The sequence below is a fragment of the Genypterus blacodes genome, unplaced genomic scaffold (assembly GCF_046128005.1).
Source record: "Genypterus blacodes isolate CSIRO-AG114 ecotype Tasmania unplaced genomic scaffold, CSIRO-AGI_Gbla_v1 ptg000273l_1, whole genome shotgun sequence".
In the NCBI taxonomy this organism is placed as follows: Eukaryota; Metazoa; Chordata; class Actinopteri; order Ophidiiformes; family Ophidiidae; genus Genypterus; species Genypterus blacodes.
In genome coordinates this window covers 7,836-77,500 of record NW_027467064.1, presented here as the reverse complement: position 1 = coordinate 77,500, position 69,665 = coordinate 7,836, and the positions used below count along the sequence as shown (strand labels likewise).

Genomic DNA, 69,665 nt, shown 5'->3' with positions numbered 1-69,665 from the left:
ACATCCAGGTATCAGACAGCATGGAACCTTCTGGATCCTCTGCCCCTCCATCACCGTTATGACTCAGAGGTTTCAGTTGTGTGATATGTGTCCCATATTTACAACAAGATGAGTCTCAAATCAGGAGATGAAGTGGTAATCAGAGTTAGTTTCCGTCTCCCTGCCCTCTCAGCCTGTCGGCCTGAGGAGCTCTGCTGTTGGAGCGTTTAACAATCTCTTACTGCAGGATCAATAGAAGTTGGTTGTTCAGTGTTGGATTGTTGGCAGAACAGAACAGAACGACACAAAGCGTTTAATCAACCTTAAGTTTGCAGAGTTATCAGCCAGAGAGCAACACAACGCTTCAGTGATTAACCCCCGACTGTAAGAGAGTAAGATGACAAATGGAGGAAAAGTTGCTATGGTGACTTTTGCACCAGCGAAGGTTTAGAGTCCCTGAGGACCTGCAGATGAGACGTACCACACTGTAACTGTGTGTGTGTGTGTGTGTGTGTTTGTGTGTGTGTGTGTGTGTGTGTGTGTGTGTGTGTGTGTGTGTGTGTGTGTGTGTGTGTGTGTGTGTGTGTGTGAAACGGAGCAATGCAGCAAACACTATCTAAGCGTTTGTTCTGTATGAGCGATCCACAGAGGTTCTCAAACTGTGCATGACGGCTCACGGTACACGTCACGGCTGAATGAGTGTGAAGGAAAGCAAATTAGAGAGCAAACTGGTGTCACATGCTGTTGTTCTGATGATGACCAGGAGGAAAATATAATGTAGAGCTGCTGTCACACGTCCTTTTGTTGTTCTACATCATGCTAATGAGCTAAAGCAACGTTTACATAACTGTAATCAAAGTTAGACCACTGAATGCCTCTCTCTCTCTCTCTCTCTCTCTCTCTCTGTCTCAGCCTCTCTCTCTCTCCCTCTCCCTCTCTCTCTCAGCCTCTCTCTCTCTGCCCCCCTCTCTCTTCCTGCCTCTCTCTCTCTCCCTCCCCCTCCCTCTCTCTCTCTCCCTCCCTCTCTCTCTATCAAAGACACACTGTTAGTTGAGTGTTAAACAGGGGTGTGTGAGGGGAGCTCTCTCTCCTTAGATGCTGAGGAGGACCTGGGTGACCCTCCTCTTCTCTTTAGCCTGTCTCAACACACACACACACACACACACACACACACACACACTGTCTCACCTGCAGCTGTCAGTCTGAGGTACCAAACACCGGCTCCCGTCCCTTTATTTGGACCGGAGCTACCAGCGTTACTTTACCATGCAAATTCCTCCGTGTGCTTTTATGTGGAACCTTGTGTGGAACGTGCCGGTCGTGTCGCTCGTTCCCGCTGTGCGACTTTAAACGCCGCGCCCTCAGAGCCGTGGTCAGGATCAATGCCTCTGCTGCTCTTAACCTACACTTAATATTTTATATGTGGAGGAACTTTGAGGCCATCTTCACTCAGGTGGACTCATGATAGAGAATTATTTAGATGTGTATGGAGGACGGTCAGAGAGCGAGGGAGGGAGGGAGGGAGGGAGGGAGAGAGAGAGGAAGTGAGGCGCTCCAGTGGCTTTATTGCCCAGCTATGATCAGATATTGCATCATGTGTTCTGCTTTCTTGTAGTCTCATGATGTTACACTGAATTCAGCACGAGTCAGGAGAAGAAGATTTCACTTTAAAGCTGCTTTCGGCCCAAAGTGTCTCTGGAGTCTTGCTCGCCGTATTATAGTAAAATTTGCTGATGAAACGGTAAACAAACTGTGCCATACTGCCTTGTGTGTGAGCAGACACACACACACACGAGCCACACACTGCCTGGTTGAGACTAAAAGCAGAATGATGCTAGGAGAAACAACCTCACTGTGACAGAAAGTGACTCTAAACAGAAGAGTCTTTTGAGGGTTGTCAAAGTAACCTAAATGTAAACAACAACAACAGTCAGAGAGCTCAAACAGAACAAACTGCTTTAAAATACTCTAGTTTGTTGACATTCATTTTGCTTTTCATTATTTATGATGAGAGAGTGGAGACGTCCGACACAGCTTGGCAGTGTGTGTGCGTGTATGTGTGTGTGTGTATGTGTGTGTGTGTGTGTGTGTGTGTGTGTGTAATGATAAGCTCTGCACAAGCCCAACACGCCCTCTGATGTCCTCTGATGTCCTTTCCCTTTCCCCAGCTCCCTCTGCTCTACAAACACACGGCACAGAACATCCCCATCTCCATATCACATACTTAACAAAAGCATGTACACACACACACACACACACACACTAGAGAACATCACCACATCAACACAGCCATTTGCAGAAGATTAACAGCACAAACATCACACACTTCCTGCCTGCTCTGTGACTTTCCTGCTCCATGATTGACTGAATGCTGAGTTCTGTACCCAGGATCACAGTAAAGCATGAATATCATCTTGAGCTGTCACCTTAGGAGAAGTATGAGCCGTCCAGCATACTGAGGAGTGAATTTGTTTCAGCTTTCGAGTCTCATCTACTCACAGACGCTCCTAGATCTATGTTGATGGAGTTTGGGGTGCAGAGAGGAGAGAAGAGGAGAGGGGAGGGGAGGAGAGGAGAGGAGAGGAGAACATCATCCTGCTCTCCTCCTGACTGGAACCTCTGTCACCTTCACTCCAGCACATTTGTTTATTGTTTGATGTGAGAGCTGGTACACAGGTAGTCACTGCAGATTCAGACATTGTTTGTGTGGCATGAGAGCTCCCTCCTCTCCCTCCTCTCCCTCCTCTTCCTCCTCTTCCTCCGGGTGCTGTTGTTACAGGATGGTCTGGTCCTGAGGGGCTCTACATGGGCGGTCTCCTCTCTGTATGTGGGCCAAACCAGGTAGGAGGTGAGGTAAGAACACTCTAATTGCCATTGTTATAAGAATATGAAGCATATGTAAGGTGAACAGCACAGTGCAGTCACTGTGTGTGAGGGACCACAACTGGTTTTGTTTTTGTTTTCTGGGTGTTTTTGTGCGTTTACCTCACAATAAGAATGACTTCCAGATTGTCACCTTAACCTGAACTACGGCAGACTCAACCAGCTTCATCCCTGCTCCAAACTGTCTGTCCGTCAAAGTGAGCCAGGCCGAGACTCCATGTCTCCCTCAGCCTCACACAAGCGCCTGGGTAGAAGGCAGCAGACCTCCATGTGCCGTTGAGCCAAGTTCAGGCTGTTCTGTCTTTGAATAAAGCCCTTAAACCTCTAATAGTCTCTGCTCTTGCTTAATTATGGGAGATGATGGATCAAAGACATCCATTCTTTTCCTGTGATTGAGTATTTTGTAGATGAGACTTGGACCTGAGCACACAGATGATGTCTCAGCTGATCAGCGACCTTTTCTCAGAAGGGAAACGGGCTGAATACTGAGCGGACCGTACCGTGTAGATGTAGACGAGGCTGCTTGTGTCTCTGACAAGTTGTTGACCTGCATCACTCCCAGACGAGCAGCCCGCCGCCGCCGCCGCTGCCGCCGTCTCATCTGCTCTCAGAAAGCCCGGCTCTGTTTACCAGACACGTCCTCATCCGAGGCCCCCAACGCTTCCTCTCACTGTCATTTTGCTTAGAAGCGATAAGGCACACAGTTAATCCTCCCCGGAGCCGTGTGGATAGATGCATTGCACATACACAGATGAGTAGAACCGCTCAGTTTTCCACATCTGTGGACTCATCCAATTGAATGGCGTTCCGTGGAGACGCACAAAGCTTCTCAGACAATTACCGTTCCTTCTGCCGTTCCATCTATCTTCCTCCTGTCAGTGTTATCACAGCAGCAAACACACTCAGGCCTGTTTGCTGCTATTCAACCAACAATGGCCAGGCGTTTGTCCTTGGCTGCTTTCTAATGTTATTGTCTTTAATGTTGTGTGCGTTCTGACGTGTCTCAGCAGAAACACATCAGTGTGAGGAATGACATTATGGACATAAGTCTGCTGCTGAGCCATGATAGTGTGCTAATGTACACAGGACAGGACGTTGACCCCCCTTCTCCTTCTTCTTCTTCTTCTTCTTCTTCTTCTTCTTCTTCTTCTTCTTCTTCTAGTAGTGAGCTACTAACTGAACTTCTTTTTCTTCTTGTCATATTGTAGGAGTTTGTGATGATGATCAGCGTCTGGAGGATTTCTCACTAATTTGCCACATTTCATTGCGATTTTAACTTTTGTTATATTTTAGGAACAACAGGGGATTTTGCTAGAAACGTTGCTAGTGGCCCATTAGGAACTCCCTCAGTCCCTCACGTGTTCCTCTATGTGTTCCCCTCGACGGCCCGCCTGGAAGAAATCATCTACAAAAGTTGTTCAGTAGAAATTGTAGGGATGAAGGATGGATCCAATAAAAAGCAATAACAGGAGCTCATCCTCATTAAAAAAGAGAGGTAACATAGGACCTGAGCCTTTTACGACCCGATTAGCATGCTGATTATCACAGACAAATAATAACACACGGAGAGAGAGACGCGTCGGACCGCACACACACACTTCCTGTAGCTGCAAAGAAGGTGTTCAGACTCCGTCACACTCCGTCTGTCCTCATAGTATACGTCCTTCATTCTTCATCTAAACAAATAGCGGGAAACATGTAGAAGTGGCTGCTGAAAGATGATCTGGTCAGTGTAATAAGGAGGCGGCTGCATTAAACAGGCCGGCTTCACTGTTTGCAAACAAGCATCAGTCGAGCCCTGATCAATATTCAGATGTATGAAATGTGATCCCTCTGCAGCTCCCAGGCTCCAGGGCTTCATTGATTCTTATTTTCTATGTGGTTTACGGGTAGAACTGAGCGTCACAAGCTTCAATAAACACTCCTCGCTCTTTGCTTCTTTAATTTCTTCCGTCCTCCGGCTGTGAAATGCATCCTTGGTTCTTTAGTTCAGGTTGACCAGAGCTAACCTGCAATGGCTGAGGGATGTTTCACAACTCTGGTGTCAATACTGTGAGGGGGTCTTAGCTAAACGCTGTGCTAATGAGAACGCAAAGAGGCCTGAGAGAAGAGCGGGGCCAGAGGAAGGTCTGATGATGCTGCTGCTGCTGCTGCTGCTAACGGTGACAGACAGTCGTCAAGGTGATGCTTCAATACGGGATGGAAGACGAGGCTTTTGGTCATGTGTGTGTGTGTGTGTGTGTGTGTGTGTGTGTGTGTGTGTGTGTGTGTGTGTGTGTGTGAGTGTGTGTGTGTGTGTGTGTGTGTGTGCGCCCGTATACAGGCTGGGGACAGAAAGACAAAGAGGGGGAGTTTAATGGAGTGTCCCAGGGCGAGGCTCCGCTGTTCTCCCTCATCAAGCACACTGGCAGTGCTTTAGCCCCGTAATGGCGGCGGTGCGCCCCGAGCCAGCGCACTCTGCACAGGTTCCTCTTACTCATTGCTCATTCTTATAGGCCAGGTGCGACTGCATTCCATACTGAGGGGGGAGGAGGAGGTTTAAAGGATGCACTACATTAAGTGACGAGAACGGAGCAATCAGGAAGGCAAGTGGGAGCCATGATGGAGGAAGGGGGGGAAGGGGGGGGGGGGAGAGAGAATGCAGGGACTGGGAGCGAAGGAGAGGAGAGCGAAGGGTCACAAGCACGGGTGGGAGGGGTTTATGAGGTGATTATGGTGGGAATCACATAACAACACAATCTAATCATGGAAAACAAATGGTTGGTGTGTGTGTGTGTGGGAGCGCCGCACTGTGTCAATGTGTTGTTAACATGCCCATCTGGATCAACACACACACACACATGCCTGCCCATTCATGTCCACACACACACACACACACAGGCATGCATGCAGGCGGGAACATCTCCAGTTGTTTGACAGCCATTTAGAGGCGAGCGGCGACACTTGGCCGGGTGCAGAGCGCTCTGGGCCGTCTGAGTCCCTCCCTCATTCGTCACTGGCACACAACATTACAGACGATCATAACTGTGTCATTCACTGCACACAAGAAGGACATCAAAACAAGGCTGCCAACCTTCACTCACACACACACACACACACACACACAGAGCGAGCGTGTGTGTGTGTGTGTGTGTGTGTGTGTGTGTGTGTGTGTGTGTGTGTGACTCAGATTGTCTGGTCAGTGTTTTATCTACTCTCTGTCATTAACTCTTTCACTGCCTGGATCCTCCTATCCTCCCAACCTGTGACTCCAAACTGAAACTCAGAAATAGAAGAGACGTACTTCTGTTATTGATTGTATTTATTGTTCTGAAATCATCATTGGGAGAATTCTTACTCAGGTCTGTGAAACGGCTCTCCTGGAAGTTTGCTTTGTGTCTTTTTCCCCTGGTCTCTACTGCCCCCTTCTGTTTGTAAAGTAACACAACCTCAGCACTCAAACACAGCTTGGAGGAAAATGAATCCCTCCATGGAATCTCACAGCAGAGAGATTCTCCTTCATACAGAACACAATATGGCACCAAAGACCACACAAACCATTCACAAACACCTATCCATGCATATGACGCCCGCTTCTGCCCTGTCCTCCCTGTCCTCCCTGTCCTCCGTGTCCTCCCTGTCCCCTATAGAGCCTGTATGGATGCAGAGTGCAGTGCTGTTGGAGGGGAGGAGACGTTCCTTCAGTCATAATTCCCCGTCTGAGTCAGCTGCTACAGTCTGCTTCGCTGTGAGCCCTCATTTCATATCACCAGCTGTCAGGGGAAATTATCTCACTAAAACCTGACGATTCCAACCTACAATCTGTCCTAACAATCACCGTGTGTCAGTCACGGCAAATGAAGAAGCCAATGATGAAGATTGACTCGCACATAAACGCTGGCGCTAACAGTTTACCCCCATCAACTTTCTGACACGTGCTCCACTTTACAGGTTATTAACGCCTCTGCTGCACGGACACTTGGCTTTATTTGCCATTGTGTGCCGTTTCTCAGTGTATAGTCCAACAATGACACACTGAAGGTCCTTCCTCTAACACATCCATAACTCCATGTTGTTCCCTGAGTACTGATGTTGATGGATGCCTGTTCAAAGATATCATGGCTGTGTTTGAGTAAAGTCCAGAATGAATACAAGGAAGTTGACAGATTATGGATAGATTTCATTTTAAATCACTGAATGTAATGTGAAGAATAGAGCAAACCTATAATCTAATCTATAGACTCCGTTGTAACAGAAGGGTCTGTGGTTCTGGTCCCTGGATTGGTTGGATAAGTGTGTGTGTGTGTGTGTGGAAGTGAAGGCCCGTTCCTCATCGCCCCTGATGTGGCCTTGGGCAAAGCCAATTTCCTCCCAACTGCTCTAATGGAGCTGCAGAACAGTTCAGACTGTGGTTGGCTTCCATATGTGAATGTGAGTCAGAGTGAATGTGGAGCCGGGCGTTCCTGCAAATGAGCCAATCTAGCCTTTAAATGAATAAAGGCCTAGTTTTGTCTTTGGTGTGTGCAGAGGTAATAGGATTTTACTGGGATGGCACACACACACACACACACACACACACACACACACACACACACACACTCTGGAAGGCAGAGCGTGGAAAATGTGAAACGGTTGGAAAATAAGTTTCAGGTTGTGAACGACCACAGCTGAGGCCTCATCTGTGAGCCATGCTGGGCTCTCTCTCTCTCTCTCTCTCTCTCTCTCCTGCCTAATGGTAACAATCTGAGCAGGTATGGAACGGCCGCCACCGTTCCCAGCTAATAGAGCTGTTCCCTTTTATTTGGTCGCCTCTCTTCACAGGCTATTGTCTCCTCACCTCAGATAAGGAGTTTATTATGAGCTTCCCTCAAGATTTACAAGGACTGAGGTATGACCATCGTCCAACTCAAGGTCTTTTTAAGTCTAAAAGCCACACACACACACACACACACACACACATACCAAACACTCTGTGAGCGATCTCTCAGTGGCTTCTCTCTTTGGAAACATCTTATCAGCCCTGATAGTTCAGATTAATGATCAGCCCGGAGCACAAAGACACACAGACAGAGCCATTTAGAACATTCCTCCTTTAAAACAGGCTCTATTCAGAAACATCATATATTCTCGCAGCCTCCTTTTCTCATATCTGATCTCCATTTCACAACTAATTCACCTAGATTTAATTTCTCATCTTTAAACTCATTCAATCCTATCGTGTGTTTCATAATAACACTGTAGGTGTATTGTGTAACTTTGAAACATGTATTATGAGACGTAATGAGTCTCCTATCCTCTGTTGTGCCTCAGATAATGGACAGATCCTTCTACCTTCTTAATAAAACAACATTTAACCAAGGCTACAGAAATTAAGTTCTGATTATTATGTCAGGACACGTCAGAGTTACTCTCATCAACATTGTGGCCGAGTTTCTACATGGGTGCACAAAGTAAATGGAGATTAAAGTGCAGAATAAACCACAGCAGCAATATTCTGCTTCATTCAACACTGAGTTAATGTCAATGATGAGAGGGGCGTATAAGAGCAATCATACACTGGGAAGGATCATCATCATCATCATCCTCATCATCATCATCATCATTATGAAATGATACACTCACACACACACACAGTTACCAGTTCACTCTCTGGTCATCTTGAGTCCCGGTCCTTTATTGGACTGCATTGTATTGAATTGTGTTGTGGATATTGTGTCCATCCCGGTTGGACACTGGAGAGGAACTGAATATTATAAACACGCCAGTAACAAATTGCCTCTTATTAGCGAATGATCTGGTCTTTGTGGGGGTGTGTTTTCTCTCTCTGACCCCACACACTGTGCTCTTACCTAACCCTCTCCTTATCCTACTAAATTCTACTTCTAATGTTCTGTATCATGACAGAATCCTCTCTTGATCTTGCTGTAGATGGTTGAGTCCACTGGGCCGTATATAAGCCTGGGGGGCAGGAGAGGCAGACATGGCCACCAGCAGCAGTGGCACCGTGTGGTCTGATCATTTCCTCTCGCTCTATAGGCCTCAGCTGCCTGTGGTTCCCCCGTCTGCCCACGCCAGACAGTATGGGCACACACACACACACACACACACACAAGAGCCAATGCATGCATACACTTACATACATATGGTGTATTCACTTACCTGACACACAGGCCGGGGCCAATCCGCCACGTTTAGATTATATATTGTACATCAGAGGCACACACACATACACACATACACAGTCATACACACACACATACAGTATCATTCACATGCTGCTGCTGGATTTTTTGCAAGTAACCACAGACCAAAGTATGAAGATAATAACCTTTAATAACCTCTATAACCTCTGCATCATTGTGAAGACGAGCCTGTGCTTGCTGAGCTGTCGCCAGTCAACAGTGCCCTCTTTTGGATAAACTCTCACATTACACCCTCCTAAACCACAGACAGGATGACCGTGCAGGAGTGTCGGTGTTTTCCCCTCCTGCCACAAAGCACTGTGTATAAACTGAGTGATCTCTAAGGACTGAGAACCTCCAGGTGTACTTCTGTCTGTGGTGTGACTGTAAAACAGGCTGGATGCTGTAAGATGCCTCATCCTTCTGTATCGTTGACCCGGCTCAGTGTAGCTCGGACGCCTCTGGGATGTACTTCAGCTCCACCATTTAAAAGGAGAAACAACATTAAAGGGTGTTTTGCTCAGACAGCTCCGCTCCTCACCTCCGAGTGTGTGTGAGTGTGTTGCTTTCCACCACAGCGATTTTCAAACCTGTTGCAACTCAGATGGGATTATAAGATTTAGGAGTCTTTGTTTGTGTGTGTGTGTGTGTGTGTGTGTGTGTGTGTGTGTGTGTGTGTGTGTGTGTGTGTGTGTGTGTGTGTGCGTGTGTGTGTGTGAGAGAGAGATAGAGAGAGAGAGAGAGAGAGAGAGAGAGAGAGAAGCCCTTGATCTTCTCCTCAGAAATTTGGTCCCACCCACCATCTGGCCCTCTGTCGCACATTATGCACAGAAGAATTCACCCTCTCAGATTCAAGTGCTAGGAAATGACACACACATACGTGCGCATACACACACTTAGGTACGTATACACACACACACACACACACGTACATACACACAGGCTGTGAGCTCAGACACCTGCAGGAATAGAGCAGAGTTAGCAGGTGGCAGCATGAATGAAGCTGAGAAACACAGTGACGCTCTATCTATCTAATAAAAAAATGTAATCCTTTTATAGCACAAAGGGGATAGAAGAAACTGTATATGCAACACACACACACACACACACACACACAGGCACAAAAACAAATTACATTGCTTTGATTAGCACACACGTGGGCCTGAATAGGAATCAGTGCCCCTGAATAGGAGAGGAAATCATTCATTCACACACACACATACACACACACACACACACACACACACACACACACACACACACACACACACACACACACACCGCACACACACAGCGGCAGTGGCAGTGAATCATCACTGAAACAACTACAGATGTGAGAGATTCATCAGCTGGTCCAAGGCTGGCAGGACAGAATGGGAGGAGAGACAAATAGACGAGTTAAGCCACAGTAAGAGAGGCTGACCTTCTTCAGACTGGAGAGAGGAGGGGAAGTGACAAGAGTGTAGAGAGAGAGGGAGAGAGAGAGAGGGAGGGAGGGAGAGAGGTGGAGGGGGGGGGAGGTTGTCAGAGACAGAAGCAAGGCTCTGAAATAGTCGTCATCAATCTTCAGTATCTCTGCTGACAGAAATTTCAGAGTGTGAGCAGGATGGGAGTGTGTGTGAGACAGAGATAGAGGAGGACGCCTCCATGGAAAGTGAGAACAGATGAGGATGACTGTAAAATAGCAGAGGGAAGAAAACACATCTAACTAGGTGGAGGCAGAGAGAGAGGCAGTGAGGCTGGAGGGTGGAGGAGACGTGATTGCACTGTCACGTCAAGAAAATGCCTGCTGATAAAAGAACAAATAAACCTGTTATGAGAATCACAATTTGTGAGCGAAGACATCTACGCCTCCATCCAGAGAATCCGTGGCTGCTACTCCTTTGGAGTCTTATTAAGGGGCACTGCTCGCTAACGCCGAGTTGTGAGAGGAAGAAGACTGACTGGGCTTCTCTCAGCACTGTTGTGATACAAAACGCTCAGCACATTGTTTTGGTTTATGTCCTGGCAGGTTGCTTTGATCAGATCTTAACTGTGACCTTCTATCTCTCTTCAGATGGCCCTGTGATGGCCTCTCATCCATTCCCTATACGGGCTGTAATTGAATAACCAGTGGTAAATAATGTGTATGATGTAAGAACAATTACAAAGTGACATGTTATTAGTAAAGCAGGTGAGGCTGTTTGGTTTCTCTCTGTAGCTTTAGTCTCACCTGAGTTTAAGTGAAAATGTGAGTCTCACACCTGTGATGTCACCACGTCCTCCTGATAATATCACCAATCAGATGCCACGGATGTTCAGGTAAATGTTTTAATATGTTCAATGCACATACTCTGTGTGTTACATGAAAATGAAACTGCACACACTGAAGAAGGCACCGACAGCAGACACACAACAACACATGACACAAGGTTAGAAGATACTCAGAGAAAAGGCTTACGTGTCATCAGATGTAGACTTTGACCCGCTCACGGCTTTAAGGTGGTGTGACACAAACAACTAAACATAATAAACTGCTATTATAGGCTTTAAAAACAGATCTGAGCGTAAGTCAAAGTTTAAGGCCGACCTCTGAACCTAAATAAAACCCTTGTGCAGTTGTTTGTCTTTTATAAAATGATTCACTAAACTAAACTGTCGTCTCATTCCAAGCTGTTGTGACCGCTGCATGCACAAACTATGGATTGAGTTTAACTGGACTAGTATATGAAAGATATGATCAGGAAATTAAGGAAATAAAGCCTTTTTGTTCAAACTTGCTGATTCAAACAAACTAACAGGATCTCAAATTATTCATAATTTACTAGAATCTGATCTCTGCATCCAACTTGATCTCAAACCAGACCACAAACCCAAGCTGAAAGCCTGTCATGAAGCTCTGTGAATGGTTCTGATGCTCTCTGTGCCCAGCATCGAGGCTGCACAAGTCACATGACCTGAAACCAGAGGCACATGCAGCACATCTGCTCGTGAACAGGCTGGACGGATGAACACTTGAGTGGCCTCATCTAAGCCTGCCTCCTAATCCCACGCATGTTCTGTGGGCTTTAGGAACGATCCACGTCCAGCTCCTTCCTCACTAGTGGGTGGATGGCAATCATCCCCTATAAACACACAGGGGCCATGTTCTTTGGGATGCATCATGGCTGTGCCTCAGTACCACAACACTATTCAATGAAGAAATAATAGAGACAGAATGACGAGGCAAATGTGATGATAGGCAAAAGCTGTTTGCCTGTTCTACACTTTTAATAATAATAACAATGATATATTTGATTTATAGGAGCTTTTCTGGGCACTCAAGGTCACCTTACGTTGCAATCTGCCAGAAAGACAGGTGTTGATGTGTAATTTAAAGGTGGCTATAGAATCCAGCTGATGATGATGAGGGAGGAGGGTCCATAGGTGGGACCACAGCAGCTGAAAGCTCTAGAAGCCTTGGTTCAGTCCAGCAGAGGAGGATCATAGGGAGTGAGAGGGATTGTTCAGGAGATTCAGAGACATAAGAGGGGACGAGACTGTAAAGGGCGTAGTAGGGTAAAGTTTTTTTGTTCATCAGTTTATTGTACTAATAAACTGTATTTAATTGTGTTTGTTAAACGATCAGGAGGTCTGAAGTCACATGACAGGATCTGATGTTCCTCTGGGATATTAAGATATTATTATCGTGATGAACAGCTTCCATTGTTGTGCCTTTCTGGATAGGCTGGGAGTGAACAGTGTTTTGATCCTTGTGCACTGGTTTGTATCGGTACAACACATAAAGGTATCCAAATAGCTATTCCTTTGACTCAGTGACAAGTCCCAGAGTGCACGTCGTCTGAATTGTCAAAACTCAGACCAGCACATAGACAAGAACTCGTCTGAACATTAGTCACGTGACACACTCCAGCTCAGACTCATCTCTGGCTGTGTGTCTGTACTGCATCGGCAACCTGGAGCAAACCTGTGGTGTTTGTAGTTGATACTTAATGAAAATTACATTTTAACGACGTGCACTGATTTATTCATTGGAGAGCGTCTTGAAGCACCGCTGCATTCCTGTCCCGGGGAGCAGAATGCCTCCTGCTCCGGCTCCTTCCAACTAGCAGCCATCCATGAAATGAAAAAATCTATAATGCATTTAATTCTGCTCTCTGTAGATCAAGACTCTGTCTCTGAATGGCACTGCAGGGACAACAAACACTGCATCAACCTCCTTCTAACCCTGCTGCAACCACAAACAGCCCTGTAGCTTCTGTGCGGACGGAGCTATTACTCACAATGTCCACCAACACTGACGCCTCCCTCTCTCTCTCACTCTCACTCTCTCTCTCACCCTCCCTCTTACTCACACACACTCCGACACACCACCCTTCCTCTTACAAGTCCATTGGCGTGTCCTTTTATACTTCCTTCTGGCTCTGTTCTCACCGGTGATCTCAGCGTTCTTGGCCAGTTGCATTATTCCTCTGGTACTTAGGAGATGAATCCCATGCTGCATTCAAATAATCTAAAGTGCACGTTATTCCCTCTCCTCCATCATCTCAAGAACCAGTGCGGACATCTACACGTGGTTATTCTGGATGGGAATCTGTTGAACCTGTGCAGCTATATTTCACGCAGGTTGATGAATGGAGTTGATGTGGAGGAACAGCATCTGTTTTAATCAGTCTGAGAGCTGTGCAAACACAGGCGGCTTTGGCCAGGAGCGATGTGTTCGCTTGCCATGTCTTCCACGGACAAAGGCAAATGCAAATGATGGTTATCTGCACTCTGTAACACTGTATGTCACTGCTGTAATTTATGGCTTAACTCGGGCAGCCAACACAGGTCCTAATTGTATTCCTGACACGCGTGTTCTAAGAAAGCCTTCACACATGTGCAGTGCTTACCTGGGATCTGTCTTTATGTATCCTTCAGGGCTGAGTGCTCAGTGTGAGGGCATAAATGTGAAGTTTGACACATTGCATTAAAGTTTTTATTGATTTTCTTTGGCGTGCATAGTGGTGCATGAATACACAAAAGCCCAGTTTGTTATATTCTCATTAAGAAGGTGACACATAGGGTACATAGGAGACTCTAAAGGGGGAAACAACCTGAAACAAAATGGAGATTGATCACTCAAATGAGCACCATGTCATCGTCATCATCATGTTGATACTGAATATGTATTATTTGTCACATTCTCCCTGTCACGACCTTGTCTTGTTGTCCTGTGCGTCATGTTGGCTTGCAGGCAGGATGATAAGTGTAAGTAAGCCGATGATGTATGATTGTGTTTACTGTGTTAAAATCCTGAGTCAGCCATTCTGTCATTCCTTATCTACAGACAAAGGTGAGCATGAGACTAGATCAACAAGAGAGAGAGAGGGGGGACAGTAGGATAGTAAACTGTCTCCTTTAATCTCATCAGTGGTATGAGAGCATATATAAAACAATGAAGAAGAGTCAATCTGTCAGTCTGATGCTGCAGAACATCACCAGTGTGTGTGTGTGTGTGTGTGTGTGTGTGTGTGTGTGTGTGTGTGTGTGTGTGTGTGTGTGTGTGTGTGTTGTGTTGCTTGTGTGTGTGTGTGTGTGTGCGTGCGTATGCGTGCGCGTGCGTGTGCATCGTGATCGTCACCGTGGGGATCATTTCCATTATAAAATATATTTCTCGTCAGATCCTCCGGCAGCACATCAGCATCAATGAGCTGAAGCCGACGCCAGAGTGGAGCTGAAGCACCGCGAACTGGAGCGCCCGAAACATAGAATCCGAGTGCTAGAACGAGTTGCACCACTGTTACCACACAGAACAACTTTAAACAATGTGTCATTTTAATCATTTTATAGCGTGATAATAACAGGTTTACAGACTGATTACTAATCCAGGAATTATCTTTATACGCGATGACGTAAACATAAGGAGCTGATTCGTGTCTGATCTATGTGCACGGATCTATGCGCGGTCGGTCGTGTCTGGGAGCGTCGTGCGCGCGCATGTCAGGTCCGCTGCAGAGATCCTGCCGCTCGGCTCGGCTCTCTCGCTTTAATCCCGGCGATGGCGCTGACAGCGAGAGGCGGCGGACGGCGCTCGCTTTGACATATTTCACTACATGACGGGCAAGAGTGTCGCTACACGGGTCGCACTGACATTCCACGCAACGTCGCCGCTTGTGGAGGACGACGACAACGACGACGCTACTGCTGCTGCCGGGCCGAGCGGAACATTTAACGAACTGATGGAATTCCCAGTCTTTGCTAGATGGAGAAACCAAAAGGGTGGACTCGTTATAAATAATTAAAAAGACCCGTCTGCTGCTAAAATATCAGGAAAAAAATGCATCTGCACCAGGTGCTGACGGGAGCGGTGAACCCCGGGGACTGCTGCTACTCGGTGGGCAGCGTCAACGACATCCCGTTCACGGTGAGGCTTTATTTTGATCTTATTCACGGAGGATGAATCCCCTCCGTGCTAGCAAGAGGCGAGCTAGCGAGCGCTTAGCTAGCTCGGGCTGCACTGGCCAAACACGGGCTGGCTAACGAAGCTAAAGCTGCAGCTAGTCGTGTTAGCCGAACTGCAGCACCGAGACGTCCGCGGACCGTGAATGGGAGGCACCTGGGGCGTCATTAACGTCACTATCGCCCTCGTCGTCCTCATCACGGGCGCCTCGCTGGTCACAAGCAGGGGGACGCTCTGAGGGAATCATGTCCATCTGCTGTCAGAGCGCAGATGATTCAGTTAGCCGTTCAGGTGACCTTTAGCTGCGGCTCGTAGTCTTACTGCAGGGGAATCCCTCTGCGCAGGGAGAACGTGACTTGGGGATATTCGCACCGGGGGCTCGGGGGGGATGTGTCTGTGTACGTCACCGAAACGCCGCATCACCCCGGCGTGTGTGTCTGTCAGTGTGTATGTGGCTAAAAGCTCGCTTCCATTTGGCGTTAAATCCGCTTCATCCCAGCATCAGCTGTACAGCCATGACGTAGAGAGCCATATATGGACACATGCGCGAGCGGGCTGCAGGCCGGTGTTTGTAGATGGACACGGCTCTGTGTGTGCGCGCGTGTGTGTGTGTGTCAGGACTGTACACAGGATCGATGCGTCGGTATTTTGACAGCTGTCATCTTCCCAAAATGTCTGTTTGAACTTCATCACTTAACATCCGGACACTAAGGAGACATGCTGCTGCTTGTGTCAGGTGCTCTCATGGTGCTGAGGGAGAGGTTCAGGATGACAGCAGGGCTACACACACACACACACACACACACACACACACACACACACACACACACACACACACACACACACACACACACACACACACTTGACATTTCACAAGCAACACCATTAACAATGACAGCAGCGCTCTGAGGTGATGTTAGGAACACACTATACCACATGCAGACACACACTCACACACGTAATGGATCCATGGTAACCATATCCTAATGAGGCTGCAACTTCCCAACATTTCTCTGGGACCATGAAGCTCAGTCATTATGCACTTGAGCAAGGCACCTCCACAGTGTGAGCTATGGTGACGGACAGGAACGAGGGCAGAGGTCAAACACCTGGATGGATCAGCTGAGGGCAGAGTTATCTGGAGTCCAGCACAATACCAACATTTACACAGCAAAACCTGAGTATTAAGGTCTTTATATGAAGCTGGGTGAAGCCTTCCTACAGGAAAAGCTTCTCAGAGACATCAGTGTCTCGTTTCATCTGATTGATTCAACACTGAGGATGGTTTGCTCGCTGCCATCCCATCATAGAGTCCTTTATGGATACACACACTGCAGAGCTACAGGCCTGTGTTCTGGTGTTGAATGATCCAGATTCTGTGTCAGTGTTCCTCATGTTGACTGGTATGAGAGGACGTGTCCCGTGTTCTGTGCTGGCTCCAGTATCAGTGTGTGTGTGTGTGAGGGGACCAGAGTGACGTCACTGTCCCTCCGTGTTTGCTCACCTGCTCCTCAAACAGTGGACATCAGCTAAACGGAATGTATGCAAAGCCTTCACCACACACTGTATCTATGGTTTGGCTCTCTGCTGTGTAGCAACGTCCCAAAATGTCTCTTTGTCTCCAGTAGGACCAAGTTACCTCATCAGTGTGCCGCTTAGCACAACACCTACGACAGCACAGCCTCGTGTGGGGGCAGAGACAAGTGCTTAGCTTCACAAAACGCCTCCTAAGTGTTGTGGTTCTGTTCGTTTATCATGGAGGTTTAGCATCTTAGGAGCAGAAGCTTTAGAGGAGCAGCAGCTGAAAGAGTTCTGTCCTTGACAAACATCTGCATGAGCTGCAGCCATTACAGTGTTTACTGAAACTAATGGTGGCTTTGCATTAGCAGCCGGATCAAATTACCACAACAATGGGGAGGAGAGGAGGAAACAGGAAGGCTCCTCCATAGAAGATCATCAAAACATACATGTGAAGTTAGAATAAAGGCTTGTATGGTCTGACTCGGGTTAAAGTTTACAATACAACTGACAGTGGTGGCAGTTATAAACATATAAACTGATTTATTTCATAGTAGTAAATTTGGTATGTCCCTCCTTTCCACAGGACTCTGATGTAGCTTTATGTTTTGCTATGAATGATTCATATTCAGGCGTTCCTGAGAGAAGCAGCTTCAGCTTTGCTCCTCTATTCCTGCACATATTGTAGAGCACACTTTGGTTACAGCAGTCACACAGCTGCTGGGTGATGTTACACACACACTCGCCTTATAATCTCCTAATATGTAGTGAACTGAAAAGCTGTTGATTAAGAGGGAATCATGACTGTTTCCCACGTTCGCCTAGAAACTAGATAACATGCAGAAGTAAAGCAAATCAGTCTGTTAGGTTGATCCAAATGCAGCCGGCCTGCCTGTGTGTGTCCGTGTGTGTGTGTGTTACTTAAGTCTGGTGTGTTGTAGATGTGACCAGAGGACAGAATGGAATCGGATCAGAGCTCTACCTGGTGTAGTTTGACTTTTCTTACCGGCTGTTTTCCAGTAAGGTGCAGCCGCAGAGTAACAAGATGCCTCTCAGTGCAACAGGACTTTTGACAGCAGGATCAAAGTCCAGAGCTTCAGACTGCAGGCCTCGGTACAGATTGACAGATGACCAGGTGACTCCAGGTCAGGATCGATCTGATCTGGGGTTGTGCGTAAATGTTTGCAGCTCAAAGCCGTCCGACCAGTTCAAACTAAAAGTGAAATGAAAGTGTGTGACATGGCAGCTGCCTTGGCTGTGCACGTGATCGGGTTAGACACGCGCACACACACACACACACACACACACACACACACACACACACACACACACACACACACACACACACACACACACACACACACACACACACACACACACACACACACACACACACACACAGTTAGTGGGATTTGATGGAACCAAGGCAGGCGTGACCTCGTTCTCTCCCTCTCCTCTCTCTTCATTTACTACAGCACATGAGCACATTCACGTTTCCTTTCTCTGTCCACATTAAACCTGGGATCAGATCAGTTTGTCTTTGAGTTATCCATACGTTTCCTTACGTCAGATGGTTGAAGTTGTCATAGTAGCGCAGTAAAGCACAGGGAGAGACAGGCTTGGTGAGTGGGGTCAGTGCAGATTTCAGATGAGATGAATGCCAATGATGTCAAACCCTCGGCTCTGCTCTCTGCTCTCTCCTCTCTCCTCTCTCCTCTCTGCTCTCTCCTCTCTCCTCTCTCCTCAGTCTCTTTGTGGTGAATGTTAATGTGTGACTGATCTCCAGATCCGTCCGCACAGAAAGCTTCGTCCCAGAAACTTCTCTGCTGTGGCGTTTCACACGTTCGTCAGCTGCACATTCATTCTCCCCAGATACTTTGGTTGAAGTCCAAGAGCAGAGAAGACGATTCCTCAGTGCTTTCTGTTGCCATGGCAGCTAATCAACCCGTCCCTTCACTGAAGTAGATATTAGGAAGGATTATTGCTTTCTAGTAACGACCAATGAGTCCAACTGTCAATCATTCTAGGATCATTCTCAGCAGCAGTGAGATGTATTCAACCGCTCATCTGTTTCTATTACATTGTGTCAGTGTGAAGCATCTGTGTTTGCACGGGTTTGGAGCTGTGTGTGTGTGTGTGTGTGTGTGTTTGTTTGTGCTGTTGGCACATACTGTATGAGGAGAATGAATACCTAAAACACACACACACACACACACACACACACACACACAAGCCCAAAACAAACAGAATGAAGAGATGCGGATAGGTTTTACAATTTAAGACAAATACACTCATGATTACACTCAAGGACCTACCAGGCCTGGATTACCGTGTGTGTGTGTGTGTGTGTGTGTGTGTGTGTGTGTGTGTGTGTGTGTGTGTGTGTGTGTGTGTGTGTGTGTGTGTGTGTGTGTGTGTGTGTGTGTGTGTGTGTGTGTGTGTGTGTGTGTGTGTGTGTGTGTGTGTGTGTGTGTGTGTGTGCCTTAGACACTGCGTGACGGTGACCGCTCTTAATTCCAGCTGTAATGTGCCGGAGCGAATGCCGCAGCAGTCGTAGTAAAGCCTCGGCCTCTCAGCCTCTCAGCGTCTCACACACACACGGCGTGTAAAGTATAATTCCATATCGCTCTGTGCTGTAACTCCATCTCCTCCTGTCACTTTATATCATAGCGCTGTCCGTGCTGTCATTCTGCGGCGTGACACGGAGTTCCCAGCCTCTCCTCCTGTTCTCCTGAATAATGAACGACACACTGTGGCTCTGCGGCCAGCTAACATGTCTCCCAGGCGCTGGAGCCGCCGCTGCTGTTCTGCACCGGGCTGCCAAAACGTAACAGACATCAGAGGGTTCACTTACCTGTCTCCCCAACATGCACCGTTATATTGACTCACATGCTTTCTTTCATCACTGCCAAACTGCAAACACTCCTGAGGCGTGGAACTCCTGTCTCTCTCTGCCTCCGTCTCTGACATCCTCCTTACTTTCTACAGGGTTTCTATGGTAATGAACATCCTGGGAAAGTGGAATTTGGAATGATGATGTAGTGTGTATCTTAGAATTCCTCTTTTGAATCATCTTGGCGCTCCAGTCTGTAGTTGTCTCCATGCAATCCTGGCACAATAACTGATTTCTGTTAAACTGGCCAGAGTCCCAAAGGCAGGCAGACAGAAGAACTCCTCTCTATCTGAGGAAGGAAGGAAGGAAGGGAAGGAAGGACGTTATTGGAAAGATGATGGACATGTTTAGCCTCCTACAACACTCAGAGCTGTTGGTAATAACTGTATATCAGGGCTCAGGTCAGTTCAGTATGACTCAGTTTGACCTTTCATTGTGCTGTAGCTTGATCGGGTCCAGACACAGAGTCAGACCCAGCCAGCAGAGCAGCAGCTTCCATGAGACGAGGAGATGGACCGTGGCTTTTTAAATCTTCCCCGTCTCTGATTGGGTGTGGTTTGGTTTCCGTGGTTGCAGCTGATTTGCCTCCTTCTCCTTTTCCTTCTCCTTGCAGGCCTATGGCTCAGGTTGTGATGTCGTGATCCTCGCCAGCGACTTTGAATGTGTGCAGATTATCCCCGGAGCTCAGAATGGAAACATCCAGGTGGGCTGTGTGGAGTGCTCCCACCAGCTGGGCAGGGTAAGTGTGGACTGCACCCACGCACACGCACACACACACACACACACACACACACACACACACACACACACACACACACACACACACACACACACACACACACACACACACACACACACACACACACTTTGCTGTGTGTACTCCCTCAGCAGACAGTCAGATGGAGCATAAAGGAGGACATTAGGTCCTGTATGTGCTCCTGCCACATCCTGCCTTCGCTCTGCTGCTCTCACACACCCTGATCTCCCGCTCCACACACACACACACCCCTCCTCCTCCTCCTCCTCCTCTCCTTTGGGAATGACTGTGCAGAAGCCCTGATGGGGTTGAGTAACGTCGTGATGATGAACACGGCTCTTTATTTTTAGATTGCTGCATCCTACGGAAACACAGTCTGCATCTTTGAACCTCTTTCTACTAACCCAAACAAACGCCACAAGGTAAGCACAAAGGTCGCCCGCTGGACTTAGACTGTGTCAATCAATGCTCTTATCAACCCTGGCACGCTCGCCCTCTGGGTCACTCCTCTTCTTCTTAAGATTACACTGATATTCTACTTTAAAGGCTGACTGCTTTATCAGAGGGCTGATAACCAAGCAGAGCCTGAAGTCTTTAGGTAACTCACATACTGGGACAATAATCTATAAGGATACAGCATATAAACACATATATAAGGCAGGTTAATCAGCTCTAACATGTTACAGACCTGGACCTGTGCAGTATGAATCCACTGTAACATGAAGAGCTGCAGTAAGCTTTAAAGATGTTACAGATAGCTAAGATCAAACAGAAAAGGAGAGATTCTGTGGCCAGTGTGTTACTATCATGTTATTGTGTTTATGCAGCTTATATTAAAAGCTCCTGGCTGCTTGACAAGAATAATAATAAGTCTTTGTATCCAGCTTTAATATAGTAAATAATATTTTTCCCACATTCAAAGGATCTCTGTTTGAATCTGTGCTCCTGTCTGCTGCTAACACTGCATGTGTGTGTGTCTGTGTGTGTCTGTGTGTATGCTGACACGCTGTCCTCTCACTAACAGCATCTTAACTATCAGTGGCAAAAGACGGGACAGTTCTTCCTGGATGCCATCACCTACAACCTGGCATGGGACCCACAAGGTACGACCCTCCACACACACGGCTCACACTCCCGGCGCCCTGTGGCTTGTTAAGAACGGTGCCGGGGTTATGTAAGAGTGGCGCGCGGCGCTGTGTACTGTAGTAGTGACGGTCGGGAGACGTGAGGTGACTAGCAAAGTGCCTGTGTGTCCTCAGGGAACCGTATCCTAGCAGCCACAGAGCGGCTCCAGCTGTGGGCTCCTCCGCTGTCTGACGCCCTGATAGAGGAAGAGGACGGACAGACCACCGATGATAAGCCACACCCCGTCCTCAACGACTGGAATTGTGTGTGGCAGTGCAAGTAGGTCTCCCCCGATCTGTGTTTGTGTTTGCATACGAGCACGTGAATGTAACATCTTTGTGTCAATCATTAACCCTGTCAGCTGTTTACTCTCTGTTTACGCTCACAGCAAAGTGAAGCTTTCTGTCACCAGGATTGTAACTGAGACTCTAAACTAATGTGTTCATGTCTGCTGACATTTAAACACACAGCAGGTTGTTGTTGTTGTTGGAAGTGAAACTGAAATGGTGAAGTTGTAATGTGAGTGAGGAAGAACAGCTGCAGAAGAAAAGATAACAGCCCGGGTATAACAGCTGATGGGTTTAGTGTTTTCCTCTTGTGGCCTTATAGATGCAGAGTCATGACCTTGTTGGACTCAGACTCAGACTCAGATGTTATATTAGTAAGGAGGTTAAGTGGTGACAGTGGAATGCAGCAGAACGAGGAAGTGACTCCACTGGAATTTCCAGTAATAGCAAAGGAACGAGGAACACACACACAAACACACACACACACACACGTGAGGGCAGCTGACATGATGAGGTGTTTCTGTAGTTGTGTGTCTCTCATGGAGAAGTGAATGTTGCTGATCTGTGTGTGTTTGCCTCACTCAGGACTGCGGCATCCGTTCTGATTGCCAAGTGGTCTCCTGATGGGGAGTACTTCGCAACCGTTGGGAAGGTACAACAACATACAAACAACACATCTGTCCATGGAATACTGGGCCATATGTGTGTGTGATGCCTGTGTGTGTGTGTGTCTGCTTGCATAGGATGACTGCCTGCTCAAGGTGTGGTACCCCACCACGGGCTGGCGCTCAGCTGTGGTGGTCCACGACCCGTCTGACAAGAAACCTACTCCCGTTCACTTCTCCTTTGTTTACCTGGCTCACCCTCGCTCCGTCACCGGCATGTCCTGGAGGAAGACCAGCAAGTACATGCCCAAGTGAGAACACACACACACACACACACACACACACACACACACACACACACAGACACACACACACACAGCGGGGAGCAGCAGCTTTTCCCGTCCTCTAAAGCAACACCTATTATTTTTGGTCCTGACATAATGGATTTTGTCTCTTGTGAATCTATCGTACGTACAAAATGTCTCCTCCATCAGTCCATCCCTCAATCAGCATGGATCTTGTCTTAAAGTATTGAAGCAGTTCAGTAAGCCGGTTGTGTTGTGTTGCCGTTCAGGGGTTCGGTCTGCAACGTGTTGCTGACGTCCTGCGAGGACGGAGTGTGCAGGGTGTGGTCGGAGACGCTGCTGCCAGAGGACAGTCTGCTCGGGGGACAGATCTCTGAGAACACACACTCCTTCAGCTCCAGCCTGCCTGGACTGGGAGGAAACAAGGACAAGATCCAGCACGCTCTGGAGGTACAGCTGCTCGGGTCGACCTCACCTCACCACACACGCTCTGTAGTATGAAGGACTAACACACTTCCTCCCTTCTGTTGTTTTGCTGAAACAGTCGATCCACCACCTGAAGCATCTTCGTCGGGGCCGGCGGCGCTCCTCCGCTCTGGTGGCTCACAGTGAGCTGTTGCCTTCCCAGCTGGGCACACAGGACGCACACACTCACCGGCACATCGCTCACCATGCCAACGCTCTGTGTCACTTCCACATCTCAGCCAGTATTAACCCCAGCACAGGTACGCCGCCTCGCTGCGACAGAAGAGAGAGACCAGATGTTCAGTGCTGCCGTGTTCCAGCCTGAGTGACATCTTCTCCTCCTTCATCTTCGTCTCCCCTCCCTCCCTCAGATATCCCTGCCGTCCTGGCCGAGTCTGCAGTCTTCAACCCGGACGACGGCTCTGGTGGCGGAGGCTTCGTGGTTCACTGGCTCAACAACAAGGACCTCAGCTTCACCGCCTCCATGGAGCTCTTCATGATGCAGCTGCGTAGGTTCTCTGAACATCAGCTGGACCACTCGGCTGAAGACCCCCTGGATCCGGAGGGGTCTCCTCTGAAGTTTGACTTTGGTATGACCGACGGCCAGATCAGTGCTGAGTCCTAACAGATAGCATGACTGACCGAAGAAACAAACTTCATGTCCTTCTCTCTTCTCTTTGCAGAACTGGACGAGATGTCTGACAAGGCGTCGTCCGAGCAGGGGGAGGAGGGTGAGACGGGGGAGCAGGGGAGCACCAAGGCCTCGTCCCCCGGCTCCAGCTCCAGCATGCCTCTGCCCTCCATGCTGCTGGAGAGGAAGATGGAGACGCTGATCACAGAGTGGAACAAGAGCCCGGACATGCTGTTCACCATCCACCCTACTGACGGCTCCTTCCTGGTCTGGCACGTCAAGTACCTGGATGAGTTCAATCAGGGCATCTTCAGACAGGTTCAGGTCAGTCCAGGGTGTCCGACATGTTTGTCTCCATTCTGGGGGCTCACTTAGGCATGAACACACACATACACACACACACACACACAAACACACACACTGTGACATCACTGGAGCTGTAGTCAAACTTAGTCCAAACTGTGAGGTGACTCAGCACTCCCTCAGCCTTATGTAAGACGCAGGACACCTCCCTCCTCTGCACATGTGGGCAAACCTAACTGTCACGACGGAACGACTCCTAAAATAATAATAATACTTTCTTTATTTAAATAGCTTGAAAATATCTATTACTCTGAACACGTCCCCTGATAAACCCAGAGAATAATCCTCTTCTAATCCTCTACAAGATCTCACACACACACACACACACACACACACTTTACTAAGAGCCAAGTGCCGTAATGCTGCAAGTGAATGTAGTAAGAAGTATGTAGTGTGTGCTCACGGTTGTGTTGTCCGTTTCCTTCCCCTCCCTCTCTGCCTCTAGGTGTCCTTCTCCTCTCGTATCCCTGTGGCGTTCCCTACGGGCGACGCCAACTCGCTGAGCAAAAACATCCTGATGTACGCCTGCACGCTGACTGACGGGGAGAGCGGCGGGACGGGGGAGCCGGGGAGGACGGGCTACAACGTGTCCCACTCTGCTTCCACCTCGGCTGGCCTGTGCTCCCCCGCCCTGGGCCCCACGCCCACGCTACGCCCTGGCATCGGCCCCGCCGTCATGATGGTCTCCAAGCACGTCGACGGCTCGCTGAATCAGGTAACAACAAAGAGAGAAGCTGTTTTTATATAAGAGCCATAGTTTGATATCTACGAATGATTTGGTGTGTGTGTGTGTTTGGTCTTTTCTAACTGGCCCCTCCCCTCTTCTCTGGTTCCCTTCGTCTCCAGTGGGCGGTGACGTTCGCTGAGCGCTCTGCCTTCTCCAACGTTCTCACCGTATCTCACAAATTCCGTTACTGCGGCCACCGCTTCCACCTGAACGACCAATCCTGCCACACGGTGCTGCCGCTGCTCCTCACCTCGTCTCACCACAACGCCCTGCTCACCCCCCCCTCGGCCCCGGGGAGCCTGGAAGGGGAGCAGCCACCTACGCTTCCCATTCCAAAGGGCCTCTCCAGGTACGGAGGGAGGAAGAGAAGTGAAGCAGGGAATGAGGAAGAGATTCTGTCACATTTATAAGTGATGTTTATGTTTGTCGCTGCATGAGAGGTGAGTTCTGATCCAATTATGATCCTCAGCAGGAAACAGCTCCGTAATGCCGCTACACGGACCTTCCACGACCCCAACGCCATCTACAGCGAGCTCATCCTGTGGAGGGTGGACCACATCGGGCCCCTGTCCTGCACCGGGGGGGTCTCTGAACTGGCCCGGATCAACTCTTTGCACACCTCTGCCTTCAGCAACGTGGCGTGGCTGCCCACCCTCGTACCCAGCTCTGTGCTCGGTAAACACACACACCACACAATGCAGGGAATTGCATCGAATGGGCTCTTTTTGCTTGGTTTCCTTTTGTGGCAATGTTCAGAGTATAAAGCCTCGTACTAAATGTCCTTCCCTCTTCAGTAAATCGGTGTGAAGAGCTGGTTAACAGCTCCTCTTCTCCAATTAATGCCATGCTAGTCCATTCATAACATTTGAAGATTTCCAGCCTACAGACAGGAGCGGCTCAGGTCTTACCTAACTAACTCTAACTTCCTGTCCTGTCCTGTCCCTCAGGAACGTACTGTAACAGTGCCAGCGCCTGCTTCGTGGCATCGGATGGCAAAAACCTGCGTCTCTACCAAGCTGTGGTTGACGCCAGGAAGCTGCTGGACGAGCTGTCGGACCCTGAGACGTCTGTGAGTGGAGACACACAACCTCAGCACGAGGAGGCTGCTAATGTGTGGTTGAACACTTCCTTGTTTCATGTTTATTGTGCTCTTGTTTAAGCTCTTTATCCTCTGCTGCTGTAACACTGACTGACTGACTGAATAAAGGATCTTATCTTATCTTTCTCTCCTCACTATAATCCTCTGCCACCGTTACACAGATCTCTTATTTACTATACGTGTGTGTGTGTGTGTGTGTGTCTGGTTAGAAACTGGTGGGTGAAGTGTTCAACATTGTGAGCCAGCAGTCCACTGCCAGACCAGGATGCATCATAGAGCTGGACGTCATCACAAACCAGGTCAGGAGCTGCTGTGTGGAGGACAGACGAGAGATCCTGAGAGCTTCTGATGAGTAGAGTAGAAGCTAACCTGGTTGATGTTTCTGTTCCAGTGTGGCTCCAACACTCAGCTGCTGCACGTCTTCCAAGAGGACTTCATTCTCGGCTACAAACCACCGAAGGAATCTGAATCATACACCTCTGCCTTTCCCTCAGCTGAAGGTAGAGCCCTCTCTTTGTGCTGCTGGACTCAGATGAGTGTCTCCTTCAGATGGAAGCACATTCTGTCTTTAATGGAAGACAATAATAGATTTTTCAATACCCAGATTACCACCCGGCGCCATTCTCTGAGAAGTTCTTCCTGGTGGTGATAGAGAAGGATCTCAACCGGAACTCTGTCCTGCAGATGTGGCACCTACACCTCAAGTCGGTCCAGGCCTGCGTCGGTAAGCCTGAGCTACTCCAACATGTTCCCTCCTATGTTCAGTGTTGACTTTAAATGCATGACTTGTAACATGTAACTGTGTGTGCTGAGATCTTTATATCCCTCTGTCTCTCTATCCAGATGAGCCCACCCCAGATTACAGCTTCAAGAGCCAGCTCATGGTCCCCAATCAGGCGCTGAACGCTGACTCCTCCCCTGAGACCTCCCCCATCAGCCCCCTGCCTCGCTCAGCCTCCACAGCCAACTTACAATCAGCCAGCAAGCTCATCCTCAGCTCCAAGCTGGTGTACAGCAAGCGGCTCGACCTGCCCCACGGAGTGGAGGTGACCAGGGCCACGCCGTCTGCAGGTAGGGAGGGAGGGAGGCTCTGCGGCTCTGTTGATGTGGCGTCTTCAGGACCACAGGAAGAGGAGTGGCTACCTTTCTACGATCTTATCAGGATCATAATTCCTGTCTTCTCCTCTTGTCTCCTTGCTACAGGTCACCTGAGCTCTTCCTCCATCTACCCAGTTTGCTTGGCTCCATACCTGATTGTCACCACTTGTTCTGACACTCACGTGCGGTTCTGGCACTGTGCGGTGGAGGGAACGGAGGGGAACCAGGAGGAGGAGCAGGACAGCCGGGTGTACCGCTGGCAGCCCTGGGCCCTGCTGAACGAAGAGGACGACAACAACAGTGCAGTGTGTATGTCGGGGCGGCCTGTAGCGGTGTCCTGCTCCTACATCGGCCGGCTGGCTGTGGCCTTCAAACAGCCGAGACAAGTACAGGTAGGACGCTCCGACTTGTTTCTGTACTGCAGCTTTCTTCTCTTGGTCCAGTGTCACGTTGCTTTTAATGTTGTAAACATATTTATTCTACATATTCCAAAGGCTGACGGTTCTAAACAGTCCTGCTTTGGTCTCCAGGCCCTGGGTTCTAGAGAGGACTTCTCCATGCACGTCTCCATCTATGAGTGTGAGTCCACCGGGGGCTCAGAGTGGGTCCTGGAGCAGACCCTCCACCTGGACGACTTCACCAGGCCCTCATCCACCCTGGACCCCCGAGTCAGCGTCGACTCCAACCTGTTTGTCTACAGCAGGTGAGAGGAGCTTTAAGATGCTTGTGTGCTTGTATACTTCTTCTGTCAGCTTCTCTCTAAAAGCTCCTTGTCTTCATATCAGATCTGACCTGTACATGAGCAGAGACCACAGCTCCCCCAACATCAAGCACTACGTCCACCTGGACTGGCTGTCCAAGGAGGACGGCTCTCACATTCTCACCGTGGGGGTCGGATCCAACATCCTCATGTACGGACGTATCTCTGGCATGGTCAACGAGCAGACCAGCAGTAAAGAAGGAGTGGCTGTCATCACCCTGCCTCTAGGGGGCAGCATCAAACAGGGGATCCGCTCCAGGTGGATCCTGCTCCGCTCGGTGGACCTGCTGTCCTCGGTAGACGGCACGCCCTCTCTGCCGGTGTCCCTGTCCTGGGTGAGAGACGGCATCCTGGTGGTGGGCATGGACTGTGAGATGCACGTTTACGCACAGTGGCGTCAGGACAGGAAGCCCGGCGAAGGAGAGGAAGTCAGCTTGTCGTGTGCTGACATCGCCACGGGTCAGGCTGCAGCTTTCTCCTCCTCTGCCTTTGAAGGGAGAGCCAGGTCCAAGAGTGTGTTTGAAGGGCCTGCTGGGGTGGATGATGTCCTCAATACCCCCGCAGGTCTGCAGGAAGGGGGGCTGTTCGAGGCGGCTCACTCCCTGTCCCCCACGCTGCCCCAGTACCATCCCACACAGCTGCTGGAGCTCATGGACCTCGGCAAGGTTCGCCGTGCTAAGGTGGGTCTGCTTCTGATCTATTAGAAGCTCCAAAACAACAAACACATTCATTGAGTGTGCTGGGATGAACCTCTATGTTTCTAATCCTGTCTCCATTGTTCTCTTCTTCCTGTCCTCTCTCCCTCAGGCCATCCTTGCTCACCTGGTGAAGTGTATCGCCGGCGAAGTGGCGGTGGTGAGAGATGTGGAGGCAGGCGAGGGCGGAGCCAGGAGACATCTGTCCAGGACCATCAGCGTGACCGGCAGCACGGCCAAAGACACCATCTTGGCCGGCCGTGACGGAGGAAGGGACTACACGGAAATCAACTCCATCCCTCCCCTGCCTCTCTACGCACTCCTCTCTGCCGATCTCGACACCTCGTACAAGGGAGGGGAGGAGGCTGCCAAGGGAGCCGAGGGAGAGGGAGCCATGAAGTGCACAGAGGACCAGTATGCTGAGCTCTTCCAGGTGGGTAGAGTTAGGAAGCCCGGTTGTGTTGTCATAAATGTACAATGCTCTCATATTTAAGAGTTCCTATTGTGATTCACAGGTGGCCGCAGTGAACACAGACGACTTTGTGAACTTTGCCGCTGAGAAGACGGAGAAGAAGTCTCGAGTCATTAACCTGTCTCAGTACGGCCCCACCTACTTTGGAGCAGAGCACGCTCAGGTACGGCTGCCTGGGTTAGAAGAGGATCACGTGTAAAATTGAGGGAAATGATTCATTATTTGTGTTACAGTGCACATATCTGCCCCCTAGTGGTCGGTAGCAGGCGTGGCTGTGTCTTCAGACTGCTGACTCAGTGAAACCTTATCTCCTCATCTCCTCTTGTATCTCCCTCCCTCCTGTGCCCTTGTGTGTGTGTGTGTGTGTGTGTGTGTGTTCAGGTGTTATCCAGTCACCTCATGCACTCCAGCCTCCCCGGGCTGACCAGATTAGAGCAGATGTTCCTGGTCGCTCTGGCGGATACCGTCGCAACAACCAGCGCTGAGGTCACTCGCTCCATCGACCAACAGTACGCAGGTGAGCACGGAGAGAGAAATGTCATTATCCATCATCTGCAGCCTCCAGAGCTCTGATTTCCAGTTCTCGTACATTTTAGGACAGTGTCTTCTTAGATTTTTAGATAAGATGCCAGATAGAAGCCTATAGAATGAGCTTACATCAAGTCAGAGTGATGTACGGTCTCTACCACATGTCAGTCGGCCCTCAGTGTCTGCCGCTGAATCCCATGTTAACGCATTATGATGAGGTTGTGCTATTTTTAAAGCCATGTTGTGTTTTACTGGATAAAGTTATACAGTTAATATCTCCAGCCATCAAATCTGAGTAACATAACATTCCTCCTAATGTTCCATTCTATGTATTTAGTCTTGAGACGAAAGACATTGGCAGGTTGTTCCAATTGCTACATCAGCACAGAGAGAGTAAGAAGGTTCAGGGACAGGAGATACAGTCACACACACACCAATGTGATACTGGAGTGTTTAAAGACTTTCCTCAGTGAATGACCTCTGTGTTGTTTTGTGTTTGTAGGAGGCGAGGCCCTGGATGAATGTGGGCTGAGGTACCTGCTGGCCATGCGTCTCCATACCTGCCTGCTCACCTCTCTGCCCCCTCTGTACCGCATGCAGCTCCTCCACCAGGGTAACACACACACACACACACACACACACCTCCCACTATCAAACCTCTCTTTCTGTCTGGCTCCTACTCTCTCTCCCTCTCACACTCACCCTCTCTTCCCGTGGTCCAGGTCTCTCCACGTGCCACTTTGCCTGGGCCTTCCACTCGGAGGCAGAGGAGGAGCTGCTGAACATGATCCCGGCCATGCAGAGAGGAGACCCTCAGTGGTCTGAGCTCCGGGCGGTGGGAGTGGGCTGGTGGATACGCAACATAAACACACTGAGGAAGATGGTGGAGAAGGTATCGGCACAGAGTCAGACTAATAAAGGCAACATTCTATAGAAATAGAGTGTAATTGAAGTTGGAAACTGCTTCACTTCCTGTTTATTACTTTATTGATTAGAAGAAGCGTAAACAGGAACTCGTAGTTTAATGACTGTGTTGTTTCCATGTGATCAGTTAGGTAAAACTGCGTTCCAAAGGCACAACGACCCGTTAGATGCTGCTCTGTTCTACTTGGCCATGAAGAAGAAGGCGGTCTTGTGGGGGCTCTTCAGGTGGGAGACGTTCTAGGATTCAGCTTCGTAACAGACTTCATCTAGACTCTTTATGTGACACCAGGATGCGTTCTGTTCTCTTCCCTCAGGTCTCAACACGACGAGAAGATGACCACGTTTTTCAAGCATAATTTCGCTGAAGACCGCTGGAGAAAGGCGGCTCTGAAAAACGCTTTCTCCCTGCTGGGCAAGCAGCGCTTTGAACAGTCTGCTGCCTTCTTCCTCCTGGCCGGGTCACTGAAAGACGCCATAGAGGTAAAAACACAACACACACAGTTTATGAAAATACACTATAAAGGGTTAAAGTGTGTGTCTGGAGTGTGTAAGCCTTTAAATGACATGAAACAAGTCTAAATGACATTGAGGTAAGGTACATTAAGACACATAAAAAGCTTGCATGGTTCCCTTGGCCTGTGTTTGACACACTGTCGTCACAACACACAGATAAGCTACAAGGGGTGAAGTGGTAGGAGTGGAAATGAAGTCATAACTCAGTATCTCCTCTCCTCCTGTGCCATAGGTGTTGATGGAGAAGATGGAGGATCTCCAGTTAGCCATGATAGTGGCAAGGCTCTATGAGGCCGACTTTGAGAACTCACCCACCTGCCAAGGCCTCCTCTATGAGAAGGTCCTGGGCTGTAACAGAGACGGAAGCGGCTACCACTGTTCCAGACTCCATCCTGACCCCTTCCTCAGGAGCATCGCCTTCTGGATCATGAAGGACTACACCAGAGCCCTGGACACTCTGCTGGAGCGCATCCCCAAAGAGGAGGATGAGAATCCTGGTGAGCTGTCAGTCATTTCAGCCCAAAGTACAACAGGATGCTGAACACTCACAGATCAGCACACACACATACACACACACACACCAACAAAACAATGACTCCCTCTCTTTCTCTCATTGTTCCTCAGATGTGATGGTGAAGTCATGTAACCCTGTGGTGTTCAGCTTCTATAACTACCTGAGGACTCACCCTCTGATCATCCGGCGCCACTTTGCCTCCCCAGAGGGCACGGCCACCATCGTGGGCCTCACCGCTGAGAAGAGCAGCGCTGATGAGATCAACCTCATAGAACGCAAACTCTTCTTTACCACTGCCAACGCACACTTCAAGGTGGGCCTCTCTGTCTGTGTGTGGCACTGGGAGCAAGTACTGCATCATCTAGTACAGACCCAACGTTTGATTTAATTCTTCAACCAGGCCTTTAGCTGTAAAACATTAATGATTATACAAACAGTGGAATATAGATTGAAAGTATTTCCGTATCATTCCAGGTGGGCTGTCCAGTCCTGGCCCTGGAAGTGCTCTCCAAGATCCCCAAGGTTACAAGGAAGTCTGCCTCCTCACCCCTAAGCAAAGCCTCATCCAAGGCCAACGTAAACTCAAAGCAGCCCCTGGAGAACGGCACCCAGGGAGGCCTGGACTGGGGCGCCCCTGCTCCGGCCCCGGGAGGAAACGACGCTGCAGCTGTGCTGGATTGGAGCCAGCCTCTGGTCAAGGTGGAGGATGAAGGGCTGCAGCTGGACTGGGGAGAAGACAAGGATGAGGAGGAAGAAGAAGAAGATGAGGATGATGATGGTCTCACTATGAAGAAAACAGAGAGCGAGACCAAAACAGAGGGGAGTCACCTGGGGCTGCACAGAGAGGACTCTCAAGTAAGAGTTGTGTGTGTGTGTGTGTGTGTGTGTGTGTGTGTGTGTGTGTGTGTGTGTGTGTGTGTGTGTGTGTGTGTGTGTGTGTGTGTGTGTGTGTGTGTGTGTGTGTGTGTGTGTGTGTGTGTGTGTGTGTGTGTGTGTGTGTGTGTGTGTGTGTGTGTGTGTGTGTGTGTGTGTGTGTGTGTGAAGGAATGAAGTTTGTTTTTAAACTATCTTAGAATAGAATCCAGTTCTGATCCAACAAAGTCAAACACATTTCTGCTCTGCCACCCTGTCTGTTTCCATCCAGACAGTGTGGGTGTGTTCTTTATAAATACACAGGATGTTTATAGATCTATGTATTCAACCCTCTTCCAGGGCGAGTCAGAGGTGGATGTGATAGCGGAGCAGCTGAAGTTCCGGGCTTGTCTGAAGATCCTGATGACAGAGCTGCGCACGCTGGCCACCGGCTATGAGGTGGATGGAGGGAAACTCCGCTTTCAGCTCTACAACTGGCTGGAGAAGGAGATCGCTGCCATGCATAACATCTGCAACTATAAGGTTCAATCCCACTCTGTTTGGTTGTCTTTCACACTGTTTACATTTTATGACTCTGGTTATTCATCATAGATATGTTTGATAAACAGGTGGAGGGCAAGGATGAAGATTCAGAGAAGGAACGCTGGAGAGATCGCGGAGAATCGGTGGACATATCTGATGACCTCATGGAGTGTCTCGAGGCCGGAGCCTATGAGCGTCACCAGATGGAGCGGCGGCGTCTGCAGGCCAAACAGCAGCACTCTGAGAGGCGCAAGGCCTGGCTGAGGAAGAACCAGGCCCTGCTGAGGGTCTTCCTCTCCTACTGCAGCCTCCACGGAGCTAAAGGAGGAGGGGTCACCTCTGTACGCATGGAGCTCCTCTTCCTCCTGCAGGAGAGCCAGCAGGTACACACACACACACACAGCTATATGTTCTCTCTCTGCAAAAACAAAATCTATCTTTAGCTTAAGTAACTCCTCATCTTCCTCCCTCATGTCCCTGTGAAGGAGACCACAGTGAAGCAGCTCCAGTCTCCGCTGCCTCTGCCTACGACTCTGCCTCTGCTGTCAGCTAGCATCGCTCCCACCAAGACCGTCATCGCCAACCCCGTCCTCCACCTCAGCAACCACATTCACGACATCCTCCACACCATCACACACATGGAGGCTCCGCCCCACCCCAGCATCATGGACGACCGGGTGAGAGAACTCAACCACAGTCAGCTAAAATGCTTAGATTTAAAGGAGAATTGTGAATAATTGAAACGTTCCTTGCGCCTTTCTCCCCCAGGTCGCTGCCCTGCACACGCTGGGAGCGTCTCTGTCTGCCTGCGTCTACCAGGCACTGTGTGACAGCCACAGCTACAGGTAAGCTCTCACTACACACCCCACAGGGCTCCACACAGGCAGCATGGTTCAGGCAATGTTGTTCCTCTCTTATGTAATCTGCAGTCTCTCTGTAGCCTCATCGTCATGGGAATAGAACCCAGCTATGTCCTCAGTAACGACAGATGGATTGTGGGCTTCGACTTAAGCACACTGCTGTTGTTCACTCTTTCATTTGATTCTCAGTAAAGCTTTTTCTAACTCTGAGTTACTTGAGTTTCCTCTTCTGACAGTGATTTTCAAACCATTTGTGAGATTGCTGAGCTCTTCACTCTGCCTCATCCAGTGGCGTCTGGATTACTATCATTGAGCCTGAGCCTAATGTTATGCTAGCAGATTGAAGAGGAGCACCTACTTAACCGTCTGTGGAGTCTATATGAAATAAAACCATGACTGTGACTCACTCCTGCTCTTTTCCCGTGTCGGCTTTGCAGCAGCCAGGCGGAGGCCAATCAGTTTACAGGCATGGTGTACCAGGGGCTGCTGCTCAGTGAGAGGAAACGACTCCGCACGGAAAGCATCGAGGAGCACGTCACTCCCAACTCTGCTCCTGCACAGTGGCCAGGTAACAAAGCTTCACCTGGAGGGAGGGAGGGAAAGAGGGAGGGAGGGAGGGAGAGAGAGAGAGAGGCCCTGAAACTCAAGCCTCTGTGCAGCCATTGTCTGACGTCTGACCGTTAGAAACATGCTTAGAGAAGAGGGGAAGAACAGAGCAGGCAGTTTGCGTGTTAGCAGAGAGGCAGATGGTGTTCTATAATAAGACCTTCATGGCCTCTGGGAAGGAAACAGAACAACAAAGACTGATGACATCATCTCACACACGCTTTAGAAATTGAATTTGTTTTGTACAAACCAGGGTTGTTGTTTGTTTGTGTTTTTGTAAATGCCGTGTGAATCCCTGGCTCACACCTTCTTCCCCTGTGCCTGTCTGTCTTCTCCCCAGGTGTGTCCTCCCTGATCTCTCTGCTGACCTCAGCCAGAGAGGAGGACCAGCCCAAGCTCAACGTGCTGCTGTGCGAGGCGGTGGTTGCCGTCTATCTGGCGCTGCTCATCCACGGCCTGGGCACGCACAGCAGCAACGAGCTGTTCCGCCTGGCGGCTCACCCACTCAACAACCGCATGTGGGCCGCTGTGTTTGGGGGAGGGGCCAAAGTCGTCATCAAGCCAAAGAGGCCCGAGGTCCCACCAGGTAGAACTCACCGCCTGTGCTTCGTCCCTGATATTGTTTTTGTCCTTGTTGTCTTGTCTGTCCCCGGTCTGTCCCCGGTCCCTGGTCTGTCCCTGCCCATCCTATCCTCTTCTTTTATTGTCGTCTCTTTCTAAATGTTGGCCTTCTACACCTGTTCTTCTCCTGTTTCGGTGCGTCTGAGCGTCTGATGCATCTCTCTCTGGGTCCTACATGCTTACTTAGGCTCCTAACCCCCATGATGTCTTTCCCTCACCTCCTCCTCTCAGCCACTTAGCCCACAGGAAGAGATGTGAGGAAAGAAGAAGACACATTTTATGACATTAGTCGTCCTCTGTAGTCATCTGAAGCAATGTCACTGATGATTAAGAGAATTGGGAAGGACCGGTTGACCTCCATCCATCTAGTCGTGTCCTGTTGATGCACGCTAAGCCTCTCGCTGCATTCTGGTGTCTTGTGTGAGTGTTGCCCTCTGCCCTGTGTCCCAGTGCCAGCTGACAATGACGCAGCCAGGCCAGAGGAATCTCAAGAGACAGGAAGACCCGAGCAGAGCATCCTCACCCTAAACCCCGTCCCCGTCCCCACTGAAACCCCGCGCCCCAAACGACCCCCTCCCCACAGTCCAAGGGGAGGCGGGTTGGGCTCTGGGGCGCCAGCGACTAAGGCCAGCTGTGAGTAACTGGGCCGGTGGATTGCAGTGCTGGTTTGCAGGATTGAAGTGCTGGTTTGCAGGATTGCTGTGCATGGTAAATGTACAGGTTTGCAAATGTCGCCAGATGCTTGTCTGACCTCTCTCTCTCGTGCAGCTACTACTGAATGCCCATTCTGAACAAACAAAGCCCACTAGTGCCATGAAGATAGCTGCGTGTGCGTGTGTGTCTGTGCGTACGCGCGTGTGCCAGTGTGCCAGTGTGTGTCGCATGATCATGTTGTAAATGTCCTTCGTGTTCATCTCATTGTGTCATTCCTGTTGTGCCTCTGAAGCAACAGCTGAGACTAGCAACGAGTGTTCAGAGGCCAAGGCTGAGCGTAAAGCTGAATCTGAGACTAAACCAGGTACACCACAATAACAAAGTCCTGGGTTTGGTTGGAGCTGTGTAGATGTGTTCAGTCATGTGTAGTAAAGGTAAACATCACGTTATAGACTGATAGTACAGTGGAGTCCATAGCCGTCTAGTTCAAACATGTCCCGTGTCTTTGCCGGAGCAGTAATCCGTCCTCACGCTGTGTTTACAGGCTGTGCATCAGGCTCCGTGTCACCGTGGAGACCTGAGATCCTGCAGCACCTTAGATCAGAGCAGCCTCAAGTTTAAGCTTTGCACTTTTGAGCGCAGCAGCAAACTCACATCCACTCCCACAAACTCCTACACATCGGCTCTCTCCTCATTCTAATGAACACTAATTCTTAAATGAGCTTCAACAACGTCGCCATCATCAATCTCATCTTGTATTGTTGCTCTGTCGAGTGCTGTGGATACAAGACAACGCTTAGGACATAACTGCTTAACAAACCCATTGTTTGACATGTGTCTATTGTGTGTACTTTGTGTGTGTCACGCACTGTCACTTACTGACTTGACTCATGAGCCTCCCTGTGTAGTATCTGTGTGTTTAACAGTACCGTCTACTTTGGTCTTTGTCCTGTTTTGTTTTGTCTGGTGTGGTGCCAGAGATAGTCGCCCAGGATAACGGTGCAGGTTTGTGTGCAACTTAGTGTGTCTTGGTCTGTGTGTGTGTGTCTGTGTGTGTGTTTTCTACATTTCTCTCCTTTTCTTCTTCTAGTTAATAGACTTTCCTGTGTGCTATGACTCACCAGAGTGAAAGCACACACAGGTTAACACACATGGGTTTGTAATTAGATGGACAGTGTGCTCTGTGTGAGGTTTTCATCCACTTCATCTTCCTCCTAATCTATTTCTTTGACTTTGGTTTGGCCTTTATGATGAAGCCTCAGCTCATCCTCCTCACTCATAAAACACTGCAGCACACTGCGGTCTAAGCTAAGTGGCTCCGGTTGAGTTGACCTTATCACGTTCAGTGTGTTTGAAAGCTCTCCATGTCCTCCTCCTCCTCCTCCCTCCCCCCTCCCTCAGCAGCTCCCCCTCAGCCTCCAGCAGAGGATGCAGACCGGTACAGGCGCAGGTTCAACATGAGGATGCTGGTCCCTGGGCGCCCGGTGAAGGAGACCCCGGCCACGCCGCCCCCTGTGCCCGTAGAGAGGCCGGCCTACAGGGAGAAGTTCATCCCCCCTGAGCTCAGCATGTGGGACTACTTTGTGGCTAAAGTAAGAGACTGAACCCCGCAGAGAGGAAGATGGACTCACACTCAGAGGTCACTGCTGCTCTGTGATTGAAACGTCTCTCTCTTCTGCTCTTCCTCTTCCTTCATCTCTCCTCCTCAGCCGTTCCTGCCGCTGTCGGACAGCAGCGCTCTGTACGACTCGGACGAGAGCGGCGGGGAGGACGACGAGGACGACGATGACGCCTTCCTCTCTGACACGCAGATGACGGAGCACTCTGACCCCAACTCTTACAGGTGGGCGTGGCCTCTGCTGCCTCTGTGACCTCTGCTGCAGGGACAGATTGTGATCTCTTGGTTTGTCTCCCTCACAGCTGGGCTCTGATCCGCCTCGTCATGGTCAAGCTGGCTCAACATAATGTCAAGAACTTCCTCCCTCTGACTGGACTGGACTTCACAGGTACACACACACACACACCATTTTCATTCTATAATATCACACACACACACAATTTCCAGGTTTATAGCACCAATCCTAATTGTGTGTGTGTGTGTGTGTGTGTGTGTGTGTGTGTGTGTGTGTGTGTGTGTGTGTGTGTGTGTGTGTGTGTGTGTGTGTGTGTGTGTGTGTGTGTGTGTGTGTGTGTGTGTGTGTGTGTGTGTGTGTGTGTGTGTGTGTGTATCACAGAGCTGCCAGTCACCTCTCCGCTCGGCAACGCTGTGTTGAAGACGATGGAAAACTGGGAGCAGCTCCTGCTGGACCGAATCAACAAGTTTGACGGCCCGCCGCCCAACTACATCAACACCTTCCCCACCGACCTGAGCGCAGGAGGAGGCCCCGCCATACTGAGACACAAGGCCATGCTGGAGCCCGACAACACACCCTTCAAGTCAGTATTGAGTTATATATACTGTATATTAGCAAAACACATGTAGCACTTGTGTCTTATGTGCCCTTGTGTTTTTCCTCCTCAGGACGAAGAACCACCAGTCTTTCCCAGCCAGACGCCTCTGGCACTACCTGGTCAAACAGGAAGTTCTTCAGGACACGTTAATCCGATACATCTTCACAAAGAGACGGAAGCAGAGTGAGGTCAGTGGCTCATATGAAGCATTCTGTTTTTTTTCAGGTTATCCTAATTTCAAGTAGTAAACTCTCAAACGTGGCTGCACACTCAAAAACCAGCAGATGGTGCTTGTAAAATTAATCTAATGTTATTATGAGATGAGCTAATGTCACTGGACACCTCCCCCGGTGTGTGTGACAGATGGAGGTGTGCTGGTTGACCTGAAGGTTCAAAGGTTTAATGAGTCCTGAGAGCAGATTTGAGCTTATGGTTTTAATAAGGACAAGTCATCAAGCAGGGCTGAGGCAAAGAAATCCAGTGTCACAGGAAGCCAGCTGGAGAAAATCTGTCCATGATCTCAGAATGTGCAGCTTGACTGGAGCGAGCGCACGTGACTGAAAAAGGAAAGTGGTTGTTCAGCTGGAAGCCTTGGAAGAAGCCCAAGATCCTGAAGGAGCTCAAAGACAAACACATGATGCAGTAAATGCTCAGTGTCCCTGCATCCCAGCCTGCAGTCTGGACTCTGGACTCTGAGCTCTCTGTCATCCTGTGTTTGGACCTTTACAGAGTTTGTTCCATTACTTATTGCACAGAACATCAAGGAGGAAGGCCTTTGCATGTAGTGTTTGCAGCAGTGCGCTCTGTGACTTGAGGTCTCTAACAGCATGTGCTTGGATGTTCTGATAGTGTGACCCCCTGATGTCACTCTGTCACTCAGGAACAGGCTGGGTTCCTGCAAACTGAGGCCCGACTCAAAGAATCAAGGCCATCAGTCCCGTGTGATACCAGGAGAAGCGCTCGTTCAGCACTTATCTCTGTTGTTGTTGGTTGGATTGATGATGAGTACGGACATGTTGGTACTCATCATCAATCATCATCACAAGAGCAAAGCACCCTGGGGCCTTGTCTCCTAGTTTCACCTCCTGGGCCTCCTTCCTCCCTCCTGAAGGAACATTCATGTGAGCAAAGCCCCTCCATGCTGTGACTGTGACATCATTCATGATGATGTCATCCATTAATGCTTCACATCTCCCAGGAGGCTAATTTGCATGATTTGTTTATTCAAATCAACCATAAGATCTTAATGTAAATGACATGTAAAGCAGCTTATGCACATTCTGGACCCTGGAACAATGATGACTAGCGGGAATGGTGCTCCAGACACACACACACACACACACACACTCCAATCATAGTAATAATAAGGCTTCTTGCTTTGGCTCCGTAGACACGTGCAAGGTAGCTGCAAGGTAGCTGACTTCCCTCCTGCCCATGAGCAAGCTGCTGCTGTATTTGCCAGTCAAAACACAGACATGAAGCCAAAGGACTGAAGGCCCTGACGCACCGTTGTGTGTGTTCTATTATTACAGCTGTCATCTTGCATACACACAGTTCCAAAGCTCTTATCTCTCCTCATCTGCACCTCCTCTCTGATGAGGAGACATACAGTATATCACTCATCTCTCTGTGAAGAACACAACAAAGATCCTGTCAGCCATCTTCTTTTGACTCCGTGTCTTATCTCTCTGTGCTGTGTTGTGGCATGTTTGTGTGTCGTGCTGTGATGTTGTGTGTTCTGTATCCATATTCCCTCTGTGTCTGTGTGTGTGTGTGTGTGTGTGTGTGTGTATAGTTTTTAGACAACCATACGGACCATGTAGGCAAACCAAACTGGATAGCCGGAGCTATCAGTCTCTATAAGGTAGTATCATTCACTAGCCCAGGCCTTCACTCTGTCTGTCTGTGTAGCCGTCTGTCTGGGAGCGCCGCCGCTAAGCCAAGCTTGAGGGGGGGACAGGTCCATCAAAAGGGATTCTGCACTGGTTAGATGTTTGTCAGGGGTATCAGTGGTGCCTGTATTGTCTCCTCCCCAGCTTGGCCTGATGGTGACGACTCCTGCTTTGTGTCTGCCTCATCAAATCTCAAATCAAGGCTGCGAGATCTAACCTCTAACCTCTCTGACCTCTGACACAAATGTGACAAATCCTCACCTAACTTCACCTCCAGTCCCTCCTGAGTCCACCGGGTCTTTCTCTCTCTCCCCCCTCCTCTCTAGCTGGGCTGATTTCTGCTGGACCCCAGAGCCTTCAGTGTGATGGTAGACGTACTAACCCTGCATGCTCACTGTCAGGCTCAGTCTGCAGGTTCTGCTCACTGGGATCACAAATCAGTCAATCAATATTCTGCACCCTTTCTCTTCTCAGTCTTTCTGTAGTGGTTCATCCTTTCAGACCAAACTGCTGTCAGGAAATCAACTTGACCCGCAGCAGAACCTCTGGGTGTTAACATTAACCCTTTCTTCTCTCATTGCCTCTGAGCTGCTGCATGTCTCACCCCCTGCTGTGTGTCTCTCCTCCCCAGGTGGAAGCAGACCTGGGCTACCCTGGAGGCAAAGCCAAGATCATCCACAAGGAGTCTGATATCATCATGGCGTTTGCTATCAATAAGGTGAGTTTGGTGTTTTGTATCAGCACCGCCGCTGCAGCTCGTCTGACTTCCTGTCGCTCACCTGTCCTGTGCATCCTTCTGTCACCAGGCTAACTCCAATGAGATCGTGCTGGCGTCCACTCATGACGTCCAGGAGGTGGACGTGTCCACGCTGGTGGCGGTCCAGCCCTACACCTGGATCGGAGACGACTTCGATAAGGAGTCCCGCAGGTCGGGTTGAGGCGCTGGCTGGCTGCAGGCCACACACGCAGACGCAGACATAACAACCCTGTGATGTTTTCCTCGCTGACTGCTTGTGTTTTGTTTTACAGCTCTGACGACATTGACCCCCGCTCGTCTCACACCAACATCGCCCAGGCCAGCTCCGCCCCCTTTGCCCCCCCGCAGATGGCCGTCTCTGCGTCCATGCCCTGGCTCGGCACCGGGCAGACCAGCATGGGAGCCAGCGTGGTACGAGCCTCTGCAGTGTACACACACACACACTCAGGGCAGGCAGGCAGGCAGGCTGCAGTGTGTAGAAGCTGCCAGCAGGGGGAAACTAAGCTCTGGGTTGGAGCCTTTACATATCCAGAGTCTGAGTTATTATATTCATGACTATCAGCTCTACAGTAGATGTATTCAGTCAGGTTTGACATTCATTAAGCATTGAATGGCGTTTGAACACCAGACACTTCTGATATGAAACTCCAAAGCTATCTGACTTCTTCTTCTTCTGTGGTCTTTGTCCCCGACACGTTTTATTATAAGAAGTTTGTATTTATAATCCATTATCAGCTCCAAGCCCAACGGAGCGGTGACGACTAAACAGCCTTCCTGCAGCGTCGTGCTGAGTCTAAGCAGGCTGATACAGCTGAGGCCTGCCTCTGCTGGTAGAGAGCACAGATACTGAGCTGCTCTCACGGCCGGCGGCACAAGATACAGATTTGCGTCACGTATATTCATAGTTAGTTCTCCATGTCCCAGCTGCAGTGATAAATGCTGAGTGTGATACAGCACAGGCTGTCACACACACACACACACACACACACACACACACACACACTGTCTGGTCAATGTTGTTATTGATGCACAATAGGAAACGTGACTTTACAATCAGACTGATTGGGTCAAAGTGCTGCAGATGAAGTTTATGTTCTGTGTCAGATGGTTTGAATGTTCGAGTGTGTGTGTTTGTCTGCAGCCTCTGAGAACAACACATCTCTGCTGAGGGAGCCTCTGGTGTGTGTACGGTTTAATCTCCTGCCTCGGGCCCAGAGCAAGGCAGTAATGAGCCTTAGACCGGCACATTAGAGCCTTTCAAGGAGGAAATAGATTCATAAATGAGGAGAGGATTAATTTAGATTACAAGAGTTTAATTATAGTAATGAGAAATAGTTTATTATTATTATTATTGAGTTTTAATCTTTTTAAATGATCTCATAACTCAGGCCTGGTGTGTTTAGAGTGACTTCTTCATCAATCAGCCCTTAAATGAGAAGTTCTGTTCTCTCTGTGTTTCAGATCATGAAGAGGAATCTGAATAATGTGAAGAGGATGACATCACACCCCATCTATCAGTACTGTAAGTGTGTATGAGAAGTGTGTGTGTGTCGCATCCAAGCCTCAACGTGTCACTGTCACACCTTAACCTTCCTGTGTGTGTGTGTGTGTGTGTGTGTGTGTGTGTGTGTGTGTGTGTGTGTGTGTGTGTGTGTGTGTGTGTGTGTGTGTGTGTGTGTGTGTGTGTGTGTGTGTGTGTGTGTGTGTCTCAGACATGACGGGGGCTCAGGACGGCAGTGTGAGAATGTTTGAGTGGAACCGACCTCAGCAGCTCATCTGCTTCAGACAAGCAGGCAACGCCAGAGTCACCCGACTCTACTTCAACTCCCAGGGCAATAAGGTACACACACACACACACACACACACACACTGTGTTTTGTCTAGGTGGTGTGTTTGTTCTGATAGCTCTGTGTTCTCCTTGGCAGTGTGGCGTTGCCGACGGCGAGGGCTTCCTCAGTCTGTGGCAGGTCAATCAGACGTCCTCCAACCCCAAACCTTACCTGGTGAGCTCACCTGCCTCCTCCTCCTCCTCCTCACTCTTCCTCACAGCATGCACACATACTCCTGTACACCAGCTGATCAATACCTCCTCCTGCTCCTCTCGTCCTCACAGAGTTGGCAGTGCCACACTAAGACCTGCGGTGACTTTGCCTTCATCACATCTTCCAGCCTCATCGCCACAGCCGGGCAGTCCAATGATAACAGGTCAGCAGCACCGGCACTCACACACGGATCAGCACCACAGTTTAACCCCTTCCCCTCCTGGTTGACTCACCTCCCCCCCTCCCCTCTGTCCTCAGGAACGTGTGCCTGTGGGACACACTCATCTCTCCCAGTAACACCATGGTTCATGGTAGGAAACCCTAAACGCCTCAAACAGGACAAAGTTTCCCATTCTTACCTCATTTTATCTCAAATGTCTTCCTGCTCTCCCCCTCAGCCTTCTCCTGCCATGAGCACGGGGCCACTGTGCTGCAGTACGCTCCTAAGCAGCAGCTGCTGATCACCGGGGGGAGGAAGGGCTTTGTGTGTGTGTTTGACATCCGTCAGAGGCAGCTGCTGCACACCTTCCAGGCCCATGACTCGGCCATCAAAGCTCTGGCTCTGGACGCCTTCGAAGACTTCTTTGTCACCGGATCTGCAGAGGGAAACATGAAGGTGAAGACGAGTCATCATCAACACACACAACACACACTACACTCACTACACACATAACACATCCATCACAACACCTGACACTCATCCTCTAGCAGAGTCTTCATATTCTTTATACTGTCAAACATCTCTGTCTCTCTCTCCCTCTTTCTCTCCCCCACTCTCTCTTTCTCTCTTCCCATCTCTCTTTCTGTCTCTCTCCCTCCCTCTCTCTCTCTCTGTGTCTCGGTCTCTCTCTCTCTCCCCCCTCTCCCTCTGTCTCTGCCTCTCTCCTCTCTCTCTGTCTCTCTCTCTGCCTCTCTCCTTCTCTTTGTCTCTTCCCCCTCTCTCTCTCTCCCTCTCTCTCTCTCCCTCTCTTTCTCTCTCTGCCTCTCTTTCTCTCTCTCTGCCTCTCTCCTTCTCTTTGTCTCTTCCCCCCTCTTTCCCTCTCTCTCCCTTTCTCTCTCTCTCTGCGTCTCTCTCTCTCCCTCTCCCTCCCTCTCTCTCTCTCGCTCTCTCTCTCTCTCCCTCCCTCTCCCTCCCTCTCTCCCCCCCCTCTCTCTCTCTCTCTCCCTCCCTCTCTCTCTCCCCCCCTCTCTCTCTCTCTCTCCCTCCCTCTCTCTCCCCCCCCCCCTCTCTCTCTCTCTCTCCCTCCCTCTCTCTCCCCCCCCCCCCTCTCTCTCTCTCTCTCTCTCTCTCTCCAGGTGTGGAAGGTGGCAGGTCACGGCCTCATGCACTCTTTCAGCACCGAGCACGCCAAGCAGTCAATCTTCCGTAACATCGGCGCCGGCGTGATGCAGGTGGAGACGCGACCCGGTAACCGCATCTTCACCTGCGGGGCGGACGGCACGCTGAAGATGAGAGTTCTTCCCGACCGCTACAACATCCCCAGCAGCCTGGTGGACATGCTGTAACGCCTGAAGGTCCAGAGAGGGAGGAGCGGTAGAGAGAGGAAACACTAAAGCATATGTAACATTTGCTAGACATCAATAGCTATCAGTGGATGGTGGAAGAGGCCAAAGGCTCGGTGACCTTTGACCTCACGGGTTTACTTTTAATGCAAATGATATCTAAGAGCGACAAAAACGGAGCTGCAAATATTTTTGTTTTCCCCAAAGGCTGAAAGCAGAGTTACAAGCTAAAAGGTATCATACTTGATTTTTAAAAAAAACTTAGATTTATTGTCATTTTCTTCTTGAAGAGTCTCTCTCCTCTTTAGAGTGTGTCCATAGGGAAGCTATGCATGTCCTGTTCTCGTTACGCGGTGCAATCACAGGTCTTATTGATAGTGCTCTGTAAAAGTGCTCAAGCAAAAATTTTAAGAAAAAGTGTGTAACTGTCGTCATTTTGTGCCCACAGCCGAAAATCTCTTAGCATCTTTCTGTAAGCGGCACTGTGGTTTGTAATGAAGTCAGTGGTTTCCAGTGTGAATCCAGTTTGTTGGAATCTGCATTTTGTTTCAGTGGTTTTTGCACCCCCACCACCCCCCCTTAGCCCCTCCCCCTTACCTTAGCCCCGCCCCCCTGCCTTCTTGCCCGGCTTTTCTCGGCCCTTATGGAAGAGTTGATGGTGCATTGCTCCTGTGGTGACCTCCCCTCCTCCCTCCCCCCTTCTCTCTCACTGACTGCCCCGGTCACACACTCCGGCCCGGTCCTGACCCCCCCCCCCCCCCCTCCTGTGTGTGTGTGTGTGTGTGTGTGTGTGTGTGCTCACTCTGCTGTGTCTACAGTCGTCTGTATGCCTGCCCACCCTCCTGCCCTCAAATGCCTGTTTGTGTGGCGGAGTCACTGCTAGAACATTCCTGTTTGGAAGACAATGTGTTTTACTCCTGTGACTGTGGTTTTCTGTCTCACTGTGTCACCCGTCTGTCTGTCTGTCTGTCTGTCTGTCTGCCTGCTCCAAACCTCAACACAACCCACACACACCCAGCAGAAACACAAAGGTTCACTTCTGGTTTTGCACAAAATATTGGGTTTGTTTGTTTGTTTTGTTTTGTTTTTTTAAAGTTGATTTCCTGATTTAAATTATTGATATGTTTGTGTTTGTTTGTTTGGTTGATCGTTCCTTTGTCAAAGTGTTTAACTTATTGCCTTTTATGTTAGGAATGTAAGGGGTTACTGTACCTGAGTGGGAGACGTGCAAAGTGGTCTACTGTGTGTGTCTGTGTGTGTGTAAGTAAGTGTGTTACCTCACCCTTAGGTTTGATCATCAAAAGGAACAGATGTTTGCACTCAAATCCTGGAGAATCAAAGTTTATTTCACATCGGTAGGTTATAGAAGAAGAAGAAGAAGAAACTGTTGGATACAAATGAATGTCTGGCTTCCTTTGGCCTGCTAGTAAAAAAGGTTTGAGATAGTTTTAATATATAAATGATATAAATATATATATATGAAATATCACAACAGCTTGTACAAACATAAAAGCATTTTCTTTATTTTTTGGTTTGTATCATACCCGGCTGGATTAGTTGTACCTTTTTGTTCAGTGTCTGTATTTATTAAAGAGATTTGTGTTTCTCTCCCCTCTTTCTGCCCAACATGTGTACTGGATGTGTGTGTGTGTGTGTGTGTGTGTCCGTGTTCCACCCACAGCCCCACTGCTGTCTGATGTGTGTGTGTGTGTGTGTGTGGAACGTTAAAGAAGCCAACTCCATGGGAAGACACTTATTAGGGCACTAGAGTTTGGCGGTGTGTGTGAGAGCAAACAGGCCGGTCAGTTTTACCTTTGTAAAGTCAATAAATCCTTTTTATTTCACCGGCTGATTGGAGACTTTGTTCTTTACTGTCAGTAGAAGTAAGAGAGTGTGTCTGTGTACAAACAAAAGAGGCCGGGACAACGTTTAGGTCCGTATAAATATACATCATCATGCTGATAAAGGGAATAATAAAAACACAAAGAATATAGAATCAGACGCTGAGTTAAGAGTTTGACTTCTACTAAAACTATTTGATACAAAATGTGGAGTTAGTTATCCAAACCTCTCCTATACAACGGGGCAGATAACATAAATACAGCACAAAGGTCAACTTTGACACTAATTATTGACTAAAAACCACAATTTAACTTCTTCCTGTGAACTAATTACACTTCAGTTGACGGTTAAACTTCATCCACTCCATAATTTTGAGTCTACAAAGATGTGAGTGAATGTTTGGTCAACAGGACTCCATCAGAACCGTACTGTGTTGTGTGTTTGTGCTCAGTCATCAGACATGTAATGAACCACATAGAGCCGCACGGAGCTGTGGTCCCACACGTACAGGTGTCTGTCTTTAGGGCTGTAGGAGAGCATGGCCAACACTCCGCCTGCGGGCCTCAGGTCAAAGCCCACGTTCACCGGCTTGGCCTTCAGCAGGTCGAACGCAAAGTTGACTCTGGTGTCCTTGGTGTCGGTGACGTAGAGGATCCCGCAGGCGATGAAGGCGTTGCCGGCCTTGCTGCGGGGGTAGGTGGTGTTGATGATGGAGGTGAAGGAGAAGGTCTTCAGGTCCAGCTGGGCCACCATGATACTCTCGTCCACGCTGGAGGCGAAGATCAACCACAGGCCGTTCTCATCCGCTGCCAGTTTGAAGTAGGTCTTGGAGTTGATGAACAGGTAGGAGAGGTTGTGGTACAAAGCGTTGTCTATGGGCAGAGTGTGAAGCCGTTTGGAGCGGAAGTCAAACCTGTGGAAACAATGAGAAGAACCAATCAGACTCAGTCGAGTCACAGATTCACCCACTCTGACTCTCAGTCATGACTAACAGACGCTTGTTTGTGGCAGTTCCAGCAGGAACCTTGTGTGGGCGGAGTCTCACCTGGCTATGGTGGAGGTGCCAGCGATGTGATAGTAGAAGGATCCGTTGTGAACGGCGTGGCCGCAGCCCTGGTAGAACTTCCTCACATCCACATTGTCGCTGCTGTTGCTCTGGAAGGCGGCGAAGCTCTTATACTCCTTTAGGATGCGACCTGGAGAGGAACGACCCAACCGCATCACAATCACATCTCATCACATCAGGACATCATTCAAACCAGCCTCTACAGTGTGTGTAGGCTCAGTGTGATCCTGGTCCATCAGAGGCTCCACATCTCTCCTCTGCCTCCCACCTACCAGAGAAGTGTCCAGCCACCCAGATGCGCTGGTCGTCCAGCTGAGCCGTGTCTCTCATCCACATGCCAAACGTGCTCTGCATCTTGGTCACATTCCTGGGGTTGATCAGAGACTTGATCAGGCATTCTGAGGGGGGACAGGAAGCTCATGTCAGGCTCAGCCAGACCCTCTCAGGTCAGGTGATGGAGGTTAGATGAAGCACATACCGTTTCTCCTCGCTGCTTGTCGTTTCCCAGTCTCCTTTGCAGGTGCGGTCCCATCGTTGGGGACGGTATTCAGCGGCCCTGACAGAACCAGTGAGATGTGATTGATCTTTGGTTTATTACATAATTTACAGTATGAATGTGTAGAATAGTGTAACTGTCCAGCAGCATAAGGGTTAATAAAGGCGTCTCACTCATGGTCTGAGCAGCGTGACTGTGCGGTTTCTCGTGCCTGTGTTTCCCCGCTCCCTGGGGGCCCGGAGGTCCAGGAGGGCCTACGGGTCCAGGAGGTCCTTGAGAACCTGGAGGACCTGGAGGGCCTGGATGGAGAATAGAGATGTAAACCTAAAGAGCTAGGAGAGTGAATACGTTCTCATGATGTTCCAGATGCGTTCACGTGGACATGATCTCCCTTATGTACTTGCCCTCTACGACGACATCATTGGATGGCTGGGCTCTCTCTCCGGGGGGTCCTGGCTCTCCTGCCTCTCCTTTTTCCCCCTGTTCCCCATTATCACCTGCTGGCCCTGTGGAGGAAATGATCAACCCCCCCTCCATGAGTGCATTCATAAAGTAAACACACTCGTCACCATTGTGAGCACGAGCGGCTCCATTGACCTCTGAGGCTGAATCAGCCTGTGGGAGAATAATGGACCGGAGCTTTGTGCCTCATTCAACTGAACTCAGTTTGTGTGTGTCCATTGTGAGGTTTCATGTGTGTGTGTGTGCTGGTTATGTGTGTGTTATTCTCTTTGTCTGCCACATTGTGTCAGTGGTTCTTCACTGAAGTGGCCCGTGTCGCCAGAGGCCCTGATAGAGATGTGAAGTAGAGTCTGCATAGAGCTCACTGTCTCCTCACCTTTTCTACCTCGCTTCCCATCCAGTCCAGGCTCTCCGTTCTGTCCCGGGGTGCCATCAGTGCCATTGTGACCTGGCAGCCCGTCTGCACCGGGCAAACCTACAGGAACACAAAAGCTCACAGCCATTAGTCAGAGGGAAACAGGATATAGGTCACAAGACTAGACAACAATGGCTAGACTTTAAACTCGGACACATAGTCGAGGGTTCACTCACCAGGGGGTCCCGGTGGTCCTGCAACAGAATACACAGAAATGATGTTAGCAAACCCCAAACACTCTGAGGAGTCTTACAGTCTCAGAGTCTTAGAGGTCAAGAGTCTTGACGTACCGGCTATGCAGACTCCCTTGGTGCTGTTACAAATGTCAATCAGCAATTTGATCTAAAAGAGAAAACAAAACACCAGAATTTCACCCAAATATTCTCTTCCTACAACCAACAAACACATGTGACCCAGCAGGACACACACACACACACACACACACACACTGTCTGTGTCTCTACAGGTGTGTGAGCCTCACCGGCACCATGGAGTAGGTCATCATCATCATCATGTCGTCCTGCACGTGCTGGGCCTTGACCGGGCCGTGATTCTGGCTGTGCTTCTGCTTCTCCTTCAGCTCGTTCTTCACCTTCTTCCACTTCTCCTCGTCCACCTCCTGACTGAGGTTCTGATGGATCTCCTTCCCCACGTCGCCGTTCACCTCATTGACCTCGTTCACCTCTTTCACCTCTTTTGTGTCATTTGCATCTTTCACCTCTTTCTTGTCTTTCGTCTCCTTCGTCTCTTTCACCTCCTTGACCTCTTTCCCCTTCTGTTTCTCCTTCGCCACCTCTCCGCTCCTCTTGTTCCTGGAGTACTGGTATTGGTACTGGTATTGCTCCTGTCCCCCTGTGCCCGATCGCATCCCCATCCCTCCCTTGGGCACCTCCTGGAGGAACTCCACCACCGAGCTCTGCTCCACCGCCGCCAGCCTCGCCTGCGTTTGCTCCAAGACGGCCCTTTGCTGGTTCTGTTGGACCAGGAGCACCAGCAGGGCGGCCAGGTTCACCATAGCCACCACACACGTCCCATACAGCACCACGCGCTGGCGGGGAGTCATGCTGGGGGTCGGGATCCACATGGCTACTGCCTCTCCTCCTCTTTTCCGAGGGTCGCTCACCAGATTCAGCATTCACGGTCAAATCGGGGAAAACGTCCAAGAGTGAAGATCCTTTGATGATCCAAGAGGACAAAAGTCAAACGGAACAAAGGAATTTCAAGCTGTGTCTTATAGGCCAAGTCGACCCAAACCAAAGCCAAACTAATCCAGGGAGGAAGCCTCTCGCTGAAATTCAAGGTCCAGATTCTTTGAACGCACCCAAAAAATGTCTGGTGTGTGATTCTATATCTCTGCTCCGGCCGGGTGGGCCCTCTGAATGCAGACCGCTAAATGCACTCCTTGTTGTGTTTTTTTGCCAAGTGGAGTAGGGGTTGTGTGTACGCGTGTATAAATGTGTGTGTGTTCATGCAAAGCAATCATGTAGGAGTGGGCATTGCACAATCCTCCAGGCTTGTCTGGGAAGAAACCCCCGCCTGTTCAGTCACCTGATTTAAATTCAGCACGACCCATTCTACTGCAATGCCGTGGGCAGGCTGACACACACACACACACACACACACACACACACACACACACACACACACATATATTGTATATATGTCACATGTATGAATGTACAGGATGTATCAAACCGGACAGCATTGACGTTGCAGTTTTAGCATATTTACATATTTACATATTTATACTGTGAGTTACTTTGCTTCAGTTCATTATTATGGTCCCTTACACCTCTAAAGGGTTAAAATACCATTATGAATCACAACAAAACATCAATAAATAATAGAATATTTTCTTATAATATTTACAATTTTTATAATTTTTTGTATAATTTATTGTTTTATTTATTAAATTATATTTATTTCATTTTATTTTCTGGTGTAATTGTTCCTTATGTACAGCACATCTGAAGTAAAGCTTGTGCCTCAGTCTGACATGATGTTTTAATATGTTTGGATCAATAAAGACACAGAAACACAAATCCTGAATTAAAAAGAAAAGTTTTCAAAAATAATTCAGGCTGCATGAAGATCAGCAGAGCTGTGAGCCTGGAGGCAGCGTGGAGTTTGTTCATTCCTTCTCCTTCTCCTCTTCCTCTCTTCCCGCTCTGAGCCCGGTTGCTCCTCGGGCGTTAGAACCTGTCACGACCTCTCAGCTTCCCTCCTGCAGCCACAACAGCGACCCAGATCCTTTGCTCTGATTTGGGCCATAACACTGACATGGCGCTCGTAACGTGACAGCTCAGCAGAGAAAAGAGCGTCGGCGCCGTCATTCACTGTGAGCGAGCGTCGGCTAAAGGAACGCTGCAGCGCCTCTGTGAACAGCGATGAGGCGTCGACGAACCATTTCCTGTAATTACACTACTTACTTCATTAACAGTGTTTAATGAATCTAGTCTGCCTGCAGTCCTGCTGAGCCTCACACACTCTGCAGAGAGAGACTCCAGAGCTGCGGTCTGTGCGACCCCGGGGCTGTAGGTCGCTGGCAGAGCTGTGCAGCTGTTGGACAGCTTGAGTTGCTCCAGCGCATCTGTAAATAAGAGCGCTGAGGTCGGCGCTTTGGTGTTCTCCGTCCGCTCGGCCTGAAGGTCATCCAGCATCCCCAGACAGAAACTGAGGAGGACAACGACTTCTCACGTGGAGTGAAGACTGAAGAGCCCACAGATAAAGAAGCAGGCGGTGATGTAATGTCTCTCTATAACAGCTAAACAATAACAATGAAGGAGCTGAACTGAGGAGCCAGGGAATAAAACACTCACTGGGCTTTTTCTTTATCGTCCCACGTGAAAGATGAAGTCCCACATCCCAGATGGTTGAACATTATTATTCTTGATTAGTCTCAGTAATCAGTTCAGTCTATTTCAGCTCATGAATGAAACAAACATCTATAAAGAGTGAGACAAGAAAGAGAAACAAAACATTTTGTCCTTTCACTTTATCTACGAAACTACGTATCTGCAGTACACACACACACACACACACACACACACACACAAACACACACACGTGCAGGAGTGAGGCTGTGGAGTCTGACACAAAGCTCATGTGTTCACCTCAGCTGTTTGTTTGTTTGTTTGTTTGACAGGATTATTAAAAAGCTATGAGCCGGTTTTGGTGGAACCTTTGATCAGAGTCAAGTGTGTGTGTGTGTGTGGCTGTGGCAGAGAAACACACTCTGTGCCTGCATGGAGGCACATGAATGGAATGATGCAGATAAACAAATAGGGCAGAAACATGCAGCTGTGTGGAGACGACGCTGCTTCAGGAACATGCAAACGTCTTTATGAAGCTTTATTAAAAATGCTACAGAGACAGATTCACTACATATGATCTGTTCATTGTCGGATCATTGTCTTCTTTTAAGTTTCCATCTTAATTCTGACTCCAATTTAGTGAGAAAACCTCAAACCTCCACTTATGCATCTTTTATATATTGTTTTATTTATTTTTATTAATTATAAACTGTTAAAATGATGAAACATGGTGATTCACACTGTCCCATATTTACATCATTAATTATTGATACATTGACATCGATCAATAAAGATAAACACTCCCACATTCCTCACACTGACTGATTACTGTGGGAGCTTGATTGTTTACTGCTCATCAGTTACTTCAGCTAAATATCTAATGGAGGATGTTTGCTTCAGTTCAAACGGATCAGAAACACATCAGACAGGATTGGACAAAGTAGTATTTCCTTTATGAGGTTTGTACCAAACAATAGCAAATCTTGTGTGATTGTGATCGTTTCCACAAAAACGCCCCACGAGAAACTATGTGGGGGAGACAAAGATGTGGTTGACCACAGAGACAAGGTTATATTAACATCTGTGTGTGTGCATGAGGAGACACGCCAGCTGGAGTGGGAACGGAGAGAGAGAGGGGGGGAGGGGAGAGAGAGAGAGAGAGAGAGAAGGAACGAGAGAGCAAGAGAGAGAGGGGAGAGAGGGGGGGTGAGGGAGGGTGAGAGAGAGAGAGAGAGAGAAAAAGAGAGTGATTCTCTGCTTTATCATGCATAAGAATCTATGGTTCAGTCGTCATAAGTTGAGACAGCGGCGTCCCAGCACAGTCGTCTGTTTGAAGCGTCACATTCCTGCGTGGGTGCAGAGTGAATGCACTGAGGTCCTTTATACAGACAAAGTGGTACAAAGGCAGTCAGACCCAAAACAACAGCAGCTTTGTCACATGAACACACTCGGAGACGTTCTGGAGACGACTGGAACATTTTTCACAGAAAACAAAATGCAGTTTGCGTAAGAAGATAAATAATGAAGCGGGTGACAACGGCAACAACGCTGTCAATCAAACATGAGATGATGATGTGTGATGTTTCATATCTGCTGTGGTGCAACACTGGCTTATGTAACACACCATGATGAGATGTGTGTGTGAGTGTGTGTGTGTGTGTGATACATCCAGCATTACAGTCAGTGTGATGTTAGTGTGAATCAGAAATCTTAAATCTGAATATTTGCTCTGATATATGTACAGTTTATTCTCACATATTACTACAACTGCTATTACACATCCTTGAATAATATTGGACACCAATCATCACCTTCTCCTGACTTTGATACGATTTCTTCCTCTTCTTTAAATGTATTAAATTGGGAAAGGAGTTGAAAGTCATATTCTACTTCAGATGAGAATATGAATGCGTGACGATGTAAAGAATATCAGATGTAATTCCTTCTGCTGTAGTTTGGAGAAACTCATGACCTCCCCAGCAAAAGTCCCTTTGATGCCACTTAGTGACTCCCTTTATTATGTCAGTATGAAGAAGAAGAAGAAGAGGCTTTATCCGGTCATATCACATGCAAACACGTGAATCTGACATTACTTGGGGCACACAGGACTCAAACCGACGACCCTCTGGTTCCCAAGCTGAGTCCCTATGAACTGAGCTGCTGCCATGTTAGCATGAATTTGTTTCAGACACCAGGGAGACGTGAAGAGGACTTCTATGTAATTTACTTCATTTTAAATTGTATTTACCAGATACCTGCAAATCACTACAATGTTAGTGTAGATGTTCATCCCTGTGTGTGTGTGTGTGTGTGTGTGTGTGTGTGTGTGTGTGTGCGCGACAGCAGAGACTCTCTCAGTAAACTGAGGTTCACTGCCTCACAGCTCAGGTGCGCCATCTACTGGAGACCTGATGGGGAAATCTGTGTGAAAATGAGAATATTTCTATTAAAAAATGATTAAAAAGCAAGACAATAGAAATAAGATTAAATTATAAGGAATGATCTAAATGTGTCTCTTATTATAGAAACATATTCTTATTATTATTATATTCTACTGTTGTTTTCATTTGTGGCATTTAGTCCTGCAACATAACACACTAAAGTCTCTTTCTTCTCTTTCTTCTCTTTCCTCTCTTTTCTGTCTCTTCAGCGGATATTTGGAACAAAATGAAAGAAAAGCAGAATCTGATATTGAGTGACTTACAGAAATAAATGCTCCACTTTATAAAGGCGATAAAGCTGTAATAATAAAAATAAACCTTTCCTCCAAACAAGTCAAAGCCCTGAGAGATGTTTGATGTTGTAAGGAGGACGGGATGACAACACACTCTACATCACACACTACCGAATATGAAAGATACTGATGGGAGCTCACTTCCTCATGGGGCCGTGCCAGGACTTGCACCCACTGAACTGAACTCCAGTCCACTGGAGGGTTCAGGCACTGAGCCAGCGCTCAAGGTTGCAACTGTATTGTTTACAATTTTCCCCGTTTTGTTGTGACTTTTGCATCGCCCTGACCTGGCTGCTAACCCGCTCAGGCTGCTATAAAGAGGAAGAGCGCCGTGCACAGACACTTTCAGCCTCCTGCACCGGTCCTTTGGGTTTGACGCGGCTTTTAGAGTTCCTATGGATCTGAGCGCTACGTGTGAATGGATCATGACTCCTATCGGTTTGGATGACGTCATAGCAGACCTGGTGTCCATGTCGCAGAACAGCACCGCAGGGAAGTCGCAGAGCTTCTCCATGGGAACGGGAACCATATTGCTGCTGGTCACGCTGCTGCTGCTGAGCTGGGGACACTCAGAGAAGATGACTGCACCAGGTAGGTCCAGCAGCTCACATGGACGCTGATACACACAGCACATGTATGTTCAGCCTCTGATTGATGTCTGTGTTGGTTCCATTTGCAGGTCCTGGGTTCTGTCTGGGTGTGGGGCCTCTGCTCTCCTATCTGAGGTTCATGTGGACGGGCATAGGCACGGCCAGCAACTACTACAATAACAAGTACGGAGACACGGTCAGAGTCTGGATCAATGGAGAGGAGACACTCATACTCAGCAGGTTAGTGATCAATCAGTCAGCTAAATGATCTGATGAATACACAATGCAATATCTAAATAAATAGCATACAAAGAGATGTTCAGAGTGATTTAATGACATCTATAGAGTCTCTAAACAGGACTAAACCTCAGCTTGCAGTCTAAATCTCTGTGCTTGTTTAATCTGAGCCTCTCCCCCCTGCAGGTCCTCAGCAGTGCACCATGTTCTGAAGCACGGACACTACGCCTCTCGCTTTGGGAGCAAGCTGGGCCTGAGCTGCATCGGCATGAACGAGCGAGGCATCATATTCAACAACAACCTGGCCCTGTGGAGGACGGTGCGAGCTTATTTCGCCAAAGGTAAGACGACGGCGTCCTCCTGCTGCAGACCGACCCCCCTTCACCCAGCCCCTGACTCCAGAGTCTGATTCAGAGTCTGCCTTGTCTCTTCTTCAGCCCTGACCGGCCCGGGGCTGCAGCAGACGGTGGACGTGTGTGTGTCCTCCACGCAGACGCACCTGGACAACCTGAGCGCACACACAGCAGCTGGTGGCCGGCCGGGACAGGTGGACGTCCTCAGCCTGCTGCGCTGCACCGTGGTGGACATCTCCAACAGACTCTTCCTGGATGTTCCGCTCAATGGTGACGCATTTAAACTCTTTACTTATACTTCACAACAATCCAGTGTCAGTTCAGACGTGTTTGCTCTGAGGGAACATTTAGATGTGTCAGTCATTTAATTCTGCTTTGTGTTCTTGATGTATTTGCAGAAAAGGAGATGATTCTTAAGATCCAGAAGTACTTTGACACCTGGCAGACCGTGTTGATCAAACCAGACGTCTACTTCAAGTTTGACTGGATTCAGCAGAGGCACAAGTCGGCAGCGTGAGTCCGTTTAGACTCAAACTCAAACTCAACTCAAACCATTGGCCAGAGTCTGAGGCTTCAGAATTTATAACGCAGTGTGTGTGTGTGTGTGTGTTTCTGTCATGTCACAGTCAGGAGCTGCAGGACGCCATCGGGAACCTGATAGAAGAGAAGAGGAGGGAAATCCTGCAGGCAGAGAAGCTGGACGACATCAACTTCACTGCTGCACTCATCTTCGCACAGGTCGGTCACAAACACACACAGGCCAGACTCTGTGATCGACCTTTGAACCGTCTGAGTGCTTCCTTCTCTCCATAAGCAAGAGACCTAATGGACATTCTGATCTGTGTGTGTGTGTGTGTGTGTGTGTTTCCAGAACCGTGGTGAACTCTCTGCTGAGAATGTGAGGCAGTGTGTGTTGGAGATGGTGATCGCAGCTCCCGACACTTTGTCCATCAGCGTCTTCTTCATGCTGCTGCTCCTGAAGCAGAATCCAGATGTGGAGCTGCAGCTGATACAGGAGCTGGATGATGTCATAGGTAAGAACCTGCTAAACTCCAGAATAGAAGAGGAGTTCTGTAGAGTAAAGTGTTGTACGCGTGAGTTTGTGGCTCAGCAGTGAAGACGTCTGGTTGCTTTTAGGTGAGCGGCAGCTTCAAACCTCAGACCTTCAGAAGCTGCAGGTGCTGGAGAGCTTCATCAATGAATCCCTGCGCTTCCACCCTGTGGTGGACTTCACCATGCGTCAGGCCCTGTCTGATGACATCATAGACGGCTACAGGGTTCCCAAGGGCACCAACATCATCCTGAACATCGGCCGCATGCACCGGAGAGAGTTCTTCCCCAAACCCAATGAGTTTAGTCTGGATAACTTTCAAAAGAATGTAAGTATATATTTTTTCCCTTGGCTTCATTTAAAGTCGATCTGAGACTCGCCAGCTCTCCTTTCCCTCGTGTGAGCCTCACTCCTCTCTCCTCCTCCTCCGCAGCCTCCTCGCCGTTGCTTCCAGCCGTTCGGCTCGGGCCCTCGCTCCTGCGTTGGCAAGCACGTCGCCATGGTGATGATGAAGTCTGTCCTGGCGACGCTGCTGTCCCAGTACGCCATCTGTCCCCATGAGGGCCTGACGCTGGACTGCCTCCCACAGACCAACGACCTCTCTCAGCAGCCTGTGGAGCACGAGCACGACACGCAGCACCTCTCCATGCGCTTCCTGCCCCGGCACAGAGGGAGCACAAGCACACGCTGACACGCTGACACGCACACGCATGTGCAGGGGAACATGGAAGCGGTAGACTGGGTATGGAGTCTGGAAGAGGAGGGCAGATCTTTTAAGTCACGCATTTAAAAGAATGTGTAAAGTGAGTGCTTGTATGTACATTTGAAGCTATTTATGGATCAAATCTAAACTTTAAAATGAGCATTAACTGTGCAAAGTGATCGCTCTATTTGATGTTTCTGGCTTTAAAGAGTTAATTGTAATGGATAGAAATACTTTTTTTATATGTTTTTATATTTAACTTGATGCATTTCTATTTGTGAGAGAACTGTTTTTTATTCCACCTCATGTTTGTCTCTTTAATGCACACAGATAATGTAAAGATAGAACGACCATATAAGGGCTTCCTGCCTTCTGACATCATTTAAATGCATCTACAGTTTAATTCACCATCTCTCCATCACACATCTCACTCAGACTCCACACAGACACACACACTGTACATAGAATCTGTTAACCTGTATAATCTCATGACTGTACAAAGATAAACTGTATATTATAGTTTGTATCAAAATTGTATTCAACTATGTATGACTGAAGTAAATGTAAATTATTCTGCAGTTGGTGGTTGTGGTCTCTTTATCTGTGTGTGTGTGTGTGTGTGTGTGTGTGTGTGTGTGTGTGTGTGTGTGTGTGTGTGTGGGTGTGTGTGTGTGTGTGTGTGTGTGTGTGTGGTTGTTGACATAAACCTTCATGGAGCCGAGCTGAAAGCAGTCAGACTCAGTGTGAGACACGTTTTACTGTTCACATCACAGATTTTACAAATATTAAGATTAAGATTAAGATCATCTTTAGCATTAAGGCCTGTTTAAGTAGCTTTGACTTCATTACTCTGCCCAGTAACAGGAGCCCCATGAAGGGTTAAGCTCAAACTGATTCCCTCCCAGCCCGTCGTGTCTCAACTGCAGGGCGCTGTAGCAACCTCACACACGCCTGTGGTGTAACATGGTAACACGGCCATCATGCTGATGGAAGAACCAGGTCCGAGTCCCGGTGGGAGTTTCTGGTTCTTACAACGCCGCCCTGCAAACTCTGACCTCTGACCTGGGCTGCACAGATTCACCACACATACAGGAAGTGATTCATCTGAGAGGAGTTAGGCCCAAACAATTGATGTGTAATGAAAATGTTCCTGGATGTGTAGAAGTTAATCTGGGCCTTCAGGGCTTCATGAGGCCTGCAGACAGATTTAGATGGAAAAGGGTTTATTTCACAAATGCATTTTGAGAAGACTTGAGTTAAGTTTGTGATTGTTTGTGAATAAGGAAACGTGTGACCTACAGAATTGTGACCCCGCCCACCTCTCCGGGCTCAGAAGGACCAGCTGTCCAAATTTGCTGTCCTAATTGTAGTTCTACTCTGCCTTGGTGTAGGTATGCACTCTGTGCCCTCTGATCCTGTCCAGAACTCTTCTCCTCTAGTGCAGCGGGCCCACAGCTCCGTCTGCATCTCTGCATCATCTCATCTCTCCCCAGGCCCACAGCGTCTTCCCTTACAGCCTGTCGTGCCTCATGTCTCCACTGCGGGGCGCTGTAGTAACCTCTCTGGTGGGAGTAAAATGGTTTCTACTACAGCGTCCAGCAAAACTCTGTGCTCTCTCCTCAGGCTGCAGAGTCTCTGAACACCAGAGCTTCAACAAGAGACTCAACAGGGACCAGCACCAGGCCCAGACTAATGATGATGTCATCCTCCTACGTGTTTTAGTTCTCTGGGCCTTTAAGGCTGCATGAGTCTTCCTGTGAGTCACAGCCCCACTTTGAAACAGATTTGTGTCTTCGTAAATGTTCACATGCAACAATGTTCATAATGTGTTGAGAAATGTTGAAATCAAAGCTTCCTTTACACTTCTGAGTCTAATTTTGTATTTGTGAAACCTGTGATTATGTGAACAGTAAAGTGTCTCACACTGAGTCTGCCTGCTCTCAGCTCGGCTCCATGAAGGTTTATGTCAACAACCACAGTGATGCTTCAAGCAGGAACTCATTTAGACTTTACACTTGAGTGAACCGTTACCTAAAGTGTCCTTATGTCTGTCATGTAGAAAATCTTTATATTTATATTATATTATACTATATATTTTAGTTCTCAAAATTAAGAACAAGCCAGATATGAGAGCTCCGTATCAATCAGCTGAGTTCATGTGCATCTGTGTGTCTATAGAGGGAGAATGAGGCAGGAGTTATAAACTTTGACCAGGAGGGGGCGCCACAACACAGCGGTGTGTGTGTGTGTTATCTCAGCCCCGCCTGATGGTGATGGTGGTGCAGTGAGAGCCTGTGGGCAAACATGGCAAAGGATCTCACACACGGATGCTTCCATGTTTGCTGCTTACACTCCTGGTGTGTTTGAATGGAAAGGTGTGTGTGTTTGGTTAAGGAGAGACAGGACTGAAACTGTACACTCATGTGTCTATCCAACTGTCTGTACAAACTCCTGACAGATCAATGTGAGTGATGTCTCTCTGACGCACACACACGCACACACACACACACCTGGGAGCCTGAAGTGCTGATTGCTGCTCACTGAGAAATGTGTGTGTGCCAGAAAAGAAGTGCTTGATAGACTGATCAATAACAGCAACAGACCCTAATGACAACTCAGTAAAACACTGGTGTGTGTGTGTGTGTGTGTGTGTGTGTGTGTGTGTGTGTGTGTGTGTGTGTGTGTGTGTGTGTGTGTGTGTGTGCGCCACAAGCTGTTATTGCAGGTGTCATATGAGATGGTTGATGAGTGTCGACACTCATCAACCTCAGTGATGCTGCTGTCCTCCAGCTCTGTGACCCTACACACACACACACACACGCACACACTCTGATCTGCTACATTCATCACTGAGACACCAACAGTAATCTTCAGGGCCGCCTGCTGGCTCAGGTCCAGGGTCCCTCCCTTTCCCAGGCCTCTCCCCCCCCATGGGTGAAGCCTCTCTGTGGCTCTTGTGGTTCTGAGGCTCCGGGGCAGATATCAGTCCTCTGTTGGGCCCTGTTCAGTGTTCAGTCCCTCCAGTGTGTGTGTGTACACACACACTTACAGCCTGTGTGTGCTTCCCTTTCATCCAGAGAGTCTGTAGTTCAATAAAGATATAAATGGACTCTTATGTAGCTGTGGTTGAGGTTCACACCGATCTAACTGTGAGAGACGACCCCTGACTGCACTGTGAGCTTTGCTTTGATTGATCTTTAAACTCTAACATGCTGATCGATTGGTCAACATGTCTGTGGGTTTTTACCCTGCATGCATCAGCACAGAGCGAGCGAGACAGGGAGAGACGGGTCTGAAAGTGGGCTGTTTGTCCTCAGTGTGCACAGCAGGGCTACTAGGAGGCAAAGTCAAAGTGCATCATTGGGCTTTTTGCACTTGAATGCATCACAAAGGTTTGAAAAATAGACCCAACATGTGGAAATATGGAACAAATACTCAATAGACAAGAAACTTAGAATGTTAGGACTCATTTAGTTCTCAATTAACTTTTAGGAAAATACAGATGTAGAAGGAGGCACAAGCACAGCAAGGAGCAGAACAACAATACTGTGGTTGTGTTTTACCATTGTGTCAGTTTAAACATCATCCAGAGATCCACACACACACACACACACACACACACACACACAGGACCCAACACCAAAACAGGACTGAAACACTCTTCAAACACGTCTCAAAGCTAGAGTTCAGACCAAAATCTCACCCGAGGCACCAAAAACAAAAAAACCCTCCCTGATCCGACTCCAGCGACTCTGCTGCTGCTGTGTTTGTCTCGTCTGCGTTCCTGACAGTTAAACAGAGAACACAGTCGTGCTAAAAAAGATATAAATAGAGAAAATAGTGGAAAATATCAACCTCAAATCAACAATAAATCAGTTTGCTGCCAGAGCGTCTGAGTTCCTCTCCTGAACCTTCTGCTGCTCCGTGACGCTCTGTGCCGCTACCATCCAGAGCTCCCAGAGGCCTCACTGGTTAAGTTAGTCGCTCTGTATCTAGATGAAGCTCACGCCAGGGCCAGGCTCACACAAACACAGAGTCATAAATGATCCGTATCACTTTGGATCCTGTAGCCGGACGCTTCAGATGACATTGGTAGATTTGTTCTTCGTTCATTATTTAACACTTCAGAGCTTCAGGGGGAGAAACTGTGCATTAATTAGCACTTCTCCATGTTAAAGCGGACGTCCTAAAACTGTCACCTCCATCATCATCATCATCATCATCAGTGCTGTCTGTCTGCCTAGCTGCCTGTCTGTCTGTCTGTCACGTCTGAGCTCCGGGAGTGTTAACTTCAATGTTACAGTGGTGCAGTCTCTCTCCCTCTCTCTCTCTCTCTCTCTCTCTCTCTCTGTCTCTTCTCAAAAAGAGGACATGTGGAGAGCTGCAGCACACGCACACGCACACACACACACACACACGTACACACACACCATAGTGATTTGACACAGTATGATTACAGCTCCCAGACTCGTACAGACCTAATGTAATTCCTCTGGCTCCAAACTGTGGCTATCAGGCATCTGCTGAATGGATCTGTGGTAACCTTCACTCTAACGCTACTATTGGGGACTCCTGCCTGTGTGTGTGTGTGTGTGTGTGTGTGTGTGTGTGTGTGTGTGTGTGTGTGTGTGTGTGTGCGCGTGTGTGTGTGCGTTTGAAAAGGAACTGAGTAATAACTGGTTTCGAGCTGTGTCAGCCTGGCCTGTCTTTGGGGCAAAGGTCGTCCGTGTGTGTGTGTGTGTGTGTGTGTGTGTGTCGTTGCACAATCATGCCAGATCGTTTTTTACAGTGATATCATTTACACTTATAAACCGTTTTAACTCCTTTAAACTGTTTTAAAGCTTTTAGTTGAAGCCTTCTCCTGCTCCTCTGGGTGAGAGCACAGATAAGAGCAGAGTCGTGTGTGTGTGTGTGTGTGTGTGTGTGTGTGTGTGGGATGAGAGCAGATCGACTCACACAGACCGGAGAGTCGTTTCCCTGAAATGACTCATTTAGGAGTCTTCCTCTTAAACCAGTCAATTGTTCTTTATTTGTTCTTCCTCCTTCACTTTCCTTTCTCTTCTTAAGGTGATCTCAGTCCATCTGCTTCTGTTCCTGCACTGACAGCTTCTCAAATCAGACCAAACTTTGACTTTGAGGCCCGCAGCTGAACGCCTGATCGTCCCACCTGGTGTTCTGATTGACAGGCTGATTGATGACATGCTGCTTTACCTCGTCTCACACATAGACTCACACATGTTGTGCACAAATGATCAAATGCCAGTGGCCATATTGTGTGTGTGTGTGTGTGTGTGTGTGTGTGTGTGTGTGTGTGTGTGTGTGTGTTAGTCCCCTGCTGGATTAGTGCTTCATTAAAAGACAGCCTTAGTTGCCATAGAAACATCTAGCAGAGAGGATCAACTGGCGAGCGACTCTCCTGTCTCTGCATTGCCGGTACAGTGTCACTGCGCCCGCGTGTGTGTGTGTGCGTGCGCGTGTGTGCGTGTGTGTGTGTGTGTGTGTGCTTGTGTGTGTGTGTGTGTGTGTGTGTGTGTGCGTGTGTGTGTGTGTGTGCGTGTGTGTGTGCGTGTGTGTGTGCGTGTGCGTGTGCATGTGTGTGTGTGTGCGTGTGTGTGTGTGTGTGCGTGTGTGTGTGTGTGTGTGTGTGTGTGTGTGTGTGTGTGTGTGACACCAGGACGCTGTGTGGATCTGCTGTGACTTGTTTTTGGGGTGAAACAGTAAAGATGCATCAGCAAACGCCCGTCAGAACAGGAGTGTGTCTGTGTGACTGGGCTGGCCCGTGTGTGTGTGTGTGTGTGTGTGTGTGTGTGTGTGTGTGTGTGAGAAAGCCAAACTGGAGGCTCTCTGCCAGTAAAGGCAGCGGATCAAAGGCAAACTCTCACTTCATGGCCTTTTCATGCGGGCCGCTCAGCTGAGCCGGCTCATTTGTTTCTGGTTGAACATCAGAGGCGATGGCGAGGAGGCACTTCAACTTTGAATCATTACAGGAAACTCTTGTGCCTCATCTTCCTCCTCTTTTCTCTGTTCCCTGATCTCTAACTAAACCACCCAGTGTGTGTTACCCTGTGACCCTGGCTCTGGTTGATGAGGCTCTTATGTGACTGGGTGTGTTGTGGACGTCAAACCAGAATGTAACATGTCCAGTGCCTGTGGAGGACTTGACGGTCATGTTGCCTTGTTACCGTGGTTACTCTGTGCTGGAGATGAAACTGAATCATTGCTTCAGACGTCACAAGTCCTACATCAGGTCCCAAGTCGAGTCAAAAGTCTTAAACGTGTCTTGGACTCAAACCTGATGACCCCTGCTTGATCTTCTTCCTGTTTATGTAATGTTCAGAGTTCAGTCAGGAGACAGATTACACAGAGCAGCCAGTAGGAGGTGCTGTGGTGCTGCTTCCCCTTTAAGACACAGTTTTCTCTTTATTTTCTTTCTTTTAATTTGGGGATTATGTTTCCATCATGGTGTGGCAGCTTCAGATGAAGTCCCACCCCACACACACACTCACACACACACTCACACAGACACACACCAGGTCAAACAAATACACATCTTTATTACTAGGAATGAAACAGATCAGCGTTCAGGCATATCTTTTGTGTTATAGCAATAATGCGACACACACACACACACACACACACACACACACACACACACACACACAGAGGGATAAGTGAGGCAGAGGAGGAGCAGGCTGGTGCCATCTGCTGCCCAGTGTTCCTGCTGAGCAGCACTCATCTCTACACCTGGGCGATGGCTCGCTTGTCGGACCACCGACTGCACGCCCCACCTGCCGCCAGTCTGTGCGTTACCCTGGCAACGTAAAGAAGCACAATGCGGGATGATATCCGCTTTTAGAATCGCAACTCCTGTGGTTTTTGTATGAATGAAAGACTTTTGTCCCTCTGATGTTGTTGTTTGCACAGTTACACACTGAATGACTGAAGGAGTGGCTGCTTGCCTTCATGGAGCCCCTGAACGTCCTGATACACACTGATACACACTGATACACACTCAAGCATCGCCACAGGACAGTTAGATGGTTTATCCATTAAAGAAAAAAGTTATTATGAAGAGTGAAGTCCTTTAGCTGACACTGAGTATTCTCCTGCTGCATCCTGGTCTGCTGTGGGCACCGTGTGTGTGTGTGTGTGTGTGTGTGTGTGTGTGTGTGGGAGTGGGAGGGGGGGAGGATGTCCCTTCTTTGTCCCCTCTTTGTCTTTGAGACGTACTGTAACTTTGCCTTTGTACCTGCGCTTCCATGTGAGAGTTGCGTAAGTTGTCCCAAAATAGCGAGGGTGACAGATTCAGACACAGATTGTTCCGTGTGATGCATTATTACCCAGGCAGCCACTCATGGGACGCAACAGACCAAGCTCCATATGAAGGAATATGATGGAAGAATACGGCTCACATTAACACACACACTCTTATTATCCATCACAAACTCCCTGACAGCACACTGCATGTATCCCGTGACCTTAATCATGCCTGTAAAGCCGTAAGAAGTAATGAGACAACAGCAGGAGAGCGTCTGAGGTGAAGGGTCCCGCTCTCACACACACACACACACACACTCCTCCGTCCTCCTGCAGGCACGGAGAGGAGAGCAGAGCAGAGGAGACAAAGCTCTGGATCCTCAAATCAGCTCCACAGATAACAGCGTGGTTTGTGTGTGACCTCGTGTTTCTGTCGCTGTAAACAACCTGACAGCGTGTAAACACCGACGACTGGAGAGTTTGATCCTACAACCTTCATTACCAAAGGGTCATGGGATTTATACTGCTGGAGATGAATTTCAAGTTGCCATGAATGAATCTCCCCAACAACACAGGCGGCTCTCAGAGGGAGGGAGGGAGAGGGAGAGGGAGAGAGAGAGAGGGAGAGAGAGAGAGAGAGAGAGAGAGAGAGAGAGAGAGACTGCATCTAGCATACAGAAAGAGGTAGAGAAAGAGTTTGAGTGGAGAAAGCGTCAAGAGGCTGAGTGTGACAGCACCAAATGAGAGGAGGAGGAGGAGGAAGAGGAGGAGGAAGGAGGAGGAGGGACAGAGTGTCAGGGACGGGGAGGGAGGAACCGAGGGGGACGGACTGAGAGAGCGAGAGAGAGAGAGAGTGAGAGAGAGAGAGAGAGAGAGAGAGAGAGAGAGAGAGAGAGAGAGAGAGAGGGAGGGAGGGAGCATCAGAGCCGGGCAAAGTAGATGAGAGCGAGAGGGAAACTGAGGGAGTCAGGAGAAGAGAGAGAGAGAGAGAGAGAGAAAGAGAGAGAGAGAAAGAGAGAGAGAGAAAGAGCAAAAGGAGGACAGCTCAGCAAATCAGCCCAGTAGCATTCCTGTCACAGCTGCAGCGATCCAGGCTGGGAGGGGAAGTTCAGCTCACCAGGAGAAAGAAGGAAGAGAAGAAAGAAAAAAAAAGGAAAAGAAACTGCTTGTTTCTCTCTGGGTAAAGAAATCAGAGGGCTCCCTGGAGAGGAAGAGGAAGGAGAGAGAAAGCAGAGAGCAAACCCCCCGAGCTTCTGCAGCCTGCCAGCGTCCTGCAGGGGAAGATGGATTCAGACTCCGGAGAGCAGAGCGACGGTGACCTCTCCCCAGGTAAGACCCCCTTACGCCACACACACACACACACACACACACACACACTCAGCTGTCCCGTGACACAGTGAGGTACAGAACACGCAGACGCTTTCACTCAAGTTCCTCCTTGTGTTTGCCATCATACTGAACAAACAAGAGGTCTGCATGAAGCTTCACCACCTGAACACCATCTGTGTACCTAGTGTGTGTGTGTGTGTGTGTGTGTGTGTGTGTGAGAGTTGTGGTGCATGTACACAGTCAGTCAGTCAGCAGACAGTCCGTCACCCTGTGGTGACCGGCGGTGTCACTGAGTGCGTAAGCCGGTTCAGTCACTACCAGGAGCAGGCGAGCTCCGACACATGCAGCCGCTCGCTCGCTCGCTCGCCCGCTCGCTCATCAACACATCCAGATACAGAGACGGCCCACACACACACACACACACCCCACCCCCCACACACACACTCACTGTGGTGCAGCTCACACTGGCAGAGATGTTTACAGTGACCACAAACCAAAGGTTAAGTGTGGAAACGAGCTTCCAGGCATCGGAGCAGAGGGCAAAGATTTATTGTACTGGGGGGGGGGGGGGGGGGGGGCAGACTCGCTGGCACTCATTAGACGTTTTCCCAGCATTCCTCAGTCGTGTAGGCAATTTGTTGAACTGTGACCCAGAGGATAATCTGAGCCGGCAGATGAAACTGCTTCCTGGAGATAAGTTAGGGCTCAAAGATCAGGAATCAAGTGTGTGTGTGTGTGTGTGTGTGTGTGTGTGTGTGTGTGTGTGTGTGTGTGTGCGCATGTGTGTGTGTGTGTGTGTGCAGAGCAAACAATCGTCAGCCGTCTGTTGTGTCAGAACCAAAACTCTTCCTCTCACAGTGTTTGAAGTCATTTTCCTCACATGTTCTCATCCTCAGGCTCCTGTTTGGATCCTCTCTCTCTCTCTCTCTCTCTCTCTCTCTCTCTCTCTCTCTCTCTGCGTGTGTTTGTCTCAGATCTGCTGTAGAAGTCTAAGCAGGGACGTATAATCACCTGGTTGTCCCTTATAGTGATGCCGTGTCACACAGTGTTGTTGTTTGCCGGCGCTTTGTGTTGTCACGGCGCTCGGCTGAACCCCGGACCATCTGTCCATCTGTCTGTTCATCTGCCTCATTGTCCGTCTGTCTGTTTTGTCCCTCTGCAACGGGCGACGCACATGAATATGCGACCCCAGGCAGCTTCAGTAGGCGATGACACGTTTCTATTATCCGCTGAACTGCAGGCTGACCAGGGTTCTCTTATTAAACCAGAGTTTGTGCGCCATCGCCACGGCAATCTGAGGTTTTACCTGGGCTCAGACCCAGAGGTGAATCATGGAGTCCACAGATACTGGACCTCTACTAAATCTCCCCTCCCTGTAGCGCGGCCAAGCCTTTGTAACGCGAGCAGGTCCATCTGATAGCACACATGTTCAACCTGCAGCTGGAGACGGCGTCCAATCTCAGCATTTTTTCAGTCGTATTTCTCCCCATTGAGCCAAACCAAGGCGGCGTTATCTCACCCAGCATGTGGAGCTTTGAGGCTCTGCTGCATTTTGCCTCCTCAGGGCTCTGGTGTTTCTGTTCTGCCGTGACTTCTTAGGGTCGCCAGCTATCTTGAACAGAACAGGAGAGTATTTAGAAGAAGCTGCCGCACACAAACACAACCCTTATTCTTCCCTTATGTGGATGAGGGAAGTCTCATTACCTTTAAATGCGTCTGTCTGAAATGTAATTAGTGTAAATATTGGAGTATTGAGGCTGTGGCGGCTCTGATCCTTTGTTCCCCCGCTCTGCCCGTCAGCAGGTGTGGCTCAAACTGAAGCGTGGTGGCTTCTGATGCTCAACCTGTCGCCTGTCATCACTCTTCTGCTGTCATATTAATGCGCTGATCTTTGCTTCGCCTTGCAGTCAAACAAACAATGCACCGTTAGAGGAACACGGCTCCGACACAATCCCTCACACACTGGAACCTTTATTAACTATTTATACTTCACTGCAGGCTGAGTTGTGTGTTTTTGAGCGGCCGGAGTCATTCTTATAGTTTCCACTCTGATTTGTTCTATTGTTCTCTTGTTCTCCATCTGGCTGTGTGAGTTTGTGCTTCCTGCTCTGCTGAGGCTTCTGTCGGTGCAGAAACACTTGTTTGTGCGTTCTTCTGATCGATTCTTCTCTCTCTTGGTCGTTTATCATCTGTGTTAAGTGTCGAGTCTACACAAACACATAAATCCTTCATCCTCCATTCCCAGCTGCTGGAAGCGAAACATGACTGATGCTGCTTTACACAGATGAAAACATCTGCTCTCATCTGGAGCCAACGTGAAGAAAGGCCTTTTTTAATCAATACTGGAAAAATGTTTCATCTGAAATAAATAAGAAAAATATTACAAAATTTCGCAAAATACCAATATAAATTAAATCTAAAATAAAAATCTCCAAAATAAAAAAATCTCTAAAATAAAAAAGTAATTTATTGTAAAAAATTAAAGGTTTCAATTTATATAATATCTTTTTGTAATATCCAAAATGCTTGTGGAAAACAAATCTAGAAAATTCCCCAAACTGTCTGTGAAGAAAACAAGAACATGATTGCAGTGGGTTTGTTTGTAAACACAGCTTTGTCTCATCTGTGAGCATTAAAAAACAATTAGTAGTGGAAGAATGAAACGATAATCAAGAAGAATGCAGAACAAAAACAGCTGTAAGACGTTTTGCTTTAGAATGTTGCATAATATCACATAACAGGCGTGTTTGTCTAATATGGAGACAGATGTGTGTGTGTGTGTGTGTGTGTGTGTGCGTGTCTCTTCCACTGACTTCGGTGCCCTCTTGACTGAAAACGAAGTAACCCCGCCCCCTCCGTGCTCTCACACACACACACATTTTTTCCCACCCAATCACCCAGCCCCGCCCTGAGCCTACACACTCCCCAGCTGATTGATTGGCCTCTCTGCCGCTCCGTAGTGGAGTGGACACACCAAACAAAATTTCTGGTGTCCACAACCAGATTAGACACAAAGACATCGAGGCTGTTTAACACTCACACACTCACACACTCACACACACTCCTGCCATCTGCCTTTGAAATCCACATTTAGTTATTTGGTCCATAACTCTGACATTTAGTTGATGGTGAACGATCCTCCCACCGTCTCTTTAGTAATGCTGAGTCATCATGGTGATGCAAATCGCTCTAACACCACAACCTCATCTGCCATCTGCACGGCTATTTCAGGCCGCTTGTGTTTACTTCAGCTTTCCTATGGAGAGCAGACCTGTTGAAAAGAGAGGCTGTTGTAAAAACAGCTGTGAGCTCCATGAGGGTATGAGGGTCAGTGTGCTTCCATTACAAACACACACACACACACACAGAGACCAGGCCGCTGCAGATGCTGTTTGATGACACGGGGGAAATTTAATCTCCAACCAGACGTTCTTCACTATTCACAACATACCTTCTCTCTATTGGCCACTTGATGACTTTTCAATGACGCCCTTCAAATATGGAACCGCAGAGAGAACTTAATGACTTCTCCATTCACAAGCGTCTCCCTCCTGTCTGCCATGTTGGCAGAGCCGACACGTGCTTCACATGTGAGAGACTGGCACACGGGCTCAGGCCTGCAGGGAGTAATACGGACACACACACCGACACACACACACACAGAAACATGCACTCACTCCTGCTCACTCCCCCTTTAATCTGGCCTACAGATGGAGAATGCTCACTGCGCCCCAGCCCTCCACATACACGCACACACACTCACACACACACTTGTGTTTTCCTGGCGAGGACGTCTGTGTAAAGTTTGGA

The 69,665-nt window shown here is 48.8% G+C and overlaps 3 protein-coding genes across 8 annotated transcripts; 2 read left to right on the top strand and 1 right to left on the bottom strand.

The window, feature by feature from the left end:
• Nucleotides 1-15,004: 15,004 nt before the first annotated feature.
• dmxl2 (Dmx-like 2) lies at nt 15,005-46,118 on the top strand. 6 transcript variants are annotated; one of them, XM_076171830.1, is made up of 56 exons: nt 15,005-15,411; nt 20,472-20,597; nt 20,966-21,037; nt 21,640-21,718; nt 21,875-22,019; nt 22,613-22,679; nt 22,771-22,943; nt 23,207-23,387; nt 23,482-23,662; nt 23,774-23,992; nt 24,086-24,357; nt 24,842-25,111; nt 25,243-25,472; nt 25,596-25,798; nt 26,071-26,192; nt 26,432-26,521; nt 26,614-26,722; nt 26,827-26,946; nt 27,066-27,293; nt 27,426-27,712; nt 27,851-28,023; nt 28,106-28,760; nt 28,888-29,208; nt 29,291-29,410; nt 29,629-29,764; nt 30,278-30,388; nt 30,498-30,667; nt 30,827-30,924; nt 31,014-31,179; nt 31,445-31,709; nt 31,837-32,039; nt 32,201-32,581; nt 32,939-33,121; nt 33,208-33,504; nt 33,607-33,798; nt 33,890-33,966; nt 34,419-34,549; nt 34,928-35,173; nt 35,659-35,841; nt 36,155-36,226; nt 37,264-37,454; nt 37,572-37,705; nt 37,783-37,868; nt 38,097-38,298; nt 38,384-38,501; nt 40,109-40,177; nt 40,837-40,923; nt 41,012-41,133; nt 41,235-41,373; nt 42,424-42,484; nt 42,675-42,802; nt 42,888-42,965; nt 43,076-43,167; nt 43,263-43,315; nt 43,403-43,620; nt 44,301-46,118. In XM_076171830.1, the coding sequence occupies exons 1-56, from the start codon at nt 15,325-15,327 to the stop codon at nt 44,508-44,510; spliced, it is 9,429 nt and encodes a 3,142-aa protein (XP_076027945.1). In that variant the 5' UTR covers nt 15,005-15,324; the 3' UTR covers nt 44,511-46,118. The 6 variants fall into 6 exon arrangements, with proteins under 6 accessions (XP_076027945.1, XP_076027944.1, XP_076027941.1 ...); XM_076171829.1 differs by lacking the exons at nt 35,659-35,841; nt 36,155-36,226; XM_076171826.1 differs by lacking the exons at nt 35,659-35,841; nt 36,155-36,226 and having other exon boundaries at nt 27,815-28,023.
• A 655-nt stretch (nt 46,119-46,773) lies between these two features.
• On the bottom strand, nt 46,774-49,923 carry gldn (gliomedin). The gene is made up of 11 exons (XM_076171832.1): nt 49,543-49,923; nt 49,270-49,431; nt 49,079-49,130; nt 48,965-48,982; nt 48,750-48,848; nt 48,316-48,408; nt 48,085-48,210; nt 47,894-47,971; nt 47,688-47,813; nt 47,395-47,545; nt 46,774-47,262 (listed from the first exon to the last, which is right to left on the bottom strand). The coding sequence occupies exons 1-11, from the start codon at nt 49,921-49,923 to the stop codon at nt 46,797-46,799; spliced, it is 1,752 nt and encodes a 583-aa protein (XP_076027947.1). The 3' UTR covers nt 46,774-46,796.
• A 4,807-nt stretch (nt 49,924-54,730) lies between these two features.
• cyp19a1a (cytochrome P450, family 19, subfamily A, polypeptide 1a) lies at nt 54,731-57,257 on the top strand. Its single transcript, XM_076171831.1, has 9 exons — nt 54,731-54,926; nt 55,015-55,165; nt 55,349-55,503; nt 55,600-55,785; nt 55,914-56,028; nt 56,142-56,253; nt 56,387-56,549; nt 56,653-56,894; nt 57,000-57,257. Exons 1-9 carry the CDS (start codon nt 54,731-54,733, stop codon nt 57,255-57,257), a joined length of 1,578 nt encoding a protein of 525 aa, XP_076027946.1.
• Nucleotides 57,258-69,665: the final 12,408 nt, after the last annotated feature.

Coding starts and splice junctions, on each gene's coding strand:
- gldn (XM_076171832.1), bottom strand. CDS start 49,923: ATGCTGAATCTGGTGAGCGACCCTCGGAAAAGAGGAGGAGAGGCAGTA. Junction 48,409..48,749: donor TGGGAAGCGAGGTAGAAAAG/GTGAGGAGACAG, acceptor CAGGGCCAGCAG/GTGATAATGGGGAACAGGGG. Junction 48,211..48,315: donor CAATGATGTCGTCGTAGAGG/GCAAGTACATAA, acceptor TTCTCCATCCAG/GCCCTCCAGGTCCTCCAGGT.
- cyp19a1a (XM_076171831.1), top strand. CDS start 54,731: ATGGATCTGAGCGCTACGTGTGAATGGATCATGACTCCTATCGGTTTG. Junction 56,254..56,386: donor CTGCACTCATCTTCGCACAG/GTCGGTCACAAA, acceptor GTGTGTTTCCAG/AACCGTGGTGAACTCTCTGC. Junction 56,550..56,652: donor GGAGCTGGATGATGTCATAG/GTAAGAACCTGC, acceptor GGTTGCTTTTAG/GTGAGCGGCAGCTTCAAACC.
- dmxl2 (XM_076171830.1), top strand. CDS start 15,325: ATGCATCTGCACCAGGTGCTGACGGGAGCGGTGAACCCCGGGGACTGC. Junction 22,944..23,206: donor ACCAGCAAGTACATGCCCAA/GTGAGAACACAC, acceptor GTTGCCGTTCAG/GGGTTCGGTCTGCAACGTGT. Junction 29,209..29,290: donor AGTATGCTGAGCTCTTCCAG/GTGGGTAGAGTT, acceptor TGTGATTCACAG/GTGGCCGCAGTGAACACAGA.